The following is a 72089-nucleotide window of genomic DNA, read 5'->3' as shown; positions in this document are numbered from 1 at the left end:
AATATGCCAATTACCGAGAACGTCGATGGTTCACATTTTGCCCAAACCCCCCTACAGTTTTCAATATATCTGATATGTCGGAAATTCAACTCTTGAGGGAGATTTTTGAAACGAATTCTGACTTTCTGCACCTATATTTATTTTCAAATTTCGAATTTTTATACAGAAAATATGACAATTACCGAAAACAGCGATGGGTTATATTTTGCCCATCGCTGCAGTTTTCAAAACATCCCCCTCCTGCAGTTTTCAAAACATCTGAAATATTGGAAATTTGACCCCTGAGCTTGATTTTTGAGCCTAATTCTAACTCTCTGCACCTATTTTCTTTTTCATAATACGACTTTTTATTCCGAAAATATGCCAATTACTGAAAACGGCGAATGGGTCATAATTTGCCCAAACCCCCTTGCAGTTTTCAAAATATCAGAAATATCGGCAATTTGACTCCTGAGGGATACTTTTTAACCGCATTCTGACTCTCTACGCCTATTTTAATTTTCAAATTATGAATTTTTATACCGAAAATATGCCAATTTCTGCAAACGGCGATAGGTCATATTTTGCCCAAACCCCTGCAGTTTTCAAAATATCCCAAATGTCGGAAATTTTACTCCTTAGCGTGTTTTTGAGACGAATTCTGATTCTCTGCACTTATTTGCATTTTTAAATTACGACTTTTTATACAGAAAATATGCCAATTACTGAAAACGACGATGGGTCATATTTTGCCCAAACCATTGTGCAGTTCTCAAAACATTGAAAATGTCTGGAATTTGACTCCTAAGCTTCATTTTTTATCCGAATTCTGACTCTCTGCACCTATTTTCATTTCCAAATTACGACTTTTTATAACGAAAATATGTCAATTACTGATAAATTGACCTTTTTTAATTTAAATGACCTATTTTCATTTTCAAATTACAACTTTTTATACCGAAAATATACCAACTACTGAAACGGCGATGAGTCATATTTTGCCCAAACCCACCTGCAGTTTTCAAAAAATCTGAAATGTCGGAAATTTGACTCTTGTGCTTGATTTTGGAGCCAAATTCTCACTATCTGCATCTGTTTTTAGTTTCAAATTATGAATTTTTATTATAAAAATATGTCAATTACTGAACACGGCGATAGGTTATATTATGTCCAAACCCCATTACAGTTTTCAAAAAATCAGAAATGTTGGAAATTTGACTCTCGAGCTTCATGTTTTTAGCCGAATTCTGACTCTCTGCACTTATTTTCATTTTAAAATTACAAATTTTTTATAACGAAAATATGACAATTACTAAAAACGGCGATGGGTCATGTTTTGCCAACCCCCCCCACCCCCACTGCAGTTTTCAAAATATCTGAAATGCCCGAAATTTATCCCCTGAGCGGGATTTTTTAACCAAATTCGGACTCTCTGCACCTATTTTGATTTTCAAATTAAGAATTTTTTTAACGAAATATGCCAATTACTGAAAACAGCGAAGGGTCATATATTTTGACCAAAACCCCCAGCCATTTTTAAAGTATATGAAATGTCGGAAATTTGACTCCTGATCGTGATATTTGAGTCGAATTCTGTCTCTCTGAACCTATTTTAATTTTCAAATTACGACTTTTTATACCAAAAAAATGCCAATTGCTGAAAACAGCGATGGGTCATATATTTTGACCAAACCCCTGCAATTTTCAAAATATCTGAAACGTCGGAAATTTGACTCCTGAGCGTGATTTATGAGCAGAATTCTGACTCTCTGCACCTATTTTCATTTTCAAATTACGAATTTTTATACCAAAAATATACCAATTACTGAAACGGTGATGGGTCATGTTTTGCCCAAACCGCGTCTGAAGTTTTCAAAATATCTGAAATGTCGGAAATTTGCCTCCTGAGCATGATTTTTGAGCCGAAATCTTACTCTCTGCACCTATTTATATTTTGAAATTACGAGTTTTATACCAAAAAAAGACAGTTACTGATAACACCTATAGGTCATATTTTGCCCCCCCCCCCCCAGGCAGTTTTTAAAATATCTGAAATGTCGGAAATTTGTCACCAGAACCTGATTTTTGAGCCGAAATCTGTCTCTTTGCACCTATTTTCATTTTCAAATTACGAATTTTTATACCGAAAATATGCTAATTACTGCTGAAAACGGCGATGGGTCTTATTTTGCTCAATCCCTTGCAGTTCTCAAAATAGCTGAAATGTCGAAAATTTTACTCCAGAGCGTGATTTTTGAGCCGAATTCTGACTCTTTGCACCTATTTTAATTTTCAAATTACGACTTTTTATACAGAAAATATGCCATTTACTGAAAACGACGATGGGTTATATTTAGCCCAAACCCCCCTGCAGTTTTCGAAATATCTGAAATGTCGAAAATTTTACTCCAGAGCGTGATTTATGAGCCGAATTCTGACTCTCTGCACCCTTTTTCATATTCAAATTACTAATTTCTATAATGAAAATATGCCAATTACTTAAAACGTCGATGGGTCATATTTTGCCTTTACTCCTCCTTCAGTTTTCAAAATATCTGAAATGTTGGAAATTCGATTCCTGAGGGAGATTTTTTAACCGAATTCTGACTCTCTGCACCTATTTCATTTTCAAATTATTACTTTTTGTAACGAAAATATGTCAATTACTGAAAACAGCGATAGGTCATATTTTGCACAAACCCCCATAGCAGTTCTCAAAATATCACAAATGTCGAAAATTTGATTACTGATCGTGATTTTTTATTCGAATTCTGACCCTATGCACCTATTTTCGTTTTCAAATCATGAATTTTTATACCGAAAATATGCCAATTACTGAAAACGACTATGGATCATATTTTTGGCCAAACTCTCCTGCAGTTTTCAAAATATCTGAAATGTCGGAAATTTGACTCCAAATCGTGGTTTTTGAGCCGTGTTCTGACTTTCTGCACCTTTTTTCCTGTTTAAATTACGACATTTTATACCGAAAATATGCCAACTACTGAAAACAGCGATAGGTCATATTTTGCACAAACCCACCTGCACTTTTCAATATAATTGGAATATCGGAAATTTGACTCCAGAGCGTAATTTTGAGCCAAATTCTGCTTCTTTACACCTATTTTCATTTTCATATTACAAATTTTTATACCGAAAATATGCCTATTACTGAAAACGGGCATAGGTCACATCTTGTCCAAACCTCTCTGCAGTTTTCAAAATATCTGAAATGTCGGAAATTTGAATCCTGAACGTGATTTTTCCGCCGAATTCTGACTCTCTGAACCTATTTTCATTTTCATATTACGACTCTTTTTAAAGAAAATAGGCCAATTGCTGAAAACGGTGAATGGTCATATTTTGCCTAACCTCCCAGCAGTTTTCAAAATATCCTAAATGTCGGAAATTTGACTTCTGAGCGTTATTTTTGACTCACTTATTATTCTGACTCTCTTCACCTAATTTCATTTTCAAATTACGACTTTTTATACCGAAAAGATTCCAATTACTGAAAACGCCGATGAGTCATACTTTGGCCAAACGTCTCTGCAGTTTTCAAAATATCTAAAATTTCGGAAATTTGACTTCTGAGCGCTATTTTTGAGCCGAATTCTGACTCTCTGCACTGATTTGCATTTTCAAATTACTCCTTTTTATACCGAAAATATGCCAATTACTGAAAACACCGATGTAATACATTTTGCCCAAACCCCTTTTCATTTTCAAAATATCAGAAATGTCGGAAATTTGATTCCTGGGCATGATTTTTGTGCCGAATTCTGGATGTGCATTTTTTAATTTTCAAATTGCGACTTTTTATACCGAAAAAATGTCAATTACCAAAAACGGTGATGGATCATATTTTGCCTACCCCCAATGCAATTTTTAAAATACCTTAACTATCGGAAATTTGACTCCTAAGCTTTTTTTTTTTTAGCCGAATTCTGACTCTCTGCACCTATTTTCATTTTCAAATTACGAATTTTTATACCGAAAATATGCCAATTACTGAATACAGCGATGGGTCATATTTTCCCGAAACCTCTTTGAAGTTTTCAAAATATGTGATATGTCGGAAATTTTAATCCTGAACGTGATATTTTATCTGAATTCTGACGCTGCTTTTATTTTTATTTTCAAATTACGAATTTTTAAACCGAAAACATGCCAATTACTGAAAACGGCGATGGGTCATATTTTTCCCAAACACCCCTGCACTTTTCGAAATATCTGAAATATTGGAAATTTACCTCCTGACAGTAATTTTTGAGCGAAATCTGACTCTCTGCACCTAATTTTAATTTCCAAAATACGACTTTTTATACCGAAAATATGCCAATTACTGAAAACAGCGATGGGTCATATTTTGCCCAAACCCCACTGCAGTTTTCAAATTATATGAAATCTCGGAAATTTGACTCTTAAGCGTGGATTTTGAGCCGAATTCTGACTCTCGTCACCTATTTTCATTTTCAAATTACGACATTTTATTCCGAAAATATGCCATTTACTAAAAACTGCGATGGGTCATAATTTGCATAAATCCCCCCTGGATTTTTTTAAATATCTGAAATGTCGGAAATTTGACTCCAAAGCGTAATTTATAACGCGAATTGTGGCTCTCTGCACATATTTTAATTTTCAAATTACGAATTTTTATACCGAAAATATGTCAATTACTGAAAACACCGATGTGTTATATTTTGCCCAAACCCCTTTGCATTTTCAAAATATCAGAAATGTCGAAAATTTGACTCCTGGGAATTATTTTTGCGCCGAATTCTGACTCTCTGCATCTATTTTCAATTTCAAATTAGGACTTTTAATACCGAAAATATGCCAATTACTGAAAACGCCTATGGGTCATATTTTGCCCAAAACCCCCTGCAGTTTTCATAATATCTGGAATGTCAGAAATTTGATTCCTGGGAATGATTTTTGAGCCGAAATCTTACCCTATCCACCTATTTTAATTTTCAAATTAGGATTTTTATACCGGAAATATGACAATTACTGTAAACAGCGATGGGTCATATTTTGCCCAAACCCCCCTGCAGTTTTCAAGATATATGAAATGTCGGAAATTTGACTCCTGAGCGTGATTTTTGAGCCGATTTCTGACACTTAGCACTTATTTTCATTTTCAAATTACTTCTTTTTATACTGAAAATGTGTCAATTACTGAAAACAGCGATGGGTCATATTTTGCCCAAATCTCTCTACAGGTTTCTAAATATCTGAAATGTTGTAAATTTGACTCCTGAGCGACATTATTGAGCCGAATTCTGACTCTCTGCTATTATTTTAATTTCCAAATTACGAATTTTATACCAAAAATACGCCAATTACTGAAAACAGCGATTGGTCATTTTTGGCCCAAATTCCATGGTAGTTTTTAAAGTATCTGAAATGTCGGAAATTTGACGCCTGGTCGTTATTTTTGAGCCGAATTCTGACTCTCTGCACCTATATTCATTTGCAAATTTCGAACTTTTATTCCGAAATTATGCCAGTATACAATGTTCTCAAGATGGTGTTTGCAGTGTATATAGGGGGCCTCGTAGCCTGGTGGATAGCGCGAAGGACTCGCAACTCCGTGGTGTGAGTTCGATTCCCGCACGAGGCAGAAGCAAATCTGCAAATTTTCTTTCCCCCTGAATGCCCCTGTTACCTATCAGTAAATAGATACCTGGGAGTTAATCAGATGTCACGGGCTGCTTCCTGGTGTGTGTGTGTGTGTGTGTGTGTGTGTGGTGTGGGGAAAAAAAGTAGTTAGTAAACAGTTGATTGACAGTTGAGAGGCGGGCCAAAAGAGCAAAGTTCAACCCCCCAAACACAACTAGGTGAATACAGTGTTCTCAAGGTGGTGTATTCAATGTTTTCAAGGTGCAGTATGCAATGTTCTCAAGGTTCTGTATACAGTGTTCTTGTCGGAAAATCCGACACCATTTAATAATAATACATGCAATTGCAGATATTGTTGTTGCCATTGCATACACAAGTTAACCCATAGAAAATGTAGCTTGTAGTGGAATTTTTCGTCAATAGAAAACGGGATATCATTACCACGTACTATTATAAAATCACCAGCTATTGTGTTGGAATTATTCTTAAATACATTAGTCTTTGGACTTTTATCATCATAAAACCATCTTATTTTAATTAGCTTAATTATCAGAATTAAAATAAAGTAAATGTGACACTTCTATCAGTTACTGATATCTGGACAAAGTAGGCCAGTAGCGTTAGTGAAGGAGTGTTCAGCCATTGTTGTTAAGACCAGAGGCGCACGGGAGTAAACGGCTCCTATCATTTCTCTTGGACGAAGTGTATTGTAGATCATACTAGTGCTCTACCATCATCAACACGCTGTCAACAATAATGAAGGGAAGTGTTCTGCCGAAACCCATTTATTTAATCATTTTTGGCCATTAATGTTAGGTAGATAAGGGCGAACCGGTTAGAATGCGAACAGCCTCTTAAGCCTTGGTCTTTATTGTATCAATTATACAGTGTTTTCTCTGATATAGCTGTCATATATTAGGATTCTAGCTTTACAGCTAGCGCCCCTTTGACAGGAACAAGAAGAGGAAGCAAGCTTAGTATATCAGTTACTGGGTGATGGAAGCAGCCTCAAATGAGGATAATTTTGGTATCTACATCCTAGTTATACCTGGTGGACTAAGGCCTGCTTTATAATAAGATAAGGAACCTCCTCAATGTATACTAATATATGTAGTTTAATACAGTAGTTTGATTGGCTGCATATATATAAATTCAATATAAACCCCCCCTAATGTGTATGGATCGATTTGTGGGATTATTGCAGAAATACAGTCCACTTAACATCATACAAATTGCTATCGAAATATATAAATTAACGTAAATATAAATTCTATACAAATTCATATAAATAAATATAAATCTCACAGCTCGGTTCCCACATTATTTGGTCCTTCGAAACCGGATTATTTGGTCCTTCGAACCCACATTATTTGGTCGTTCGAACCTAGATTCTATGATCATTCGAACCTAGATGGTCTAGAGAGCTAGATTATCATCATTAAATATACTAGTGCAGTGTGATATATACAAAGCCAGTCAAGGACCGGCAGCGTTGCCTCGAGCGAGCTCAGGAACCCCTCAGCTCAGTCCAGCTTCATCAGCGGTTTCATGGTCACCCACAGATATTTGGTGGAGTGTTATTCCGTGAGATGACAGCGCTTATATTGAAGCCAGCCAAATCATTGGCAGTGTCCTTGGGAGATTGTTCACGGATTTCGTGGTGTTAATTTCGCGAGAGATTATCCACGAATTTTGTGGAGTTAATTTCGGGAGGTCACTAATAATATTTAATACTTCTTGATAATATTAGAAGTTTCATAGAGGCAATTAAGAGGCTATTGTCAATAATTGTGTATATTATTTCTCCAAAATGGAGAATTATTTAATATATATTGCACTAGTGTTCACAATATAATATTTACCAATTGCCAACTCACAACAGGGTAGGATATACATTGACTAGTGTTTATAGATAACCTAGTCCCCTATTACCATTGACTAGTTGAACTATTTATTGTTCATCCTAGTCCCATTATTACCATAGTCTAGTTGTACTATATTGAACAACCTAGCACCATTAATGAATGGTGCAGACCCTATGTCGGAAAATCCGACACCATTTAATATATCATACAGATAATAGCTGCTGTATTACCAACAAGTTACCCATAGAAAACGTAACTTGTAGTGGAATTACCGTCTAAAGAAAACGGGATATCATCACCACACACTATTATAATTCACCACCTATTATGGTGGGAATTATTCTTAAATACATTAGTCTTTGGACTTTACCATCATAAAAACATCTTATATAAATTAACTTAATTATCAATATTAAAGTAGAGTAAATGTGACCCTTCTATCACTTTCTGAAATCTGGACAAAGTAGGCCAGGCGAGAGGGAGGAAAGGGAGAGGCATTGTTGTGTCACCTCCGAGACGTGTGGAGCAAATTTAGCTCCTATCATTCTGGACAATGTCGGCCAGTAACGTCAATAGGATGGAGTGTTAAACAGCCATTGTTTATATTGAGACCAGAGGCTCACACGGGAGCAAATTCGGCTCCTGTTAATTTACTTGGACGTAGTGTTATGGAAACCAAAGGTACCATCTCCAACACGATGTCTACAATCAAGTTAAGTGTCTATCCGAAACCCGTTTATCATTCATTTATGGCCATTAATGTCAGGATATAGGGTGACCCGGTTAGATCACATGGAAGCCTCAAACTAAAGGTAATTAAGCCAGGTCTTCATGTTCCATGTACTGTTTTCTCTGATATACTTGTCATATATAGGATTCTGGCTTCACAGCTAGCGCACTTTTGACAGGTCAAGACGAGGAAGGATTTGTGCACCAGTTACTGGGTGATATGGAAGCTACCTCAAAGAGGATAATTTGGTGTCTACACCCTAGTTATACCTGGTGGACTAACCTGCTGTACTATAAGATAAGGAACCTCTTCAATGTATGTAGTTACTGTAGTTTGATTGGCTGCATATATATAAATATAAAACCCCCCTAATGTGTAGAGGATCGATTTGTGAGATTATGAGATTATTGCAGAAATACAGTCCACTTATCATTATACAAATTGCTATCGAAGTATATAAATTAACGTAAATATAAATTCATATAAATTAAATAAATATAAATCTCACAGGTCGGTTCCCACATTATTTGGTCATCTTCGAACCGGATGACGGATTATTTGATCCTTTGAACCCACATTTGGTCATCTTAGTACCGGATGAACCAGTTAACCAGTGGATTCATTAAATATACTAGTGCAGTGTTATTTAAACAAAGGCCAGCAGTCAAGGCAGCGTAGCCTCGAGGGAGCTCAGGAGCCTCCCTCAGCCCAGTTCAGCTTCGTCAGCGGTTTCATGCACACCCACAGATATTTGGTGGCGTGTTATTTCGTGAAATGACAGCGCTAATATAGAAGCCAGCCTAATTAGTGACTGTGTCTTCGCGAGATTGTTCACGGATTTCGTGGTGTTACATTTCGCGAGAGATTATCTACGAATTTTGTGGACTTTATTTCGCGAGGTCACTAATAATATTTAATACTTCTAGATAATAATAGAAGTTTCATAGAGGCTAATTAAGAGGCTATTATCAATAATTGTGTATATTATTTCTCCAATTAGAGAATTATTTAATATATACTGCACTAGTGTTCTCAATATAATATTTACTAATTGCCAACCCACAACAGGGTAGGATATGACTAGTTGAACTATTATCGTTCATCCTAGTCCCATTATTACCATAGTCAGTTGTACTATATTGATTAACCTAACACCATTAATGAATGGTCCAGACCCTATTTGGGTGTAATTTTTATCAACTCGAATTGAGTTGTATATATAATAATTTACTTATGATCATTACACCTTTGAGTGATTAATTAGTGTCTCTTCCATCCTAGGGTGATATAGAGGAGCTAACCTAAAGGTACTTCCAGTGACACTGGTTTATCACTCAAATCATTAGTGTGTATGATTGTATATATATAATGTGTATTAATTTTAAGTGCTAACCTCTAGTAGAGGTAGGATTATTGCCTAGTGAGTGCGGAATTTACCCTAGGCTACCATCAGTGCTTGTTCAGTATTATGAGCGACCCAAGTACAAGCCCCACAAGGCTTCACCAACTAGCCAGGATGGATAATGCAGGGAGAATGAAAAGAACCCTTGCAGGTCTTAAAGGCCACTTAACAAGACAGATCAAGAAATGTGAAGATTTGTCACAACAATCTCAAGTTGATTATGCTGACCTGGAAAGCTATTATCAAGCAGCTGCAGGTAAATTTGAGCAAATCAAATGCCAAATGGCTGTCCTTGTGGGGACAGACTACTACCATCAATTCATCGGTAGCCCTACTAAATATCAGGGTATAACCATGTTAAACTCTGCAGGAGGTAAATTACTCTCAGGCCCAGTATCAAGCCTGAGGAGACCTATGCCTGCAGATAAACAATACCAATAGAAATCAAAATTTGTCAGCTGATTATATTTCTCCAGTAGCATTATACTAAGGAGATTACAGCTGACTATAGTAACAGAGGTTGATGTTAGTATCATCATTTAAAGCTGAAGATGAGTTCATGAGGCCTCAGTGGCAAATCAGTGAACAGTAGCCTAAAACAGCTACAAGTCACTGCGACCAATGTCACTGAACCCACTGCAGTCTCAGAACCATACTTTACTTTAATGATGAGCTATTCAATCCTCTGAATCAATTAACTAAATTAAACCCTAATAAATCTGATGACTGATTTGATACATTTATTATTTAATCAAGATGTATTCCATGGGCCTCAGTGTTTATATATCAGTGACCAGTTACCTGAACAAACTTCAAGTTATATCTATGTCACTGATCTCACTGCAGTCCCTGAATCATACTTGACTGTAGTACTTGATCACATCCAGTCTTCTGGGTTAAATAATATGTAATAAGGCTTGAATATTAGCCTTTCAAGAGTTGACAGGGAAATGAAATCGCATTAGACTTCTAACCCCTGCAACTCTAGTACGGGACATCCGTCCTGTACGAACAGACACACAAATGTGTGATTATTAACTACTAACATCAAATTAATCTAATAATTCGAAGGAGGAGTATCGGTGTTCGTCTGTTCTAAACAGGACTTCGACCCGTGAGCAGCCCCCTGGGGAATTATGTCGGAAAATCCGACACCATTTAATATATCATACAGATAATAGCTGCTGTATTACCAACAAGTTACCCATAGAAAACGTAACTTGTAGTGGAATTACCGTCTAAAGAAAACGGGATATCATCACCACACACTATTATAATTCACCACCTATTATGGTGGGAATTATTCTTAAATACATTAGTCTTTGGACTTTACCATCATAAAAACATCTTATATAAATTAACTTAATTATCAATATTAAAGTAGAGTAAATGTGACCCTTCTATCACTTTCTGAAATCTGGACAAAGTAGGCCAGGCGAGAGGGAGGAAAGGGAGAGGCATTGTTGTGTCACCTCCGAGACGTGTGGAGCAAATTTAGCTCCTATCATTCTGGACAATGTCGGCCAGTAACGTCAATAGGATGGAGTGTTAAACAGCCATTGTTTATATTGAGACCAGAGGCTCACACGGGAGCAAATTCGGCTCCTGTTAATTTACTTGGACGTAGTGTTATGGAAACCAAAGGTACCATCTCCAACACGATGTCTACAATCAAGTTAAGTGTCTATCCGAAACCCGTTTATCATTCATTTATGGCCATTAATGTCAGGATATAGGGTGACCCGGTTAGATCACATGGAAGCCTCAAACTAAAGGTAATTAAGCCAGGTCTTCATGTTCCATGTACTGTTTTCTCTGATATACTTGTCATATATAGGATTCTGGCTTCACAGCTAGCGCACTTTTGACAGGTCAAGACGAGGAAGGATTTGTGCACCAGTTACTGGGTGATATGGAAGCTACCTCAAAGAGGATAATTTGGTGTCTACACCCTAGTTATACCTGGTGGACTAACCTGCTGTACTATAAGATAAGGAACCTCTTCAATGTATGTAGTTACTGTAGTTTGATTGGCTGCATATATATAAATATAAAACCCCCCTAATGTGTAGAGGATCGATTTGTGAGATTATGAGATTATTGCAGAAATACAGTCCACTTATCATTATACAAATTGCTATCGAAGTATATAAATTAACGTAAATATAAATTCATATAAATTAAATAAATATAAATCTCACAGGTCGGTTCCCACACCCTATTTTGGGTGTAATTTTTATCAACTCGAGTTGAGTTGTGTATATATAATAATTTACTTATGATCATTACACCTTTGAGTGATTAATTAGTGTCTACACCATCCTAGGGTGATATAGAAGAGCTAACCTAAAGGTACTTCCAGTGACACTGGTTTATCACTCAAATCATTAGTGTGTATGATTGTATATATATAATGTGTATTAATTTTAAGTGCTAACCTCTAGTAGAGGTAGGATTATAGCCTAGTGAGTGCAGAATTTAACCCTAGGGTACCATCAGTACTTGTTCAGCATTATGAGCAACACAAGTACAAGCCCCACAAGGCATAACCAACTAGCCAGTATGGATAATGCAGGGAGAATGAAAAGAACCCTTGCAGGTCTTAAAGGCCACTTAACAAGACAGATCAAGAAACGTGAAAATTTGTCATAACAATCTCCAGTTGATTATGCGGACCTGGAAAGCTATTATCAAGCAGCTGCAGGTAAATTTGAGCAAATCAAATGCCAAATAGCTCTTCTTATGGGGACAGACTACTGCCATCGATTCATCGGTAGCCCTACTAAATATTAGGGCATAACCATGTTAAATTCTGCAGGAGGCAAATTACTCTCAGGCCCAGTATCATGCCTGAGGAGACCTATGCCTGCAGATAAACAATACCAGTAGAAATCTAAATTTGTCAGCTGATTATATTTCTCCAGTAGCATTATACTAAGGAGATTACAGCTGACTATAGCAACAGAGGTTGATGTTAATATCATCATTTAAAGCTGAAGATGAGTTCATGAGGCCTCAGTGGCAAATCAGTGAACAGTAGCCTAAACAGCTACAAGTCACTGCGACCAATGTCACTGAACCCACTGCAGTCTCAGAACCATTCTTTACTTTAATGATGGGCTATTCAATCCTCTGAATCAATTAACTAAATTAAACCCCAATAAATCTGACGACTGATTTTGATACATTTATTATTTAATCAAGATGAATTCCATAGGCCTCAGTGTATATATATCAGTGACCAGTTACCCGAACAAGTTTCAAGTTATATCTTATGTCACTGATCTCACTGTAGTCCCTGAATCATACTTCACTGTAGTACATGATCACATCCAGTCTTTTGGGTTGAATAATATGTATTTAGGCTTGAATTTTAGCCTTTCAAGAATTAATAGGGAAATGAAATCGCATTAGACTTTTAACCCCTGTAACTTGAGTACGGGACATCCTTCCTGTACGAACAGACGCACAAATGTGTGATTACTAACTACTAACATCAAGTTAATCTAATAATTCGAAGGAGGAGTATCGGTGTTCGTCTGTTCTAAATAGGACTTCGACCCATGAGCAGCCCCCCGGGGAATTATGCCATAAAATTCGACACCATATAATAATATTACATGCAATTGCAGATATTGTTGCTGCCATTGTATACACAAGTTAACCCATAGAAAATGTAGCTTGTAGTGAAATTTTCGGTCAATAGAAAATTGGATATCATTACCACGTACTATTATAAATTCACCAGCTATTGTGTTGGAATTATTCTTAAATACATTAGTCTTTAGACTTTTACCATCATAAAACCATCCTATTTTAATTAGCTTAATTATCAGAATTAAAATAAAGTAAATGTGACACTTCTATCAGTTACTGATATCTGGAAAAAGTAGGCCAGTAGCGTCAGTGAAGGGGTGGTCAGCCATTGTTGTTAAGACCAGAGGCGCACGGGAGTAAACAGCTCCTATCATTTCTCTTGGACGAAGTGTAATGGAGATCATATTAGTGCTCTACCATCATCAACACGCTGTCAACAATAATCAGAGGGAAGTGTTCTGCAGAAACCCGTTTATCTAATCATTTATGGCCATTAATGTTAGGTAGATAAGAGCGAACCGGTTAGAATGTGAACAGCCTCTTAATAAAAGGTAATTAAGCCTTGGTCTTTATTTTATCAATTATACAGTGTTTTCTCTGATATAGCTGTCATATATTCGGATTCTGGCTTTACAGCTAGCGCCCTTTGACAGGAGCAAGAAGAGGAAGCAAGCTTGGTATATCAGTTACTGGGTGATGGAAGCAGCCTCAAATGAGGATAATTTGGTATCTACATCCTAGTTATACCTGGTGGACTAAGCCTGCTGTATAATAAGATAAGGAACCTCCTCAATGTATACTAATATATGTAGTGTAATACGGTAGTTTGACTAGCTGCATATATAAAATTCAATATAACCCCCCTAATGTGTATGGATCGATTTGTGAGATTATTGCAGAAATACAGTCCACTTAAAATCATACAAATTGCTATCGAAATATATAAGTTAACGTAAATATAAATTCAATATAAATTCACATAAATAAATATAAATCTCACAGGTCGGTTCACACAGTTCTCAAGGTGCTGTATACAATGTTCTCAAGGTAATGTATACAATGTTCTTTCGGTGCTGTATACAGTGTTCTCAAGGTGATGTATACAGTGTTCTCAAGGTGGTGTATACAGTGTGCTATAGATACTATATACAATGTTCTAATTGTGATGTATACAGTGTTCTCATGGTGATGTATTCAGTGTTCTCAATGTGATGTATACAATTTTCTCAAGGTGGTGTATACAATGATATCAAGGTACTGTATACAATGTTCTAAAGGTCGTGTATACAGTGTTCTCAAGGTGCTGTATACAATGTTCTCAAGGTGATGTATACAATGTTCTTAATGTGATGTATACAACATTCTCAAGGTGGTGTATACAGTGTTCTCAAGGTGCTGTAAACAATGTTCTCAAGGTGATGTATACAATGTTCTCAAGGTGCTGTATACAGTGTTCTCAAGGTGCTGCATACAGTGTTCTCAAGGAGGTGTATGCAGTGTTCTCAAGGTGATGTATTCAGTGTTCTCAAGGTGCTGTATACAATGTTCTCAAAGTACTGTATACAATGTTCTCAGGGTGGTGTTTTTAGTGTTCTCAAGGTGCTGTATTCAGTGTTCTCAAGGCAGTGTATACAGTGTTCTCAAGGTGGTATATGCAGTGTTTTCAAGGTGATGTATACAGTGATCTCAATGTGATGTACAGTGTTCTCAAGGTGGTGTATTCATTGTTCTCAAGGTGCTGAATACAGTGTTCTGATGGTGGTGTATACAATGTTCTCAAGGGAGTGTATACAGTGTTCTCAAGGTACTGTATACAATGTTCTCAAGGTGATGTATACAGTGCTCTCAAGATGGTGAATACAGTGTATATAGGGGTCCTCGAAGCCTGGTGGATAGCGCGCAGGACTCCTAATTCTGTGGCGCGGGTTCGATTCCCGCACGAGGCAGAAACAAATGGGCAAAGTTTCTTTCACACTGATTGCCCCTGTTACCTAGCAGTAAATAGGTACCTGGGAGTTAATCAGCTGTCACGGGCTGCTTCCTGAGGTGAGTGTGTGTGTGTGGTGTGGGGAAAAAAAAGTAGTTAGTAAACAGTTGATTGACAGTTGAGAGGCGGATCAAAAGAGCAAAGCTCAACCTACCAAACACAACTAGGTGAATACAGTGTTCTCAATTCGGTGAATTCAGTGTTTTCAAGGTTTTCAGTGTTTTATACAATGTTCTCAAAGGGCCTTATACAGTGTTCTCAAGGTGCTGTAAACAATGTTCTCAAGGTAATGTATACAATGCTCTCAAGATAGTATATACAGTGTTCTCAAGGTGGTGTATACAGTGCTCTCTAGTTACAGAATACAATGTTCTCATGGTGATTTATACAGTGTTATCATGGTGATGTATTCATTGTTCTCAAGGTGCTGTATACAATGTTCTCAAGGTGGTTTATACATGTTCTTATGGTGGTGTACTCAGTGTCCTCAAGGTACTGACTGCAGTGTTCTTAAGGTGCTGTATACAATGTTCTCAAGGTGGTGTATACAGTGTTCTCAAGGTACTATATACAGTGCTCTCAAGGTGCTGTATACAATGTTCTCAAGGTGGTGTATACAGTGTTCTCAAGGTGGTGTATACAGTGTTCTCAACGTGCTGAATACAATGTTCTCAAGGTGATGTATACAATATTCTGAAAGGGGTGTATGCAGTGTTCTCAAGGTGCTGTATACAATGTTCTCAAGGTGCTGTATACAATGTTCTCTAGGTGATGTATTCAGTGTTCTCAAGGTACTGTATACAGTGTTCTCAAGATGCTGTATACAATGTTCTCAAAGTACTGAATACAATGTTCTCAGGGTGGTGTTTTTAGTGTTCTCAAGGTGCTGAATTCAGTGTTCTCAAGGCAGTGTATACAGTGTTCTCAAGGTGGTATATGCAGTGTTCTCAATGTGATGTATACAGTGTTCTCAAGTTGGTGTACGCAATGTTCTCAAGGTGGTGTACTCATTGTTCTCAAGGTACTATATATACAGTGTTCTGAAGGTACTGAATACAATGTTCTCAAGGTGGTGTATAATGTGTTCTCAAGGTGCTGTATACAATGTTCTCAAGGTGATGCATACAATGTTCTCATGATGGTGTATACAGTGTTCTCAAGGTGCTGTATTCAATGTTCTCAAGGTGATGTATACAATGTTCTCATGATGGTGTATACAGTGACCCAAGGTGCTGTGTACAATCCTCTCAAGATGCTGTATAAAGTGTTCTCAAGGTGGTGTATTCAGTGTTCTCAAGGTAATGTATACAGTGTTCTCAAGGTACCGTATACAATGTTCTCAAGGTGATGTATACAGTGCTCTCAAGATGGTGAATACAGTGTATATAGGGGTCCTCGTAGCCTGGTGGATAGCGCGCAGGACTCCTAATTCTGTGGCGCGGGTTCGATTCCCGCACGAGGCAGAAACAAATGGGCAAAGTTTCTTTCACACTGATTGCCCCTGTTACCTAGCAGTAAATAGGAACCTGGGAGTTAATCAGCTGTCACGGGCTGCTTCCTGGTGTGTGTATGTGTGTGTGTATGTTTGTGTGTGCGCGTGTGGTGACGGGAGAAAAAAGTAGTTAGTAACAGTTGATTGACTGTTAAGAGGCGGGCCGAAAGAGCAAAGCTCAACCCCCGCAAACACAGCTAAATGAATACAGTGTTATCAAGGTGGTGTATTCAGTGTTTTCAAGGTGCAGTATACAATGTTCGCAAGGTGCTGTATACAGTGTTCTCAAGGTGCTGTATACAATGTTCTCAAGATGGTGTAATCAGTGTTCTCAAGGTGCTGTATACAATGTTCTCAAGGTGCTGTATACAGTGTTCTCAAGGTGGTGTATACAATGCTCTCAAGGTGCTGTATACAGTGTTCTCAAGGTGCTGTATATAGTGTTCTCAAGGTGCAGTATACAATGTTCTCAAGGTGCTGTATACAGTGTTCTCAAGGTGCTGTATACAATGTTCTCAAGATGGTGTATACAGTGCTCTCAAGGTGCTGTATACAATGCTCTCAAGATGATGTATACAATGTACTCAGGGTGGTGTATATAGTGTTATCAAGGTGGTGTATACAGTGTTCTCAAGGTGATGTATACAGTCTTCTCAAGGTGATGTATATAGTGTTCTCAAGGTGGTGTATTCATTGTTCTCAAGGTGCTGTATACAGTGTTCTCATGGTGGTGTATACAATGTTCTCAAGGTACTGTATACAATGTTCTGAAGGTGATGCATACAATGTTCTATAGGGGGTGTATACACTTTTCTTAAGGTGCTGTATTCAATGTTCTCAAGGTGATGTATACAGTGTTCTCAAGGTGCTGTACACAGTGCTCTCAAGGTGGTGTACACAGTGTTCTCAAGGTGCTGTACACAGTGTTCCCAAGGTGGTGTATCCAGTGTTCTCATAGTGATGTATACAATGTTCTCAGGGTGGTGTATATAGTGTTCTCAAGGTGCTGCATACAGTGTTCTCAAGGTGTTTTATACGGTGTCTCTAGGTGGTGTATACAGTGTTCTCAAAGTGGTGTATTCAGTGTTCTCAAGGTACTGTATACAGTGTTCTCAAGGTGGTGTATACAGTTTTCTCAAGGTGGTGTATACAGTGTTCTCTAGGTTCTGTATACAATGTTCTCAAGGGGCTGTACAGTGTTCTCAAGGTGTTGTATACAGTGTTCTCGAGGTGCTGTATACAGTGTTCTCAAGGTGCTGTATTCAGTGTTCTGAAGGTGGTGTAATCAGTGTTCTAAAGGTTGTATATTCAATGTTCACACGGTGGTGCATTCAGTGTTCTCAAGGTGGAGTATTCAGTGTTCTCAAGGTTGTGTATACAATGTCCTGAAGGTGGTGTATATAGTGTTCTGTAAGTGGTGTATACAATGTTCTGAAGGTGGTGTATATAGTGTTCTGTAAGTGGTGTATACAATGTTCTGAAGGTGGTGTATATAGTGTTCTGTAAGTGGTGTATACAATGTTCTGAAGGTGGTGTATATAGTGTTCTGTAAGTGGTGTATACAATGTTCTGAAGGTGGTGTATATAGTGTTCTGTAAGTGGTGTATACAATGTTCTGAAGGTGGTGTATATAGTGTTCTGTAAGTGGTGTATACAATGTTCTGAAGGTGGTGTATATAGTGTTCTGTAAGTGGTGTATACAATGTTCTCAACGTGGTGTATTCAGTGTTTTGAGCAAGATTCTAGGAGTTTGGGTATATATGTGTGTAGAACACCTGACTTGGCGTCCATCAGTAGACGTTGATGTGATCCAACCTATTGTCCTCCGTCACAGAACGTCGCTGTTCGATCGTTTGGGTTACATAGGGCAAAAAAATGTCTTACTAGAATATTGAAGCGGCTCGCGACAGTGACGTACTCTCCCGTTTTCTGTTTCTTGGGTTCTGGTAGGTTAGGAGACGGTTACTTTACAGTGATCGTTGTCTTGACTTTGGGAAATCGAAGAGAACGGGCTGTGTGATTGTGCTCCCCTGAGACTCGTTAGGGATGTCGAATTTTCAGCAGAATACACAGTGAGTAATCACCCTAACGTGATACATGAATGAGAAAATCTGTAGGAGCCGTGATGAGGATTCGAACCTATGCGCTGGGTGTCACCAGTCACACGCTGCAGACAACTCGGCCACGACATGGTCAAAATGATTGCAACCTGGAGTGCTACTGCACCCACGAGGATTTCTGAGGCTTCCACTGAAGCCGAACCAGAGTTTCACGCAACACCACCCCCTCCCACTTCCCCATGCACTATCCCAACCATTATTTTTTTTTAAGAAACTGTTTAAATTATCGTGAAGTGTGGGAACTGTGGGCAGGTGTGCGTGGACGCATTGTTCCCGCTCTCAACCAACCCGTCCTCGTAATAGAACGTCGCATTTTGACGTATACTTTACCTAAGGCCATGAACGGTCGTACTAGAAAATGCAAACGGCTCGCGAAATTTATATAATGTCCCGGTTTCTGTTCGTGGGATCTCTGGTAGGTTTGGATAGGGCACTATAGTACGACAGTTTCCTGACGTTGGGAACACTTGCAAGAATGGGCTGTCTGAACACCACAAGGTCTGTAGTTATATGAATTAATGAAATTATTCCTTAAGAAGCAAAATAAACTAATAACATTTATTATGTAAATAGTTTATTTTGGACAATTAGTACCTTATGTATTTTATTTATTTATTTATTTATACAAGAGTTCTTACATTCTCGTACAGTCACTAGTACGCGTAGCGCTTCGGGCAAGTTCTTAATCCTGTTTCCTGGAATACTACCCTGCGAAAACTTGTTTAACAACAAGGTACACATTTTACTGTTGAGTTAAACAGAGGCTACGGTTAAGGAGTTGTGCACAGTCAATCCTCGCCGGCCAGGATACGAACCCAGGACAAAGTGCTCGTGAAACGCCAGGCGAGCGACTTAACCACTATACCACTGATTTACATATCAGTGTATCTATTTCGACTGGTCGTCAGCAAAATATAAAATTTAAAGTTAATGTTTACATCTGTTTAGTTTATATCACATAAATCTAAAAATAAAACTTAATAAACTTAATTTATTGCACTAGAAAAGCGTGAGATACCGCCGCATAATCCATGTCTCTGATTAGGTCTGTGATAATACATACAGGTCTCTCAACTGGTCTTTGAGTGGGACTCAAGGTAACTCATCGGGTCTGTGAGTGGGACTCCGTGTGTCACTTTGTCCGTAAGTGTGACTTCATGCCCCGGACCTGGTCTATGAGTGTGACCCCAGGTCCTGCACCTAGTTTGCGAGTGTGGCTCAATGTAATTCGTTAGGTCCGTAAGTGTGACTTCAGGTCCCTCATTTAGTCTTTAAGGGTGACTCCAGGCCAAAGAATGCGCTTTCCTGTAAACATAACGCACGCATCCTCATGCCCTCAGATCCTCTAATGATATTAAAAAATCAATTTAAGACACAAAAGTTATGTTTTGAGACACAAAACTCTTGTTGCTGCTGTGTGTTAAGTCTGTGAAGCCGGGCCAAAGACAGTAAGAAAACGCCGCCCTCGCTCGTTTCTCGGCAAGCAATATACCGTCTATCCTTCAGTCTTCTTAATTAATTTTTCTCCCTTAGCTGGCGAAGGAGCTCCTTGCCTGGCCTTTGTTGTGTGTGTGGTGCATGAAGACGACACCACAGTCCCGCCGGAGCTCCGCTGCTGCCACTTTAATCAAGATCAGCTTTGATGGTCCCCGCGGGCACCTCTTCCAGTGACACCCACAGGCAGGAGTCGATCCTCTGTTCGATGCGACAGTCAATATCTGGGTCGACGCGTGTTAGGTGTGGACCCGTGGCCAGGTGTGGCCTCAGAGGCGGCTCAAGGGCTGCCTGCCAAGGCAGTTTTTGTTTGCGTCGTGGCTTTGGCTCTGCTCAATCAGGGAAAAATATTTAATGATGTAACTAAAAACACACATTAATTTATATTCACAGTATTTATTATAATATGTTGTTTGATAGCATTATCATATTATAAAGGTAAATAAGAGTAGGATTAATTGTGAAATTTACCTTCGCTGTATTACCTAACCTGCTACATAATGTAGATACAGTAAATATATTCATAAATGTAAAAATTTTCCCATTTACAACTATGTTGATGTTACTGATTGAGTTGGAGGGACCAATGATAAGCGAATGCCTGCATGAAAGCGCTCACAATGGTGGCTAGATGGCAGGGTCCCTTCAGACAAAATGCTCAGGTACAGGTGTGTTGATGTGTCCGGACACCAGAGTACTGGTGTGTCCCCCGTCCCTTCGTCCTCCCCACCATTCCTTAATCCTCTTTCCCCTTGTCCTCCCCGTCATTCTCCACTCCCCTGTCTCCACGTCCTATCCCCCATCCCCTACTCCCTTGTCCCCTCGTCCTCCTCCCCCCACTCCCGTCCTCTCGTCCTCTTCACCATTCCCCACTCCCTCGTCCAATGCGTTTCAAAATGATCTGATGTTCCCATCATTGAAAAATAAGAAGACCAGTTAAAAAAAAACAAATGAAAAACAATGAAAATAAAAAAATAAACTTTACTCACGAAATGAACAGTATGGTAAACGACACAGCTCAATTCCAACGCAATGTCACACCAAATAGTTAAATCAAAATGAAAATAAATCGAAATTTATGAAAATTCAATTTAACAACGCAATTAGAAACATAGAAATGGATTCGTAACATATTTAGTGTAGTGTGCGCTGTTTTTACGTGTAACAGATGGCACTGTTTTCCAAAAAAGAATGTTTTTACCTGTCACAGGTGAGGCATCTATGTAGTAGGTATATAAAAACCTGCGCGTATTCGAATGGAACGTTGTGTCAAAGTTTCAAACCAATCAGTGAAGAACTTTTGTTGATTACAACGTGTGTTGCTTTTAAGTGCTATAGATGGCGGATTGTTTCCAAAAATGCATGTTTTTTTACCGGTCACAGGTGTGGCATGTATATAGAAGAAATATAAACACGGGCGTATTTAAATGCAACGTTGTGTCAAAATTTCAAAGTAATCGATGACGAACTATCGGAGCTTTGCGATTTTTAACAAGCAAACAATTACATTTTAATTTATACAGATATATTTTTTCATCATTTCCATAGCACTACTGGAGAGTGCTAATGTAACTAGACCAAAGCCAAGAATTTGCCTTAGTTCTTCTAATGTGACAAAAATAATTAATGACTAAACACTAATTTAGTTTAACATATTTTTTTTGTTAGAAAATTTCATAGTGCATTATAATTCACTTTAGAACAACTTTGCGTTATTGAAAATAAATATCGGGGATCGAACACTGTTCCTGCAAGAAGCGAAGCCGTTGATCATTTAAAATTTTAACGCTAACTGCATCAACTGAAACGTCGATGAGTGTAAGTCAAATATTAGGTTTAGAGCAATAGCTATATAATTAGATTTTAAGGAGTTATTTGTAACGAGAATAAGTGAAGAGGCTTTTATAACAGACTTGGTTGGATACCCGGTGATGCCCAGGTCGACCCGGGGTACCCTGTCCCCCCTTCTCTCTCTCTCTCTCTCTCTCTCTCTCTCTCTCTCTCTCTCACACACACACATTCTCTGCCTATTATGAGTCTGAAGGCTACACGGGATGCAAACCAATTATCTGTTCGAATCCCTTCGAGTCATTAATTGTAGCAGTTCAACCCGACCTCGTCAACAAAGGTCAATGTTCAGTCAAAGTAGCAGCCAAACGCTCTGTTTTATGAATGAGAAGCACTTTACACACAACTTACAACTGATGAGATTCGAACATTTCTCGAACAGTGCTTCATTGATTACCTGTGTCCGACCCGCAACTCTGAAGGGGCAGCCCGTCCTCCAAACAAAGGTCCAAAAGCGATTCCATGCACCCGCCAAACCCGCTGTTTATGAATGAAAAGCGGTTTACACACGACTCACAACTGCTGACGTTCGAACATATCCGGAACAAGTGCTTCACTGACGAATTTTGTTCGAACCACAACGCTGTAAATGCTTCACCCACGTACTACAAATACAAATAATCACCAACAGAACCTAAATACCTGACCTAACCTAACCTATGCCTACTTATACACAATATGCTAATATATTATAATATTAATTTATACTTGAGAATATTCCCGTTTTGAATGAACAGCATGTTAAAATTTATGAATGCGTCTGTGGGATTGACCGCTGAATGTAATGGACTTGAGTCGAGGATGGGTTGGTAGGGGATTCACCTACGTACTTCAAATACAAATAATTGCCAGCAGAACCTAAACAACCTAATCTAACCTCCATCTAAATAGGCACAATATGATAATATATAATAATTTATATCCGAGATAATCCCATTGGTGAATGAACTGCGTGTTAACATTGATGAATGAACTGTATGTTAACATTGGTGAAGGAACTGCGTGTTAACATTGGTGAATGAACCGCGTGTTAACATTGGTGAAGGAACTGCGTGTTAACATTGGTGAATGAACTGCGTGTTAACATTGGTGAATGAACTGCGTGTTACATTGGTGAATGAACTGCGTGTTAATATTGGGGAATGAACTGCGTGTTACATTGGTGAATGAACTGCGAGATAATATTGGTGAATGTGTCATTGAGGTCGGCCACTGGATGACATAAACACAGCCTAAGGATTGGATGGGCAGTGAAAGACCATTTGATATTATCATTAATCTCAAAATGAATCATCCACCAGATTGTTATAAGGAGCACGGTGCACTAAACTCATACTCAAAAACATGAACAATATGGCCAAATTTATATCATTAAATAACTTTTATTTCCATCACATCACAAACAAAACTGTGTTGGATAACATAAAGTGTGCACATCATTACACCAGTTTACTGGACCTGTGTATGACAGTGGCTCGTAAACACATTTTATGCCCATCCAACCAGAGAGTAACATATATATTATTAACACGGTCATTTTCGAGGGCCTAATGCATATTATAATTTTATATTATATTATATTATATTATATTATATTATATATATATTATATATTATATATTATATATATAATATTATATTATATTATATATATATATATATATATATATATATATATATATATATATATATTGTGACGGTAAAGTGTTGGAGTGCTGATGTTCGGCTGTTTCAATAGCTAGGGGCAAGGCCTCGTCACATTACAGAAAAAAAAGAAGATCGTTTGCCCGTGGTAAGGTAATGGGAAGACACACAAAGCACAAAGTATAAACAATTAAATTTTAATTACTCTAGAAAACAAGATATGAATAAAGACAACCTCTTGGCTTACGTAAAATTCAAAACAAGTCAACAAACAAAACAACATGTATAATTAAAGGCTGTAAAAATTTACTCTAAGACAATACAGTGCAAGTAATAGTAATATACATCAGGTGCAGAGAATACTGGTTTCAAGCTGCCACCTCCCTTAGTACACGACAGCCAGAGCTTTGTCTACTAGAGAGAGATGTCAACTCCAAACAGCACAGAGATATTCTGAGGAGTACGGCGTGTGCTGGCCCAGACGTCGACTCAGGTAGTGGCGTGAGTGCAGGTGCGGCGACACACCAGCCAATCAGGAACAGGCAGGCGAAGAATGAGTAGTTTGCTGGTTTGACGACGGGCGGGAGCCGGTGTGTCTGGTGGTGCAAGGTACGCTTTGCTTCCTGGCCAAAACGTTTGGCGATACTGGTGGACGTATCTTCAATATAGTATCTTGTACTTGAATGACGTAAATGTTGTAGGGAAGAGCAGGCTCAATCTCTCTTGAAAAAGATTATCGTCACAATATATATATATATATATATATATATATATAAATATATATATATATAAATATATATATATATATATATATATATATATATATATATATATATATATATATATATATATATATATATATATATATATTGTGACGGTAAGGCGTTGGTGTTCGGCTGTTTCAAAAGCTGGGGGCAGGGCCTCGTCACATCACAAAAAAAAAGAGAAAAGTTTGTCCTTTCGTCTGTGGTAAGGTAATGGGAAGACACACAAAACACAAGTATATAAACAATGAAATTTTAATTACTCTAGAAAACAAGACATGAATACAGGTAATCTCATAAAAATGCAGGACAAGTCAACAAACAAAATAACATGAATAATCACTGGCAAATGAAAAGTTACGGTAAGACAAGTAAGTTACAGTGATAGCAAAATATAATATGTAATGGGTGCTGGAATACTGGCTTCAAGCTGCCACCTCCCTTAGTACACGAAAGCCAAGGCTTAGTCTACCAGCGAGAGATGTCATCTTCATGGAGCACAAAGATATTCTGACGAGACTGGCGCGCTGCAGCCCAGACGTCGACTTGTGGTGGTGGCGGAGGGCAGGTGCGACGAGACACCAGCCAATCAGCAACAGGCAGGCAGATAATGAGTAGTTTGCCGGTTACGGGCTGTGGCCAGGTGTTGGGGTGTGCAGGGTACGATTTGCTCTCTGGGCAAAACGTTTGGCGATACTGGTGAACGTATCTTCTATATAGTATCTTGAATTTTGACGTAATGATGTAGGGAAGAGCAGGCTCAATCTCTCTTGAAAGAGATTATCGTCACAATATATATTGTCTCATTGAATATGACCGCATATTCTGTATTTACTATCTTCTGATTTAGGGCTTCTATCCCTCTAACTATTTTCCTAGCATCAGGGCTTAGCTGAAAGAGGAGTTCTCCAAAACTCATTTACGTTATTTCAAGGTGAAGAAAAAAGTGAATAACTATAGAATATATTACACTTATTTATACAATTTGCAGAACATTTCGAACCTCCATGGTTCATTCTCAAGTGAAAAGAAATTACAGAAATCGTCGATTTATACCCGTACTGGGTCAGGTGATAAGACAATAAAGGTAAAAACAAGGGGGATACATAGGGGATAAATGGGGGTGAAGCACATAAGAACATAAAAACATACGAATAAAGGTAACTGCGGAAGGCCTATTGGTCCATACGAGGCAGCTGCTATCTACATACAAAGATAAATCAGGTGTATTTGGCCTGTTATGTTGAACAGTGTCTTCTGTGTTGGCATCGTTATGTTCTGGTCTTGTCCTTACTCTCATGGTGGGTAGAGTAAATAGTTCAGTGATTTGGGTGTTCATGGTAGGTTGTTCTATTCTTATGTGAAATGCTTCAAGTATTTGTAATCTTCTTACATCTTGGGTTTTGTCTATTATACAGGTATTTTTGTTCAACATTTCTCTTGTTAGGGTGATGTCATGGGCTTGTCTCATGTGATTCCTGGGGGCACCGGATTGAAGATGACATGTCAAACGCCTCGTCAGCTTGGTCGACGTCATACCTATGTACGTAGATTGAAGCTTACATCCTTCGTGGGGGCAAGTGTACATGTATACAACGCTTGACTGCTGTAGAGGGTTCTCCGTCGACTTCGGGCTGTTTTTAATAAGGAGGTCGGTAGTCTTCTTTGTTTTATAAAATATGATCAGGTTTATGTTTTGGCCAGGAATAGTGCTTTTTACTCCTTACGAATTATTTCCTTCATTATTCTTTCTTCTTTTTTATGTTCACTATGCAAAGTTGATTTGTAATAAAATTTTATTGGAGGTGTTGTGGTTTCTGTACTAGGTTCAGGCTTGCACCATCGGTCCAGGTGTCTTCTTATAGCGGTGTTTATTTCCGTGTTGCTATATCTGTTGTTCACCAGTACCTGAGTTATCCTTTCAAACTCTCTACTTACATTGCTCCATTCGGAGCAGTGTGTAAGCTCTCGACGAATATAAGCATTGAGAACAATGGCTTTGTATCTTTGGGGTCACTCACTCTTACCGTTCAGGCATAATCCTATGTTGGAAGGTTTTGTATATATGCTGGTGTTTACAGAGGTTCCTGTTTTTGTTATTAGTACATCTAAGAAAGGCAGACTGTTATTTTCATTATTTTCATGTGCAAATCGGAGTACTGACTCTCTCTCTAGATGGCTTTTCATTTCAATTAGTTCATCTGAGTCTTTTACTATGACGAATTTGTCGTCTACATAACGGCAGTATACAGTTGGTTTTTGTCTACTGCTGAAGACTCTATCTTCGAAGGTTCCCATGTAAAAATTAGCGAATAACACTCCTAAGGTGGAGTGACAATTAAAAAAGCAATATTACGCCTTCACATGGCCGCTTGGGGAGTGCAAGCCCCAAAGAACTCAGTATATATGCAAGACAACAACGTCTCTTTCTAGGCGATTAGCTATGCACAAACAACAAGGCTTCATCAAGGAACATAATCTTCTCTCACAACCAAACCATCACCGGAGAAATCTTAACAAGCAACACAGAAATCATCGATAAATACAGCGATAACAGGAGATTCGACATCAGCAAGGCACTACACATCAAAAAGTCAATACCAGCAATTAACAGCCAATTAATGCACAACTATATTTTACCCACTTCAAAACCCCGAACCAACATGGAAGCAGGAGGAGGAAGTATGTGCCAGTAGGTCTTCTGCAGTTACTTCCATTCTTATGTTCCCATACCCAATTTATACCCATTGATTCGTGTTCTGTCATAGTTTTATTACCTCACCCAAAACTTTTGTGTAATATTACCTCACCCAAAACGAGTATATGTATGAATGTGTTTTGTGTAAACAAGGAGCCGCACCTCTCCTGTGCCAGGTAAGTCAACTACGGGCGTTGAGACGTTGAAAGAGACGTTTTTGTCTTGCATATATACTGAGTTCCGTGGGGCTTACAGTCCCCAAGCGTCATGTGATGGCGTAGATAACGTGGGTGTCTCTCAGGGCGTTCTATTTGGTGTCTGGGGAGTTTTTCATGAATACGTTGGCCGGTTTTTTTGTTTTTTTAGTAAATTGTCAATTGCATTTTCAGATTTTTGTCTGTAGAGATAACATTCCTATCAATAATGTCTTTCAGGACACTTTCCTCCGTGTTATGAGCCGTCGAAACGAAGTTCCTGTAAAACTGTCTAACAGTGGGTACAAGTGTTGTGTTAGTTGACTCTTCAGAGGTTGCATGACGTTTCACATTTCTTTTTATGACGTCTTCGACAAAACAGTTAGAGAAGCAATTGTTGACTAGGACTTACCCTACAGAGTTCTTCACCGACTTGCTTCCATTCGGAGCTGTGGCTGAGAGACCGGTCGACGTAAGGGTTGAGAACACTCCTCTTGTACCTGTCTGGGCAGTCACTATTGGCAGTGAGGCACATTCCTATGTTTGTTTCCTTAGTGTAGACTGCAGTGTGGAAGCCTCCGTTCCTTTCCATGACTTTTGCATCTAGAAAAGGCAGCTTCTCATCATTCTCCATCTCATACGTGAAACTCAAAAAAAAATTCTGCTCGAATGCCTCCTTCAGCTGCTGCAGACGTCTGACATCAGGTACCTGCATAAAAATGTCGTCAACATACCTGCTGTATGGCGTGTTTCAAGTCCATGTCAACTAAGACCAAAGTTGAAACGCAAGTGTAGTCCCATACCAACTGTCTACCATTCTTCCAGGGGTTCACCGTGATCCCGTCTGGGTGACCGACAGGCTCATCAGAGTTGCGGGACATTAGGTAACGGGGCTCTCTCTCTGCTGGACAACCGGCTGTGGTAAGGCTTCTCTTAATAATGTCATTAACCTCGCCGTGTCTTGCATGCCATCCTCCCGTCCTTTGGCAAAGAAGCCCATGCCGTCCATATCTGTCGGCCTCTGCCTCGCCGCAAATACACCTGTATTCGGTGTGGATTGGGGCAGCGAGGCGGAGAGCCACGGCAATTCGGAGGGCCTGCGGTGTGAGACGGGTGCCGGTTGCTGACATTGGGGTTGCTAATAGGAAATCACCTGCATGGGGAGCTGCTACAGCTCTAAGTCGGGCAGTGTCATGTGATGTTGTCGCAGCTCCTAGCAAAGTTGCAGGTTCTTGGTCGGCAATGGGGCGATCCCAGCTGGATTGCTTATGGGCTTCAGAAGGCGGTGGTTGGGGTGCTGGTCCTGCGAGAGAGACCCATTTGGTTGTGCAGTCTGTGAAGCTGGGATCATGCACCCCTGCCTGTTGAACTAGGTGCTCAGGTAGGATTGCCTTCACCAAGTTGTCAGACCCCACTGAAGAGGACAGGAACGCTGGTACAGCAATTTGTGTTGCTGTGCGCACGCCAAGGCCCCCGAGTCTGACAGGAAGGGAGGCCTGTTTCCACTGTGAGTCGCTGAGGGAAAGATTGAGGGCTTTTTCTAGCGTTGATTTCAGCAAGCTGTCATACTCTTCTAATTTAATATTGCTGAAAGATGGCGAACATCTTAGAAAGTAGGTCAGCCTGGGGAGGGACAAGCATCTGGTGATGAGGTAAAGTGCATCATGAGCATCGATGTCTTCAATCCTCTCGTTCATCCTATTCAGGTCAGTGATCTTCTTACCAAGGACCCCGTCGATGGCATTCCTTCCAAGAGGAGCACCTAGGAGTGTGCTGTCCTCAGGGTTGGTTGTATGAATGTCAGGCAAAACAACCTTTATTTGCTCTATTATGTGCTGGTTGGTGGAGGTTATTTCGCACTTGGAAGGGTTCAGGGTGAGGCCTAGGCTTGCTCCTTGCTCCTGAATTATTCTTATGTCGTCCAAGAGTGAGACTGGGGAGCCGGCTGGAGTACCATCATCCAAAAACCAAATGTTGAGCTCACTGGACAGGTTATCGGTGACTTCCTTGATAACTAGGCAGAAAAGAAAAGGAGCAAGGGGGTCACCTTGTTGGACACCTTCTTGTGATTCAATTTCATGTTCCCCAAAAAGCAGAGTTAGATTCTTGCTGTAGCATGAGTTTACAAACGGGTAGAGGGAAGGAAAAAGGCGATGAACTGCACTGAGTACTGCATCCCTTCTAACCAGATTGAAAGCATTTTTGAAGTCCAGCTTTATCAGGGCTTTTTCATCCGTAATGTTGTCAATGTAGGCTCTAGCTGCATGTGCCGCTGCCTCACACCCTTGGGGAATGCCAAACCCAAGCTGTTTTGGCTTCAGTACGTCGGCTGCTGCCTGACTAACTGCTCTAGCAGCAGCCATAGCGACGAGACGCCGGAGTGAATTGCCCACAGCTATCGGTCTGATTCCTCCATCTTTTTTCCTCAGGGCACAGAGGGTAGCGCCAAAAAAGAGGGACCGTATGGTCTCTGGTATGTTGCCAGCTAGACATGTGTTGGCGAATCTAGTTAGTTCCACCAGGAGGCCCTGTGCAATGTCTCCCAGTGCAGGGTTGAGCATTTGTTTGATGTGGTTGGGTCGTAGTCCTGTGAACCCACCTGCTGATCCTGGTGTGAAGGATAAAGCTGCTTTATGCACCATGGATTCGAGCACACACAGGGGTTCTGCTCTGGTGACACCGACTAGGGGAACACTGTCATCACGAGGAGCTCTGGGTGGGTGTTTTTCCCTCAGGGCTTGTGCTGTATCGGCATCCCTGGTGGCAACTGTGTCTTCACTGGTGCTGACTCTGATCGCCCCTATTGTGTTGCCTTCTATTTTCTTGCTGACTGTTGCTCTGATTTTGGATGCCTCGGTTCTGCTGTTGACACCTTTCCTGCCGTGGGTGTTTTTGGCACGGGTGGGGAGGGGTGCCTGTTTGTCCTCTCTAGGAAAACTGTTTATAGCCATAATGACTGAGGAAGCTAGTGATATGTCTCTCCTTGCAGGGACAGCTAGGCATATGTTTCCAAACAGGAGAAGGTTGCGCCATGCTTGGATGGTTCCGGAGGAGTCATTGACCTTTTTCAAGAGGCTGGATAGTTTGGCTGCTGCCTGGGGCCGGGCAGCTTTGGGGATGTGCTGCAAGGTTCCAACAGATGTTGCTTTGATGGCTTCTAGTAGATTCTCAGTCGAAATGAAGCTGTTGGAGGTGTTTTCCATGACTGCTGGAGTGGGGCCTTGATTGATACCCTCTTTGGGAGGGCGCCACATACCCGGACAATCGGTTCCGTTGTGAGCATGCTTGCGCACATCTCCGTTACGCTTGAGTCTCCACACCTTGTCACACACTTGGCATGTGCCGTACCTGTCGTCGATTGATGGCTCCTCTTGGCTGAGAGAAGCCTGGCTGTCAGTCGTGACCTGCGACATCGCCGGGCGCTAGGCGGGCGCTGGGCGGGCCCTGGGCGGACCCTGGGCGGGCGCTGGGCGGGCGCTGGGCAGGCGCTGGGCGGGCGATGGGCGGGCGCTGGGCGGGCCCTGGGCAGGCGCTGGGCGGGCGCTGGACGGGCGCTGGGTGGGCGCTAGGCGGGCGCTGGGCGGGCTCTGGGTGGGCGCTGGGCGGAAGTAGCTTGAGGGGGTGGACACAGGGAGGTAGCGGTCGCGGTTGGGGGTGGGGCATGGGGAAGAGGGTGACTCTTGGGTTGGGTGACGGTACACACTAGCGGGTATGGGGAGGGGGGGGGGGCAGAGGGGTGACACTAACACGTTTGTATAATCTCGTGATATATCACTGCACAATATAAACTGGTTCACTGTGGACTCGATGCACTTAAAACACGATACCAGTTTCCCGAGAGCCGAGGTATCTATTTTTCAGGGATATTTTCATAAACACTTACACACGGGTCACCCCCCTCGACTGACAGCACAACAACACCCCATCCCCCCACCCCCACCACCATAACCGAGGGAGCCCCTTAGGGCGCCCTTGTTGGCCCTCACAGCAGTTCAAACGATTCCACACTGCCAATCCACTTGTTTGATTGTTTTTGGTTGCGATAGTTCACCCTGGACACTTCCCGCCACTCTCACACCTTCCCAGGATGTTCACACTGCACACTGTTGAGTCTGGGTCCGGTGGGGTCAGGATGTCACAAGATAATGGCACATGGCCGGCAGAGCCTCCTCCCAGCGTCCGTTCCCTGTGGCGCCACAGGGGATATGGGGATTTCGGATTTCGGAGACCTAACCTAACTTATTACATTTTCAAAGACTTTTAGTTTACACACACACACAACTATAACCTGCAAACATATATATATATATATATATATATATATATATATATATATATATATATACATATATATATATATATATATATATATATATATATATATGTATATATATATATATATATATATATATATATATATATATATATATATATATATATATATATATATATACATATTAGTATATTTTGGTAGCAGTCTTTCCTGTAGACATATATTATTAAATATGACCGAAAAAGTAAGATTAATAATTCTAACACGAATTTTCTCAATCTTTCGTACATTACGCTTCACTGTTGGAGGTAAATCAAAAATCACTTCTCCAAAATTCATTTTTATTTCTAGTCTGACGCGACACGGGCGCGTTTCGTAAAACTTATTACATTTTCAAAGACTTCACAAATACACAACTGATTAGAACTTACGTATCTCTGATTTTATATCTACATTTGAGTGAGGTGGGAGGGGTGATGTGGCATTAACACAAGACAGAACAAGAGGGGATATTAATAGGGTATTAAAAGTATCAACACAAGACAGAACAGAAACAATGGGTATTGAATAGAAGTGTTTGTAGAAAGCCTATTGGTCCATATTTCTTGATGCTTCTATATTGAAGCGGAGTCTTGAGGTGGGTAGAATATACTTGTGACTATATTCAACCCACCTCAACTATATTTTACCCACCTCAAGACTCCGCTCCAATATAGAAGCATCAAGAAATATGGACCAATAGGCTTTCTACAAACACTTCTATTCAATACCCATTGTTTCTGTTCTGTCTTGTGTTGATACTTTTAATACCCTATTAATATCCCCTCTTGTTCTGTCTTGTGTTAATGCCACATCACCCCTCCCACCTCACTCAAATGTAGATATAAAATCAGAGATACGTAAGTTCTAATCAGTTGTGTATTTGTGAAGTCTTTGAAAATGTAATAAGTTTTACGAAACGCGCCCGTGTTGCATCAGACTAGAAATAAAAATGAATTTTGGAGAAGTGATTTTTGATTTACCTCCAACAGTGAAGCGTAATGTACGAAAGATTGAGAAAATTCGTGTTAGAATTATTAATCTTACTTTTTCGGTCATATTTAATAATATATATATATATATATATATATATATATATATATATATATATATATATATATATATATATATATATATATATATATATATATATATATATACATATATATATATATATATATATATATGGATATATATATACACTTATATATATACGACATGTATATATGTATACGTATTATATGTATATATGTATTATGTATATATATACGACATATATATATACATTTATATATATATATATATATATATATATATATATATATATATGTCGTACCTAGTAGCCAGAACTCACTTCTCAGCCTACTATTCAAGGCCCGATTTGCCTAATAAGCCAAGTTTTCCTGAATTAATATATTTACTATAATTTTTTTCTTATGAAATGATAAAGCAACCCTTTTCTCTATGTATGAGGTCAATTTTTTTTTATTGGAGTTAAAATTAACGTAGATATATGACCGAACCTAACCAACCCTACCTAACCTAACCTAACCTATATTTATAGGTAAGGTTAGGTTAGGTAGCCAAAAAAAGCTAGGTTAGGTTAGGTTAGGTAGGTTAGGTAGACGAAAAAACATTAATTCATGAAAACTTGGCTTATTAGGCAAATCGGGCCTTGAATAGTAGGCTGAGAAGTGCGTTCTGGCTATTAGGTACGACATATATATATATATATATATATATATATATATATATATATATATGTCGTACCTAGTAGCCAGAACGCACTTCTCAGCCTACTATGCAAGGCCCGATTTGCCTAATAAGCCAAGTTTTCATGAATTAATTGTTTTTCGACTACATAACCTACCTAACCTAGCCTAACCTAACTTTTTCTGCCACCTAACCTAACCTAACCTATAAAGATAGGTTAGGTTAGGTTAGGTAGGGTTGGTTAGGTTCGGTCATATATCTACGTTAATTTTAACTCTAATAAAAAAAATTGACCTCATACATAATGAAATTAGTAGCTTTATCATTTCATAAGAAAAAAAATAGAGAAAATATATTAATTCAGGAAAACTTGGCTTATTAGGCAAATCGGGCCTTGCATAGTAGGCTGAGAAGTGCATTCTGGCTACTAGGTACGACATATATATATATATATATATATATATATATATATATATATATATATATATATATATATATATATATATATATATTGTGACGATAATCTCCTTCAAGAGATTGAGCCTGCTCTTCCCTCCATAATTACGTCGTTGAAATTATATAATACTACTATGGAAGAAATGTCCAACAACGACAACAACACCAGCAAGGTTTGCCAGAGCGCAAAACGTTGCAGCCAGAGACACCTGTTCAAACTCAAACCGCCAAACTACCTGTTGATCGCTACCGGCTCCGCTGATTGGTCGCCGGCCGGGCTGCAACTGCACTCCACCCCCCCATACTACTTGATGTCTGGGGTCGCCACGACCGCAGACCTCAGAATATTTAGTGCTTTCGCAGTTATCACTCCTCCCGGCTAGACGTTAGCATGTACTGAGAGAGGTGGTAGCTTAAAGCCAATATTCCAGCACCTCCCTTTAATTTTGTGTTGCACTTCTTGTTATTTTATCTTAACGTAACTTTTCATTGTGTCATTTAATTATTCTTATTATTTTGATTGATTGATTTTATTATAAGAATTTGTTTGTCCATTTTTTCATGTTTTGATTTATTTAACGTAATTAAAATTTCATTGTTAAAATTTACTTGTGTTTTGTGTGTCTTCTCCTTACCTTACCACAGACGAAGTTCCAGTTTTCTATTTTTTTTTATAACTATGTGACGAGGCCATACCCCTAGCCTTAAACAGCCGAACACCAACGCGTTACCGTCACAAGTTATATGGGGGCCGGTCCTAGGAGCTTCACTCAGGTACTGGTGCCAAGTGGTAATTTATGGTAAGCGTATTTAACTTTGTTAACGTAGCTTTTACTATTTTTCATATTCAATTTCATTTTTTATAAGGTGCGGTGTATTGTGCATTACGAGAGTAACATATAGTGAAGGTGAGACAACTTTGGATTACGTGGTGACTGTAGGCCGCAGTCATACTCTTAATTGGTCATCTCTCCCTCCTTGTTATTACTCGTGTTTACCATCTATGTCCCTTGAATATTTCTCATTTTGACAGATCATCATATTGGTACCCTGGTACTGTGGTCTGCCCCGGGTCAAGAGTACCCAATCTTCTGCAATCTGACTGTAGGAGGACAAAGAGGGCCATAGTTCCTCTAGCTCGAACTTTAGTTGCTGAATTGGGACCTCAGCAGCAGTTCTCGTCACCAGTTGACACCTCGCACCCCTACACGTCAGTCAGAGATGATGATACATACAACGGTAGGGAATTAGCTTACTTTTCAGAGCACAAAAGTTCGCTAATTCTGTAAGTATCATATTAAATTCAGTAGGAAAAACTTGCTTTATGTCCTATAGAGACTTGGCAAGGTATGCCTACATCCTTGGACTACCAATTTTACTTTTGAGACAATTTACTGTTTCATTTGTTTTCGAAACTCTGTTTCATTTGTTAGTAGGATTTTCTTGCCCTTATCCTCTTACATGAGTACCGGGTACAAGATTTCCTGCGCCCTTGATTTAATTTAATCATTTAACATCTTTTACTTAACTTTAATTGTTAAAGATCTCACAGGATAGGTACCAGTTGCCACGTTGTCCTGTTTCTGACATTCACTATTGAATATTCGTGTACCTTTATTTGCTAATTTCACCATGTTTCGTCTCCAAGCTTTCCGTACAAATCCAGCAGGTGAAATAGGGACTTTAAGTCGTGCCAAGAAGACTGAATTACAAACTCTTGCACATGAGTATCAACTAGAAGTTCCCTACCAAGCCAACAAAAATGACCTACACAACCTGTTGCTGGATTACTATTTAGAGCAAGGTAAGATAGACTCTGAAACTCATGAAACTTACTATATTGCAGGAAAAACTGATTTGGCAACGATGAAACTCCAATTGGAACTGGCCAAGATTGAACGTGAGCAGCAAAGGGAAGCCCTCGAACAACAAGAACGAGCAGCTGCCATACGGAGGGAAGAACAAGAACGAGAAATCACCCTCAGAGAACGCGAGGCTGCTTTGAGGAGAGAAGAACACGAACGTGGACTCGCCCTCCAGGAACGTGAGGTTGCACTACTCCAGGAGCGGGAACGAGTACAGCTTGAAACCAAACGACGCGAGTTGGAGATGCAACGCGAACATGACAAGCAACAAGCGACTCTGGCTCTAGAGTGTCGTCAACGCGAAATCGCCTTGGAAACTTCACACTTCGCTCAACGCCAGCAAGCTACTGCCAATCTTCCCGTCAGTTTTAATATATCACATGCAAGTAAGTTAATGCCATCCTTTGTAGAAGCAGAAGTTGATGTGTTCTTTACCACCTTTGAAACCCTTGCTAATCAACTCAGTTGGCCTGTCGACCAATGGGCCACACTTCTCAGAGTCCATCTTACAGGTAGAGCTGCAGTCACACTCAGTACTTTGGCGTCTGAGAATGACTACTACACTCTAAAACAAGCAGTGTTGGACGCCTACCTCCTCTCTACTGAAAGTTATAGAAGGAAATTCCGTGACCACCTGAAGGCAAGTACCACTACCTTCCTCGAGTTTGCTAACACGAAACGGAGGTATTTCATGAAATGGCTGGAAGCAGCACATGTCTCTACTTTCACAGAACTCGTCAACCTGATGCTTGTTGAAGAATTCTTGAGACGTGTGCCGCCTCCTGTCCGCCTCTACTTAGCAGATAAAGAAGAAACCGACTACCTGAAGTGTGCTAAGTCGGCTGACACTTACAGCCTCATCCACCGGCTGACACCCGAACCATCCTCCAGTAAGAAGTCGTGGTACAGTTACGAGAAGGTGAGCCCCGATCAAGCTGGTTCACAACTGTACTGCAAGTATTGTAGACTCTATGGACATACCATAGACAAGTGTGGTAAGTCTCAATACAAGGGAACCACTGACCAACAAAGACCCAAACCAACTCCTCCTAAGTCCGGTAAGCCTGTGATGAATGTTGGTGTTGATGTTAATGATCTTTCTCTTTTCAGTAACCACCTGTATACTGGAACTGTCTCTGCCAACGGTTCAAATCCGGAGGGACGTTTCAAATTGAAGATCTTGAGGGACACAGCGGCTCTACAATCGATCATCTTGAAGCCGGCTGTGCCCAACATCGTCTACACCGGAGAAACTGTCTTCATCACTGACCTCACTGCTACCACTCCATACCCTCTCGCCAGAGTCCACCTGGATTGTCCCTATGTGAACGGGGAAGTCCAAGTCGCCGTCAGGGAAAAGCCTTTTCCCATGCCTGGAGTGCAACTTCTCCTAGGCAACGACTTGGCAGAAGACCTGCAACCGACCAACCTGATCGTCATGGACAAACCCCAGGTGTGTAACTCTGTGCCAATAAACCCTATTCTTGAGTATGTTCCAGCAGAGGTTCAAGAGAGTGATGAAGTTTCTCCTCCGGTTCTCGTGACCACCCGTGCACAAGCCGCACGTCCACAGCCAGCTGACTCTTCTGCTACCGCTGTCCCTCAAGACCCTCAGAAACTCCCCCCGCATCTGACCAAGTTGGAGTTCCGTAAGTTGCAGAGGGAAGATCTTACTTTAACACCATTGTTTTTCCAGGCCGAGACTCAACCCGACAGTATTCCTGGGTTCTTCCTAGAGAACGACTTGCTCTACCGCAGATATAGACCCAGTAAACTGAAGGAGGAGGACGATTGGGCCAACATCGAACAACTTGTGATTCCCACCAGCCTGCGGCCCACTATTCTACACCTGGCCCACGGAGCATTCTCCCACTACGGCTTCAACAAGACTTACCATGGGATTCGTCAAGACTACTACTGGCCAGGTATGGTAAATAACGTCAAACAGTACGTAAAACAGTGTCATACATGTCAGATGGCAGGCAAACCGAACGTCTCCATTCCCAGAGCACCACTGATTCCCATACAGGTGCCTGCGGAACCTTTCCACAGACTCATAGTAGACTGTGTTGGTCCTTTACCTCGGACCAGTTCAGGTAACGCCTACATCCTAACCATCCTGTGTCCTACCACCAGATTTCCCATAGCAGTTCCAGTGAAGAACATCACGGCTGCTACGGTTATAAAACATCTATTGAAGATCTTCACTCAATACGGATTTCCCAGGGAGATTCAAAGTGACTGTGGTACCAACTTCACCAGTGATCTCTTCAAAAGGACACTGGAGGAGTTCAACATCAAACAGGTATTGTCCAGCCCCTATCATCCTGCTTCACAGGGTTCTCTTGAACGTAGTCATCAGACCATCAAAGCACTCTTGAAAAAGTTTTGTAGTGAAACCTCGAAGGATTGGGATAAGCAGATTGACCTTATAATGTGTATTTTCAGAAGTCTTCCCAATGAGTCCCTAGGAGTATCTCCTTATGAGATGCTCTACGGCCGTAAGTGCCGTACTCCCCTAAAGGCTTTCAAAGACTCTCTCAGAGATGCCACCTTCAGTGAGCATCAGAATGTGCCCCAGTTTCTTCAAAACCTTCAACACATTCTAGAGAGAGTCCACCGTTTTGCCCATGATAATCTATTGAAAGCCCAGGTGAGAATGAAGACTCATTACGACCAGACCAGCAAAGTAAGAAAATTCAAGCCGGGAGACTTCGTCCTTGCCTATTTCCCTATCCCAGGTTCACCTTTACTAAACAGGTTTTCAGGACCCTACTGCGTCAAAGAGTGCAGGAATAATAACAACTACGTGATAGAGACTCCAGATAGGCGGCGGAAGACCCAGCTGTGCCACGTCAACCTCCTGAAGCAATATAATGGTACTCCTCCCACTGTCTTGACTAATTGTTCTACCTTCACAGAACCCTACATCCACAGTGAGACCTTCCCAGCTTCTCCTCCCGAAAGCACTGACAAGGAGTCAGCGCTTTCTAATTCCGAAATCCTTAATGATCTTCCCAAATGCTTTCAGGATAATAATCGTGCTCCTTTGCCCTCTTCTAATTCCACTCTCACCTCGTCAGATAAGCCCTTCATCCTCCATGTCGACGCCAATGGTAACGACGTTGGTGGTGTCGTGATGCAGCAACGAGGCGAGAAGAATACACCTGTCAGCGACTACTGCTACAAGGATCTACGGAACAATTGGCAAGGAGCTACTCTTCCTCATCCTGAAGCTTCAGCACTTCACTCCACACCTGAAAAGTGCTCGGTCCACCATCAACACGGACCACACCACCCTACACCTCCTGCAGCACGCCCACTTCTCATCTCAACGTCTTCTACTATGGGCTTGCTAACTGCAGAAATTCAACCTGGAGACACGCTATACCAAGAGTCTGACAACATCTTAGCCCATGATCTCTCCAGAGTTTATGAAGTAGAAGCAACTTCATCTAATACTCCACCACATAACGACGTACTTCTTCCAGAACCGCAGGCTTCGGGGGAGAGTTGTGACGATAATCTCCTTCAAGAGATTGAGCCTGCTCTTCCCTCCATAATTACGTCGTTGAAATTATATAATACTACTATGGAAGAAATGTCCAACAACGACAACAACACCAGCAAGGTTTGCCAGAGCGCAAAACGTTGCAGCCAGAGACACCTGTTCAAACTCAAACCGCCAAACTACCTGTTGATCGCTACCGGCTCCGCTGATTGGTCGCCGGCCGGGCTGCAACTGCACTCCACCCCCCCATACTACTTGATGTCTGGGGTCGCCACGACCTCAGACCTCAGAATATTTAGTGCTTTCGCAGTTATCACTCCTCCCGGCTAGACGTTAGCGTGTACTGAGAGAGGTGGTAGCTTAAAGCCAATATTCCAGCACCTCCCTTTAATTTTGTGTTGCACTTCTTGTTATTTTATCTTAACGTAACTTTTCATTGTGTCATTTAATTATTCTTATTATTTTGATTGATTGATTTTATTATAAGAATTTGTTTGTCCATTTTTTCATGTTTTGATTTATTTAACGTAATTAAAATTTCATTGTTAAAATTTACTTGTGTTTTGTGTGTCTTCTCCTTACCTTACCACAGACGAAGTTCCAGTTTTCTATTTTTTTTTATAACTATGTGACGAGGCCATACCCCTAGCCTTAAACAGCCGAACACCAACGCGTTACCGTCACAATATATATATATATATATATATATATATATATATATATATATATATATATATATATATATATATATATATATATATATATATATATATATATATATATATATATATATATATATATATATATATATATATATATATATATATATATATATATATATATATATATATATATATATACTTGTCAGGTCACTTGTGGGGTGTGAGTTTTTAGTCGCATATAGTCCTGGGGACCATTCAGGCTTGTTCGCATTTGTGTTACTCACGTGTGCCCCAAAGAATGAGGTGATTTTGTGAAATGCTATGCCCAAGATTACCATCCGAGTTACCGGCGGGGAAGTGGTTCAAATAGCTTCGGCTTCCACTTCCTTTTGTCCGGCCGTGATGGTCAAGCGGATTAAGGCGCCCTATAGTTACCAGTTGTGTTGCTCCTGGGAGTATGGGTTCGAGTCACTTTTGGGGTGTGAGTTTTCAATCGCATATAGTCCTGGGGACCATTCAGGCTTGTTCGCATTTGTGTTCCTCACATGTGCCCCAAAGAATGAGGTGATTTGGTGAAATGCTATGCCCAAGATTACCATCCGAGTTGCTGGCGGGGAAGTGGTTCAAATAGCTTCGGCTACCACTTCCTTTTGTCTGGCCGTGATGGTCAAGCGGATTAAGGTGCCCTGTAGTTACCAGTTGCGTTGCTCCTGGGAGTTTCGGTTCGAGTCACTTGTGGGGTGTGAGTTTTCAGTCGCATATAGTCCTGGGGACCATTCAGGCTTGTTCGCATTTGTGTTCCTCACGTGTGCCTCAAAGAATGAGGTGATTTGGTGAAAAGCTATGCCCAAGATTACCATCCGAGTTGCCGGAGGGGAAGTGGTTCAAATACCCTTGGCTACCACTTCCTTTTGTTCGGCCGTGATGGTCAAGCGGATTAAGGCGCCCTGTAGTTACCAGTTGCTTTGCTCCTGGGAGTATGGGTTCGAGTCACTTGTGGGGTGTGAGTTTTCAGTCGCATATAGTCCTGGGGACCATTCAGGCTTGTTCGCATTTGTGTTCCTCACGTGTGCCCCAAAGAATGAGGTGATTTGGTGAAATGCTATGCCCAAGATTACCATCCGAGTTGCCGGCGGAGAAGTGGTTCAAATAGCTTCGGCTACCACTTCCTTTTGTCCGTCCGTGATGGTCAAGCGGATTAAGGCGCCCTGTAGTTACCAGTTGCGTTGCTCCTGGCAGTATGGTTCGAGTCACATGTGGGGTGCGAGTTTTCAATCGCATATTGTCCTGGGGACCATTCAGGCTTGTTCGCATTTGTGTTCCTCACGTGTGCCCCAAAGAATGAGGTGATTTGGTGAAATGCTATGCTCAAGATTACCATCTGAGTTGCCGGTGGGGAATTGGTTCAAATAGCTTCGGCTACCACTTCCTTTTGTCAGGCCGTGATGGTCAAGCAGATTAAGGCGCCCTATAGTTACCAGTTGTGTTGCTCCTGGGAGTATGGGTTCGAGTCACTTTTGGGGTGTGTGTTTTCAGTCGCATATAGTCCTGGGGATCATTCAGGCTTGTTCGCATTTGTGTTCCTCACGTGTGCCCCAAAGAATGAGGTGATTTGGTGAAATGCTATGCCCAAGATTACCATCCGAGTTGCCGGCGGGGAAGTGGTTCAAATAGCTTCAGCTACCACTTCCTTTTGTCTGGACGTGATGGTCAAGCGGATTAAGGTGCCCTGTATTTACCAGTTGCGTTGCTCCTGGGAGTATGGGTTCGAGTCACTTGTGGGGTGTGAGTTTTCAGTCGCATATAGTCCTGGGGACCATTCAGGCTTGTTCGCATTTGTGTTCCTCACGTGTGCCCCAAAGAAAGAGGTGATTTGGTGAAATGCTATGCCCAAGATTACCATCCGAGTTGCCGGAGGGGAAGTGGTTTAAATAGCTTCGGCTACCACTTCCTTTTGTCCGGCCGTGATGGTCAAGCGGATTAAGGCGCCCTGTAGTTACCAGTTGCGTTGCTCCTGGGAGTATGGGTTCGAGTCACTTGTGGGGTGTGAGTTTTCAGTCGCATATAGTCCTGGGGACCATTCAGGCTTGTTCGCATTTGTGTTCCTCACGTGTGCCCCAAAGAATGAGGTGATTTGGTGAAGTGCCGTGATGGTCAAGCGATTAAGCCCAAGATTACCATCTGAGTTGCCGGTGGGGAAGTAGTTCAAATAGCTTCGGCTACCACTCCGGCCGTGATGGTCAAGCGGATTAAGGCGCCCTATAGTTACCAGTTGTGTTGCTCCTGGGAGTATGGGTTCGAGTCACTTGTGGGGTGTGAGTTTTCAGTCGCATATAGTCCTGGGGACCATTCATGCTTGTTCACATTAGTGTTCCTCACGTGTGCCCCAAAGAATGAGGTGATTTGGTGAAATGCTTTGCCCAAGATATCCATCCGAGTTGCCGGCGAGGAAGTGGTTCAAATAGCTTCGGCTACCACTTCCTTTTGTCCGGCCGTGATGGTCAAGCGGATTAAGGCGCCCTGTAGTTAGCAGTTGCGTTGCTCCTGGGAGTATGGGTTCGAGTCACATGTGGGAGCGAGTTTTCAATCGCATATTGTCCTGGGGACCATTCAGGCTTGTTCACATTTGTGTTCCACACGTGTGCCTCAAAGAATGAGGTGATTTGGTGAAATGCTATGCCCAAGATTACCATCCGAGTTGCCGGCGGGGAAGTGATTTAAATAGCTTCGGCTACCACTTCCTTTTGTACGGCCGTGATTGTCAAGCGGATTAAGGCGCCCTGTAATTACCAGTTGCGTTGCTCCTGGGAGTATGGTTTCGAGTCACTTGTGGGGTGTGAGTTTTCAGTCGCATATAGTCCTGGGGACCATTCAGGCTTGTTCGCATTTGTGTTCCTCACGTGTGCCCCAAAGAATGAGGTGATTTGGTGAAATGCTATGCCCAAGATTACCATCCGAGTTGCCGGCGGGGAAGTGGTTCAAATAGCTTCGGCTACCACTTCCTTTTGTCCGGCTGTGATGGTCAAGTAGATTAAGGCGCCCTGTAGTTACCAGTTGCATTGCTCCTGGGAGTATGGGTTCGAGTCACATGTGGGGTGCGAGTTTTCAATTGCATATTGTCCTGGGGACCATTCAGGCTTGTTCGCATTTGTGTTCCTCACGTGTGCCTCAAAGAATGAGGTGATTTGTTGAAATGCTATGCCCAAGATTACCATCCGAGTTGCCGGCGGGGAAGTGGTTTAAATAGCTTCGGCTACCACTTCCTTTTGTCCGGCCGTGATGGTCAAGCGGATTAAGGCGCCCTGTAGTTACCAGTTGCGTTGCTCCTGGGATTATGGGTTCGAGTCACTTGTGGGGTTTGAGTTTTCAGTCGCATATTGTCCTGGGGACCATTCAGGCTTGTTCGCATTTGTGTTCCTCACGTGTGCCCCAAAGAATGAGGTGATTTGGTGAATGCTATGCCCAAGATTACCATCCGAGTTGCCGGTGGGGAAGTGGTTCAAATAGCTTCGGCTACCACTTCCTTTTGTCCGGCCGTGATGGTCATGCGGATTAAGGCGCCCAATAGTTACCAGTTGTGTTGCTCCTGGGACTATGGGTTCGAGTCACTTGTGGGGTGTGAGTTTTCAGTCGCATATAGTCCTGGGGACCATTCAGGCTTGTTCGCATTTGTGTTCCTCACGTGTGCCCCAAAGAAAGAGGTGATTTGGTGAAATGCTATGCCCAAGATTACCATCCGAGTTGCCGGCGGGGAAGTGGTTTAAATAGCTTCGGCTACCACTTCCTTTTGTCCGGCCGTGATGGTCAAGCGGATTAAGGCGTCCTGTAGTTACCAGTTGCGTTGCTCCTGGGAGTATGGGTTCGAGTCACTTGTGGGGTGTGAGTTTTCAGTCGCATATAGTCCTGGGGACCATTCAGGCTTGTTCGCATTTGTGTTCCTCACGTGTGCCCCAAAGAATGAGGTGATTTGGTGAAGTGCCGTGATGGTCAAGCGATTAAGCCCAAGATTACCATCCGAGTTGCCGGTGGGGAAGTGGTTCAAATAGCTTCGGCTACCACTCTGGCCGAGATGGTCAAGCGGATTAAGGCGCCCTATAGTTACCAGTCGTGTTGCTCCTGGGAGTATGGGTTCGAGTCACTTGTGGGGTGTGAGTTTTCAGTCGCATATAGTCCTGGGGACCATTCATGCTTGTTCACATTTGTGTTCCTCACGTGTGCCCCAAAGAATGAGGTGATTTGGTGAAATGCTATGCCCAAGATTATCATCCGAGTTGCCGGTGGGGAGGTGGTTCAAATAGCTTCGGCTACCACTTCCTTTTGTCTGGCCGTGATGGTCAAGTGGATTAAGGCGCCCTGTAGTTACCAGTTGCGTTGCTCCTGGGATTATGGGTTCGAGTCACTTGTGGGGTTTGAGTTTTCAGTCGCATATTGTCCTGGGGACCATTCAGGCTTGTTCGCATTTGTGTTCCTCACGTGTGCCCCAAAGAATGAGGTGATTTGGTGAAATGCTATGCCCAAGATTACCATCCGAGTTGCCGGTGGGGAAGTGGTTCAAATAGCTTCGGCTACCACTTCCTTTTGTCCGGCCGTGATGGTCATGCGGATTAAGGCGCCCTATAGTTACCTGTTGTGTTGCTCCTGGGAGTATGGGTTCGAGTCACTTGTGGGGTGTGAGTTTTCAGTCGCATATAGTCCTGGGGACCATTCAGGCTTGTTCGCATTTGTGTTCCTCACGTGTGCCCCAAAGAAAGAGGTGATTTGGTGAAATGCTATGCCCAAGATTACCATCCGAGTTGCTGGCGGGGAAGTGGTTTAAATAGCTTCGGCTACCACTTCCTTTTGTCCGGCCGTGATGGTCAAGCGGATTAAGGCGCCCTGTTGTTACCAGTTGCGTTGCTCCTGGGAGTATGGGTTCGAGTCACTTGTGGGGTGTGAGTTTTCAGTCGCATATAGTCCTGGGGACCATTCAGGCTTGTTCGCATTTGTGTTCCTCACGTGTGCCCCAAAGAATGAGGTGATTTGGTGAAGTGCCGTGATGGTCAAGCGATTAAGCCCAAGATTACCATCCGAGTTGCCGGTGGGGAAGTGGTTCAAATAGCTTCGGCTACCACTCCGGCCGTGATGGTCAAGCGGATTAAGGCGCCCTATAGTTACCAGTTGTGTTGATCCTGGGAGTATGGGTTCGAGTCACTTGTGGGGTGTGAGTTTTCAGTCGCATATAGTCCTGGGGACCATTCATGCTTGTTCACATTTGTGTTCCTCACGTGTTCCCCAAAGAATGAGGTGATTTGGTGAAATGCTATGCCCAAGATTACCATCCGAGTTGCCGGTGGGGAAGTGGTTCAAATAGCTTCGGCTACCACTTCCTTTTGTCTGGCCGTGATGGTCAAGTGGATTAAGGCGCCCTGTAGTTACCAGTTGCATTGCTCCTGGGAGTATGGGTTCGAGTCACTTGTGGGGTGTGTGTTTTCAGTCGCATATAGTCCTGGGGACCATTCAGGCTTGTTCGCATTTGTGTTCCTCACGTGTGCCCCAAAGAATGAGGTGATTTGGTGAAATGCTATGCCCAAGATTACCATCCGAGTTGCCGGTGGGGAAGTGGTTCAAATAGCTTCGGCTACACTTCCTTTTGTCCGGCCGTGATGGTCAAGCGGATTAAGGCTCCCTGTAGTTACCAGTTGCGTTGCTCCTGGGAGTATGGGTTCGAGTCACTTGTGGGATGTAAGTTTTCAGTCATATATATATATATATATATATATATATATATATATATATATATATATATATATATATATATATATATATATATATATATATATGTCGTACCTAGTAGCCAGAATGCACTTCTCAGCCTACTATGCAAGGCCCGATTTGCCTAATAAGCCAAGTTTTCCTGAATTAATATTTTTTCTCAAATTTTTTTCTTATGAAATTATAAAGCTGCCCATTTCATTAGGTATGAGGACAATTTTTTTTTATTTGAGTTAAAATTAACGTAGATATATGACCGAACCTAACCAACCCTACCTAACCTAACCTAACCTATCTTTATAGGTTAGGTTAGTTTAGGTAGCCGAAAAAGTTAGGTTAGGTTAGGTTAGGTAGGTTAGGTAGTCGAAAAACAATTAATTCATGAAAACTTGGCTTATTAGGCAAATCGGGCCTTGCATAGTAGGCTGACAAGTGCGTTCTGGCTATTAGGTACGACATATATATATATATATATATATGTATATATATATATATATATATATATATATATATATATATATATATATATATATATATATATATATATATATATATATATATATATATATTGTCGGGGTTCACCGTAAGAGGTGCGAGTAACAGTATACTCAAGGTCACTCACCGTAGCCCTGCGGGTCTTGACTCTTTCCTCGCGGCGCCACTGTACGCCAAGAGAATATCCCAGTCAATCCCAACCGGCCTCTGATCGAGAATGAGTGAGAACACAGCTTGTTCTCTTAACTACTGTGGGCCCACCCCGACACAGGGCTCTACTACTAACCACAAGGTCGCCAACTGGCGTTTCCCGTGTCCAGTAACACGTCAGTGGTTTTGTTGAATTGTGGTAACAGTGGCAAGAACACACTCAATAGGTCTGATATCAGGCAGGTATTTATATCTATCACTCTATTTCCTTTCATGTATTATATAGCCACAAGAAATATGGAGGGGATGATACAAATGCGAAGGTATTTTGTGTTTTACTTAAAACTCAAGACATCACATAATTATATCAATAAGCAAACAGCTATTTCATGCGAAAGTTGCTCGTTCTCACAAATAATCATGAACTCGCCAAGCTGGCAATGCTCCCTCTCATGTCAATGTCAAAATCAGCTGGGCGACTCCCCCCTCACTGCGTGATCTCTCACTGCACTTGTTTGTTGGCGAAATATGCCCGTTTTTTTAATTCTCAAGGATCACTAAATGTTCAAACACACAATATCTGTGACAATAGCAATGGAACGTAATAACTTCACTGCACTGATCTTGAGCTCAATCAAACATTTCTATATTTATGAACACAATAATTGACTATCATGGTATAACACACTGCCCTTCATTTAATGATAATGTATGCAAGTATATATTACTGGAGTTCTCAGTAATTCCTTTCGTGGGCGAATATTCAATTGATCACTGCACACATGAATGATTTTTCAATACACAACCATAGACATATATATACATATAGATAAATCATAGACGTCAATAATAGTAATAATATAGTTACTGGGCACATAGCCTAACACCAAATACTGGCACATTTATATATATATATATATTCTCTCACTAAATGATCATATTAAAGTCTCATGAAAGACATTATCAACACAGTAAATTCATCAATTACTCCGGGTGCCTGCACACACCAATAATAATAATAAATACCGTGAGTGCTCTATGTAGCCCCACTCTGCACCTTGTGCCTTACTGTGACATAGGTGAGCCTTGTTCACGACATACAAAATACTCTGGCTAAATAATATAGCTGACTAAAGGGGAATTGGGAGGGAAACTAGAATCACCTACTTCCACCTATCCTCCGGTGAGAGTTGAGTTGTAGCTCCTGGTCCAGGCTCCTGCCTCGTGTAGGGAACGCCCCCACACACACCCTGTCGTGTCCTCCAGGAACTCAATCAACGTCCCAAAATAAACGCGTCGTCTCCGTGTTCTGTCCTCCATGGGTCCCTGCTCCTCCTCCAAGTCTTGTAAGGTTGGAGTCGGTCTCCCGGCCGTCAACGTCTCCCAACTATGGCTGCCAACCTACGTCGTATGGATTCCAACTATGGCTGCAGTCGTATGGATTCCCAATTAGTGTCTTCTTTCACTGCTTCCCAGTGGATTGGCCCAGCCGCTACGTCGTCACTGTGAAGCTATCAGACGTCCCAGACGATACTGCCTAGACTTCACCCGCACAGCACCCGATCCTGGAGCACTTGATGCTCAATATTCCGTCAATTCCCTCTTCGGTCCACACATGGAATGAAGGAAGACCTCCCGGCGTACTGGCAGACTACGGGTGACGCATAAGATCCACGGGAGTGGCGTATTACTGTTGGATTGACAGGATCAACCTTCACACATCCGTTCACCTTGACGTGTCGTGTCAGACTGATTCCCTCACAGAGGGTTGACCCAGCCACTACGTCATCACTGTGAAGCTATCAGCCGTCGCATACGTCGCTGCCTAGACTCCACTCTTGCACAACACCTGTCCCTGGAGCACTTGTTGCTCAATATTCTGTCAATTCCTTCTCTGGTCCACCACATCAACGAAGGAAGACCCCACAGGTGCTGGCAGACCACGGGAGATGCGTAAATCCTCCGGAGACGGGGTAAACTGTCCAACTGACAGGACCCCCCAGCGCACGTCCGACTTCCTTGACGTGCTGTCTTAGACTGATGGCGCCAGAGTCGTGCACTGACCGTACCCCCTGCCTTCAAGACGTCATACTTCCCAAGGGAGGTTTTCATTGGTTCTCTGTGCCACATCGCTGTCGGAGACCAATCTAGTGCCACTGACGTCACATAGTTTTGGCGGCAAAACGGAGGAGCCCGCGCCATATTGGCTTCCTAAAGGGCCTATACCACAGGCCAAAATACTTTTCTTTCACGAATTTCTCGCCACCTCGAGAACACTACACTCTCCCACATATATCAAACTGATGCCCGCGACGTAGAGAACGCTCGGGTAAAGTGGCCATGACTCTTACAGCAGGCGTGGGAGAAATATAAGGAGGGGGGGGGGACACCGTCACAATATATATATATATATATATATATATATATATATATATATATATATATATATAAATATATATATATATATATATATATATATATATATATATATATATATATATAATATATAATATTATAATAATTTAAATAAACTATTTGGAAAAATAATATTGAAAATAAAGAAAATCACTCAGCATATTAGGCAAATTGTGCCTTGCATAGTAGGACGAAAAGTGCATTCTGGCTACTAGGTACGACATATGTATATATATTATATATATATATATTTGCCTCCATCTATTTATATCTCTATCCATCAATCCATTCATCTTTCTCTCAATCTATATAGCCATCTATCTATTTTGTCCCCTCAATTCACCCCCCCCCCTCCTCTCTTGCCCTCCTGTCCCGTCAACTTCCACTTGTCATCACTTTTCCAGCATCTGTCCTTGAACCTCTGACATACAAATTTAAAAAACGACATGCTTTAGCAGCTGACCCAAGATACAACCGGTGTTTCTCCTCTGGACAGCGACACTGAAGCGATGGAGCAGGAAACCGGTTGCTCTTGGGTCCCTGCTTTGCTTAATGCATAAAACCACAGTAACACGTTTTTAAAACGTTAAGGGAATTTTAGTCATAATAATATGGAAAACAAATATTTTAATTCACATAGTTAAAACATGTAGAAGCAATATCGTCTTTTGCTTCCTTTAACAAAATCATTCACCAAAATTCATCGGCACAACAATTAAATGAATCACCAACCAATTATTCCTGACATTATTAGTCCCAGGAATGCTATATTACCTATTAAGGTCAATATAAGGCAATAATACCGGTAATAAAAACGTCATTAATGGCAAATAAAGTGACTGGCGCGGGCACACGGTCAGTACATGTGGATATACGCGTATTGATCCCCCCAACAACAACTACAACAACAACAGCTACAACTACAATTACAATACGTATTCAAATATTTCGGTTTTGTAATCTTTTCTTGTTATATAAAATCTTTAACTGAGTTGAGGAAGAGGTTATATGTAAGTTTGGTAGAGTGATGCTGCCATCATCTCCCTTCATGCCCACACGCTTCTCATGCTTCTCAAGCTTATTCATACCAACACCCCTCTTTATAGTTGACCAGACCACATACTAGAAGGTGAAGGGACGACGACGTTTCGGTCCGTTCTGGTCCATTCTCAAATCCATTGTGATGAGGAAGTAGATGCAGGCAATAAATAGGCTAGAGAGAGGTAAGGAGCAAAGTGTAGTAGAGGAGATAGTAGGAATAAGAACGGCAGAGGGCCTATTTGCCCATACGAGGCAGCTTCTATTATAACCACCGAATGAGAAGGAGATAGTAATAGGAATAAGAAGAGGATAGTAAGGGAACGTAAAGAAAACAAAGAACAGAAAAGAGAGAAGAGAGCAAGAAAAGGAAAGAGAAAGAAAGGTAAATGGAAAGGTAAGATATGTTAGGTCACGTTTATTAGAAATATTAGAGCTTTTAAGTATATTCTGTGAAAGGGAAGAGTCCACAGCAACAAAGCCAGGACTCAAGTCCAGGACCCCTTTTTATACTCACACATGTTCACACTCATTCGTACCCATATACTCCACACACAGACAGGCATACGCTCTCACACTTATGGGTGTCAATATGCTCCACATACGCATACGCATCCACAAATTATTAGAGGTCATTGACAATCAAACGATAGAGTTTTACAAACTGTATTTTCCGGGAGTGCCAGAGAACTTGTGGCACAGATCCTTCCATGTGACGTATGCTCTTCTAGTTAAGCTGGCTAGTGTACTAGGATTTTCTAGTTAGGCTGGCTAGTTTATCAGGCTTTTCTAATTAAGCTGGCTAGTGTATCAAGCTTTTCTAGTTAAGCTGGCTAGTATATCAGGCTTTTCTAGTTAAGCTGGCTAGTGTATCAGGCTTTTCTAGTTAAGCTGGATAGTATATCAGGCTTTTCCAGTTAAGCTGGCTAGTGTATCAGGCTTTTCTAGTTAAGCTGGCTAATGTATCAGGCTCTCCTAGTTAAGCTGCCTAGTGTATCAGGCTTTTCTAGTTAAGCTGGCTAGTAAATCTGGCTCTTCTAGTTAAGCAGGCTAGTGTATCAGGCATATTTTAATGTTGAGAGAAGGAGTACCTTCCAGAAATAAGCAGTAAGTAAGTAAGAAAATATATATGGAAATGGAGGGCGGGGTAAAGAGAGCAGTAGCTCGCTACTAGGCCCCATCCGGTAACTAATACGTAAACATCTAACCCCATTACGTAAGGTCATGTCAATCACTGTTTTGCTGGCGATACTAATTTATTGGAAAGAATCAGAGCTGAAGAAGACAATACGCTGCAAGATGAACTAGACAGTCTCCAGAGACTACCTGAGAACTGGCTACTGGAATTCATCCCAGACCAATGCAAGGTTATATAGATAGGATTAGCAGTGAGACCTCACATACTGATCAACAAGAAGGAAAGGCAACTTTCGATTTCAAAACACCTGAAAGTCTTTGAAGTAGACATAACTCCAGAGGAACTGTATAATAACATCTATAGAATATGCGAGAGTCAAGCGTGAGTAAGCTGTCCCGGCCGGTCTGAAACTTCGATCAAACGAAACACAAGCAACTTGCAAGGATACATAGAGTTCCAAAAATGCCTCTTCTCAGAACAGAGGGGACTGAGCAGTGAAGAAAGACTGAATAATGAAGAAAGACTGAGCAGTGAAGAGAGACCGAGCGACCACTTCACTGAATGAAAGAAGAAAAATACTAGATAGGAAAACGTCGTTCAGGAATCTAAAACAAATTGACACCGTGAATAGTAGAGCAATGTTAACAACAGAGGAGTAATGCTAACAATAGAAGAACAATGTTCACAATAGAAGAACAATGTTCACAATGTAAGAACAATGTTCACAATAGAAGAGCAATGTTCACAATAGAAGAAGAATGTTCACATTAGAAGAACAATGTTCACAATAGAAGAACAATGTTCACAATAGAAGAACAATGTTCACAATAGAAGAGCAATGTTCACAATAGAAGAACAATGTTCACAATAAAATAACAATGTTCACAATAGAAGAACAATGTTCACAATAGAAAAACAATGTTCACAATTGAAGAACAATGTTCACAATAGAAGAACAATGTTCACAAAAGAAGAACAATGATCACAATAGAAGAGCAATGTTCAAAATAGAAGAACAATGTTCACAATAGAAGAACAATGTTCACAATAGAAGAACAATGTTCACAATAGAAGAACAATGTTCACAATAGAAGAACAATGTTCACAATAGAAGAACAATGTTCACAATAAAACAACAATGTTCACAATAGAAGAGCAATGTTCACAATAGAAGAACAATGTTCACAATAGAAGAGCAATGTTCACAATAACATAAAGACGTAAGAATTTAGGAAACAGCAGAACGCCTATTTGGTCTGGCAGTGACAGCACTACCACACACTGACGACCAGTGTTGGGTGTGACAGTGACAGCACTACCTCACACTGACGACCAGTGTTGGGTGTGACAGTGACAGCACTACCTCACACTGACGACCAGTGTTGGGTGTGACTGAGACAGCAGTACCACACACTGACGACCAGTGTTGGGTGTGACAGTGACAGCACTACCTCACACTGACGACCAGTGTTGGGTGTGACAGTGACAGCACTACCTCACACTGACGACCAGTGTTGGGTGTGACAGTGACAGCAGTACCACACACTGACGACCAGTGTTGGGTGTGACAGTGACAGCACTACCACACACTGACGACCAGTGTTGGGTGTGACAGTGACAGCACTACCACACACTGACGACCAGTGTTGGGTGTGACAGCACTACCACACACTGACGACCAGTGTTGGGTGTGACAGTGACAGCACTACCTCACACTGACGACCAGTGTTGGGTGTGACAGTGACAGCAGTACCACACACTGACGACCAGTGTTGGGTGTGACAGTGACAGCACTACCACACACTAACGACCAGTGTTGGGTGTGACAGTGACAGCACTACCTCACACTGACGACCAGTGTTGGGTGTGACAGTGACAGCACTACCACACACTGACGACCAGTGTTGGGTGTGACAGTGACAGCACTACCACACACTGACGACCAGTGTTGGGTGTGACAGCACTACCACACACTGACGACCAGTGTTGGGTGTGACAGTGACAGCACTACCACACACTGACGACCAGTGTTGGGTGTGACAGTGACAGCACTACCACACACTGACGACCAGTGTTGGGTGTGACAGCACTACCACACACTGACGACAGTGTTGAGTGTGACAGTGACAGCACTACCTCACACTGACGACCAGTGTTGGGTGTGACAGTGACAGCAGTACCACACACTGACGACCAGTGTTGGGTGTGACAGTGACAGCACTACCACACACTAACGACCAGTGTTGGGTGTGACAGTGACAGCACTACCACACACTGACGACCAGTGTTGGGTGTGACAGTGACAGCACTACCACACACTGACGACCAGTGTTGGGTATGACAGCACTACCACACACTGACGACCAGTGTTGGGTGTGACAGTGACAGCACTACCACACACTGACGGCCAGTGTTGGGTGTGACAGTGACAGCACTACCACACACTGACGACCAGTGTTGGGTGTGACAGTGACAGCACTACCACACACTGACGACCAGTGTTGGGTGTGACAGCACTACCACACACTGACGACCAGTGTTGGGTGTGACAGTGACAGCACTACCTCACACTGACGACCAGTGTTGGGTGTGACAGTGACAGCAGTACCACACACTGACGACCAGTGTTGGGTGTGACAGTGACAGCACTACCACACACTAACGACCAGTGTTGGGTGTGACAGTGACAGCACTACCTCACACTGACGACCAGTGTTGGGTGTGACAGTGACAGTACTACCACACACTGACGACCAGTGTTGTGTGTGACAGTGACAGCACTACCACACACTGACGACCAGTGTTGGGTGTGACAGTGACAGCACTACCACACACTGACGACCAGTGTTGGGTGTGACAGTGACAGCACTACCACACACTGACGACCAGTGTTGGGTGTGACAGTGACAGCACTACCACACACTGACAACCAGTGTTGGGTGTGACAGCACTACCACACACTGACGACCAGTGTTGGGTGTGACAGTGACAGCACTACCACACACTGACGACCAGTGTTGGGTGTGACAGTGACAGCACTACCTCACACTGACGACCAGTGTTGGGTGTGACAGTGACAGCAGTACCACACACTAACGACCAGTGTTGGGTGTGACAGTGACAGCACTACCACACACTGACGACCAGTGTTGGGTGTGACAGCACTACCACACACTGACGACCAGTGTTGGGTGTGACAGTGACAGCACTACCACACACTGACGACCAGTGTTGGGTGTGACAGTGACAGCACTACCACACACTGACGACCAGTGTTGGGTGTGACAGCACAACCACACACTGACGACCAGTGTTGGGTGTGACAGTGACAGCACTACCTCACACTGACGACCAGTGTTGGGTGTGACAGTGACAGCAGTACCACACGCTGACGACCAGTGTTGGGTGTGACAGTGACAGCACTACCACACACTAACGACCAGGTTGGGTGTGGCAGTGACAGCACTACCTCACACTGACGACCAGTGTTGGGTGTGACAGTGACAGTACTACCACACACTGACGACCAGTGTTGTGTGTGACAGTGACAGCACTACCACACATTGACGACCAGTGTTGGGTGTGACAGTGACAGCACTACCACACACTGACGACCAGTGTTGGGTGTGACAGTGACAGCACTACCACACACTGACGACCAGTGTTGGGTATGACAGCACTACCACACACTGACGACCAGTGTTGGGTGTGACAGTGACAGCACTACCACACACTGACGGCCAGTGTTGGGTGTGACAGTGACAGCACTACCACACACTGACGACCAGTGTTGGGTGTGACAGTGACAGCACTACCACACACTGACGACCAGTGTTGGGTGTGACAGCACTACCACACACTGACGACCAGTGTTGGGTGTGACAATGACAGCACTACCTCACACTGACGACCAGTGTTGGGTGTGACAGTGACAGCAGTACCACACACTGACGACCAGTGTTGGGTGTGATAGTGACAGCACTACCACACACTAACGACCAGTGTTGGGTGTGACAGTGACAGTACTACCACACACTGACGACCAGTGTTGGGTATGACAGCACTACCACACACTGACGACCAGTGTTGGGTGTGACAGTGACAGCACTACCACACACTGACGGCCAGTGTTGGGTGTGACAGTGACAGCACTACCACACACTGACGACCAGTGTTAGGTGTGACAGCACTACCACACACTGACGACCAGTGTTGGGTATGACAGCACTACCACAAACTGACGACCAGTGTTGGGTGTGACAGTGACAGCACTACCACACACTGACGGCCAGTGTTGGGTGTGACAGTGACAGCACTACCACACACTGACGACCAGTGTTGGGTGTGACAGAACCACCACACACTGACGACCAGTGTTGGGTGTGACAGTGACAGCAGTGCCTTACACTGACGACCAGTGTTGGGTGTGACAGCACTACCACACACTGACGACCAGTATTGGGTGTGGCAGTGACAACACTACCACACACTGACGACCAGTGTTGGGTGTGACAGCACTACCTCACACTGACGACCAGTGTTGGGAGTGACAGTGACAGCACTACCACAAACTGACGACCAGTGTTGGGTGCGACAGCACTACCACACACTGACGACCAGTGTTGGGTGTGACAGTGACAACACTACCAAACACTGACGACCAGTGTTGGGTGTGACAGTGACAGCACTACCACACACTGACGACCAGTGTTGGAAGTGACAGCACTACCACACACTGACAACCAGTGTTGGGTGTGACAGTGACAGCACTACCACACACTGACGACCAGTGTTGGGTGTGACAGTGACAGCACTACCATACACTGACGACCAGTGTTGGGTGTGACAGCACTACCACACACTGACGACCAGTGCTGGGTGTGACAGTGACAGCACTACCACACACTGACGACCAGTGTTGGGTGTGACAGTGACAGCACTACCACACACTGACGACCAGTGTTGGGTGTGACAGTGACAACACTACCACACAATGACGGCCAGTGTTGGGTGTGACAGTGACAGCACTACCACACACTGACGACCAGTGTTGGGTGTGACAGTGACAGCACTACCTCACACTGATAGCCAGTGTTGGGTGTGACAGTGACAGCACTACCACACACTGACGACCAGTGTTGGGCGTGACAGCACTACCACACACTGACGACCAGTGTTGGGTGTGACAGTGACAGCACTACCACACACTGACGACCAGTGTTGGGTGTGACAGTGACAGCACTACCACACACTGACGGCCAGTGTTGGGTGTGACAGTGACAGCACTACCACACACTGACGACCAGTGTTGGGTGTGACAGCACTACCACACACTGACGACCAGTGTTGGATGTGACAGTGACAACACTACCAAACACTGACGACCAGTGTTGGGTGTGACAGCACTACCACACACTGACGACCAGTGTTGGGAGGGACAGCACTACCACACACTGACGACCAGTGTTGGGTGTGACAGTGACAACACTACCAAACACTGACGACCAGTGTTGGGTGTGACAGCACTACCACACACTGACGACCAGTGTTGGGTGTGACAGTGACAACACTACCAAACACTGACGACCAGTGTTGGGTGTGACATCACTACCACAAACTGACAACCAGTGTTGGGTGTGACAGCACTACCACACACTGACGACCAGTGTTGGGTGTGACAGTGACAACACTACCACACACTGACGACCAGTGTTGGGTGTGACAGTGACAGCACTACCACACACTGACGACCAGTGTTGGGTGTGACAGTAACAACACTACCCAAAACTGACGACCAGTGTTGAGTGTGACAGCACTACCACACACTGACAACCAGTGTTGGGTGTGACAGTGACAGCACTACCACACACTGACGACCAGTGTTGGGTGTGACAGTGACAGCACTACCACACACTGACGGCCAGTGTTGGGTGTGACAGTGACAGCACTACCACACACTGACGGCCAGTGTTGGGTGTGACAGTGACAGCACTACCACACACTGACGACCAGTGTTGGGTGTGACAGCACTACCACACACTGACGACCAGTGTTGGGTGTGACAGCACTACCACACACTGACGACCAGTGTTGGGTGTGACAGTGACAACACTACCACACACTGACGACGAGTGTTGGGTGTGACAGCACTACCACACACTGACGACCAGTGTTGGGTGTGACAGTGACAACACTACCAAACACTGACGACCAGTGTTGGGTGTGACAGCACTACCACAAACTGACGATCAGTGTTGGGTGTGACAGCACTACCACACACTGACGACCAGTGTTGGGTGTGACAGTGACAACACTACCAAACACTGACGACCAGTGTTGGGTGTGACAGCACTACCACACACTGACGACCAGTGTTGGGAGTGACAGTGACAGCAGTACCTTACACTGACGACCAGTGTTGGGTGTGACAGCACTACCACACACTGACGACCAGTATTGGGTGTGGCAGTGACAACAATACCACACACTGACGACCAGTGTTGGGTGTGACAGCACTACCTCACACTGACGACCAGTGTTGGGAGTGATAGTGACAGAACTACCACAAACTGACGACCAGTGTTGCGTGCGACAGCACTACCACACACTGACGACCAGTGTTGGGTGTGACAGTGACAACACTACCAAACACTGACGACCAGTGTTGGGTGTGACAGTGACACCACTACCACACACTGACGACCAGTGTTGGGAGTGACAGCACTACCACACACTGACAACCAGTGTTGGGTGTGACAGTGACAGCACTACCACACACTGACGACCAGTGTTGGGTGTGACAGTGACAGCACTACCATACACTGACGACCAGTGTTGGGTGTGACAGCACTACCACACACTGACGACCAGTGTTGGGTGTGACAGTGACAGCACTACCTCACACTGACGACCAGTGTTGTGTGTGACAGTGACAGCACTACCACACACTGACGACCAGTGTTGGGTGTGACAGTGACAGCACTACCACACACTGACGACCAGTGTTGGGTGTGACAGTGACAGCACTACCACACACTGACGACCAGTGTTGGGTATGACAGCACTACCACACACTGACGACCAGTGTTGGGTGTGACAGTGACAGCACTACCACACACTGACGGCCAGTGTTGGGTGTGACAGTGACAGCACTACCACACACTGACGACCAGTGTTGGGTGTGACAGTGACAGCACTACCACACACTGACGACCAGTGTTGGGTGTGACAGCACTACCACACACTGACGACCAGTGTTGGGTGTGACAGTGACAGCACTACCTCACACTGACGACCAGTGTTGGGTGTGACAGTGACAGCAGTACCACACACTGACGACCAGTGTTGGGTGTGATAGTAACAGCACTACCACATACTAACGACCAGTGTTGGGTGTGACAGTGACAGTACTACGACACACTGACGACCAGTGTTGGGTATGACAGCACTACCACACACTGACGACCAGTGTTGGGTGTGACAGTGACAGCACTACCACACACTGACGGCCAGTGTTGGGTGTGACAGTGACAGCACTACCACACACTGACGACCAGTGTTGGGTGTGACAGCACTACCACACACTGACGACCAGTGTTGGGTATGACAGCACTACCACACACTGACGACCAGTGTTGGGTGTGACAGTGACAGCACTACCACACACTGACGGCCAGTGTTGGGTGTGACAGTGACAGCACTACCACACACTGACGACCAGTGTTGGGTGTGACAGAACTACCACACACTGACGACCAGTGTTGGGTGTGACAGTGACAGCAGTACCTTACACTGACGACCAGTGTTGGGTGTAACAGCACTACCACACACTGACGACCAGTATTGGGTGTGGCAGTGACAACACTACCACACACTGACGACCAGTGTTGGGTGTGACAGCACTACCTCACACTGACGACCAGTGTTGGGAGTGACAGTGACAGCACTACCACAAACTGACGACCAGTGTTGGGTGCGACAGCACTACCACACACTGACGACCAGTGTTGGGTGTGACAGTGACAACACTACCAAACACTGACGACCAGTGTTGGGTGTGACAGTGACAGCACTACCACACACTGACAACCAGTGTTGGGAGTGACAGGACTACCACACACTGACAACCAGTGTTGGGTGTGACAGTGACAGCACTACCACACACTGACGACCAGTGTTGGGTGTGACAGTGACAGCACTACCATACACTGACGACCAGTGTTGGGTGTGACAGCACTACCACACACTGACGACCAGTGTTGGGTGTGACAGTGACAGCACTACCACACACTGACGACCAGTGTTGGGTGTGACAGTGACAGCACTACCACACACTGACGACCAGTGTTGGGTGTGACAGTGACACACTACCACACACTGACGACCAGTGTTGGGTGTGACAGTGACAGCACTACCACACACTGACGACCAGTGTTGGGTGTGACAGTGACAGCACTACCCACACTGACGACCAGTGTTGGGTGTACAGTGACAGCACTACCACACACTGACGACCAGTGTTGGGTGTGACAGCACTACCACACACTGACGACCAGTGTTGGGTGTGACAGTGACAGCACTACCACACACTGACGACCAGTGTTGGGTGTGACAGTGACAGCACTACCACACACTGACGACCAGTGTTGGGTGTGACAGTGACAGCACTACCACACACTGACGACCAGTGTTGGGTGTGACAGCACTACCACACACTGACGACCAGTGTTGGGTGTGACAGTGACACTACCAACACTGACGACCAGTGTTGGGTGTGACAGCACTACCACACACTGACGACCAGTGTTGGGTGTGACAGCACTACCACACACTGACGACCAGTGTTGGGTGTGACAGTGACACACTACCACAACTGACGACCAGTGTTGGGTGTGACAGCACTACCACACACTGACGACCAGTGTTGGGTGTGACAGTGACACACTACCAACACTGACGACCAGTGTTGGGTGTGACAGCACTACCACACACTGACGACCAGTGTTGGGTGTGACAGCACTACCACACACTGACGACCAGTGTTGGGTGTGACAGTGACACACTACCACACACTGACGACCAGTGTTGGGTGTGACAGTGACAGCACTACCACACACTGACGACCAGTGTTGGGTGTGACAGTGACACACTACCCACACTGACGACCAGTGTTGGGTGTGACAGCACTACCACACACTGACGACCAGTGTTGGGTGTGACAGTGACACACTACCACACACTGACGACCAGTGTTGGGTGTGACAGTGACAGCACTACCACACACTGACGACCAGTGTTGGGTGTGACAGTGACAGCACTACCACACACTGACGACCAGTGTTGGGTGTGACAGTGACAGCACTACCACACACTGACGACCAGTGTTGGGTGTGACAGCACTACCACACACTGACGACCAGTGTTGGGTGTGACAGCACTACCACACACTGACGACCAGTGTTGGGTGTGACAGTGACAGCACTACCACACACTGACGACCAGTGTTGGGTGTGACAGCACTACCACACACTGACGACCAGTGTTGGGTGTGACAGCACTACCACACACTGACGACCAGTGTTGGGTGTGACAGTGACAGCACTACCTTACACTGACGACCAGTGTTGGGTGTGACAGCACTACCACACACTGACGACCAGTGTTGGGTGTGACAGTGACACACTACCACACACTGACGACCAGTGTTGGGTGTGACAGCACTACCACACACTGACGACCAGTGTTGGGGTGATGACAGCACTACCACAACTGACGACCAGTGTTGGGTGTGACAGCACTACCACACACTGACGACCAGTGTTGGGTGTGACAGTGACAACTACCAACACTGACGACCAGTGTTGGGTGTGACAGTGACAGCACTACCACACACTGACGACCAGTGTTGGGTGTGACAGCACTACCACACACTGACGACCAGTGTTGGGTGTGACAGTGACAGCACTACCACACACTGACGACCAGTGTTGGGTGTGACAGTGACAGCACTACCACACACTGACGACCAGTGTTGGGTGTGACAGCACTACCACACACTGACGACCAGTGTTGGGTGTGACAGTGACAGCACTACCACACACTGACGACCAGTGTTGGGTGTGACAGTGACAGCACTACCACACACTGACGACCAGTGTTGGGTGTGACAGTGACAACACTACCACACTGACGACCAGTGTTGGGTGTGACAGTGACAGCACTACCACACACTGACGACCAGTGTTGGGTGTGACAGTGACACTACCACACTGATAGCCAGTGTTGGGTGTGACAGTGACAGCACTACCACACACTGACGACCAGTGTTGGGTGTGACAGCACTACCACACACTGACGACCAGTGTTGGGTGTGACAGTGACAGCACTACCACACCCTGACGACCAGTGTTGGGTGTGACAGTGACAGCACTACCACACACTGACGGCCAGTGTTGGGTGTGACAGTGACAGCACTACCACACACTGACGACCAGTGTTGGGTGTGACAGCACTACCACACACTGACGACCAGTGTTGGGTGTGACAGTGACAACACTACCAAACAATGACGACCAGTGTTGGGTGTGACAGCACTACCACACACTGACGACCAGTGTTGGGAGGGACAGCACTACCACACACTGACGACCAGTGTTTGGTGTGACAGTGACAACACTACCAAACACTGACGACCAGTGTTGGGTGTGACAGCACTACCACACACTGACGACCAGTGTTGGGTGTGACAGTGACAACACTACCAAACACTGACGACCAGTGTTGGGTGTGACAGCACTACCACAACTGACAACCAGTGTTGGGTGTGACAGCACTACCACACACTGACGACCAGTGTTGGGTGTGACAGTGACAACACTACCACACACTGACGACCAGTGTTGGGTGTGACAGTGACAGCACTACCACACACTGACGACCAGTGTTGGGTGCGACAGTGACAACACTACCCAAAACTGACGACCAGTGTTGAGTGTGACAGCACTACCACACACTGACAACCAGTGTTGGGTGTGACAGTGACAGCACTACCACACACTGACGACCAGTGTTGGGTGTGACAGTGACAGCACTACCACACACTGACGGCCAGTGTTGGGTGTGACAGTGACAGCACTACCACACACTGACGGCCAGTGTTGGGTGTGACAGTGACAGCACTACCACACACTGACGACCAGTGTTGGGTGTGAAAGCACCACCACACACTGACGACCAGTGTTGGGTGTGACAGCACTACCACACACTGACAACCAGTGTTGGGTGTGACAGTGACAACACTACCACACACTGACGACGAGTGTTGGGTGTGACAGCACTACCACACACTGACGACCAGTGTTGGTGTGACAGTGACAACACTACCAAACACTGACGACCAGTGTTGGGTGTGACAGCACTACCACAACTGACGATCAGTGTTGGGATGTGACAGCACTACCACACACTGACGACCAGTGTGGGTGTGACGTGACAAACACTACCAAACACTGACGACCAGTGTTGGGTGTGACAGCACTACCCACAACTGACGACCAGTGTTGGATGTGACAGTGACAGCAGTAACCTTACACTGACGAATCAGTGTTGGGTGTGACAGCACTACCACACCCACTGACGACCAGTATTGGGTGTGGCAGTGACAACACTACCACACACTGACGACACAGTGTTTGGGGGTGACAGCACTACCTCACACTGACGACCAGTGTTGGGAGTGATAGTGACTGCACTACCACAAACTGACGACCAGTGTTGGGTGCGACAGCACTAACCACACACTGCCGACCAGTGTTTGGGTGTGGACAGTGACAACACTACCAAACACTGACGACCAGTGTTTGGGTGTGACAGTACACAGCACTACCACCACTGACGACAGTGTTGGGACGTGACAGCACTACCACACACTGACAACAGTGTTGGGTGTGACAGTGACAGCACTACCACACACTGACGACCAGTGGTTGGGTGTGACAGTGACAGCACTACCATACACTGACGACAGTGTTGGGTGTGACAGCACTACCACACAATGGACGACCAGTGCTGGGTGTGACAGTGACAGCACTACCACAACACTGACGACCAGTGTTGGGTGTGACAGTGACAACACTAACCACACATGCAGGGATGACAACGGTCAGTGTTGGGTGATGTTTGACAGTAGTGACAGCACTACCACACACTGACGACCAGTGTTGGGTGTGACAGTGACAGCACTACCTCACACTGATAGCCAGTGTTGGGTGTGACAGTGACAGCACTACCACACACTGACGACCAGTGTTGGGTGTGACAGCACTACCACACACTGACGACCAGTGTTGGGTGTGACAGTGACAGCACTACCACACACTGACGACCAGTGTTGGGTGTGACAGTGACAGCACTACCACACACTGACGGCCAGTGTTGGGTGTGACAGTGACAGCACTACCACACACTGACGACCAGTGTTGGGTGTGACAGCACTACCACACACTGACGACCAGTGTTGGGTGTGACAGTGACAACACTACCCAAACACTGACGACCAGTGTTGGGGTGTGACAGCACTACCACACACTGACGACCAGTGTTTGGGAGGGGACAGCACTACCACACACTGACGACCAGTGGTTTGGTGTGTGACAGTGACAACACTACAAACACTGACGACCAGTGTTGGGGTGTGACAGCACTACCACACACTGACGACCAGTGTTGGGTGTGACAGTGGACAACACTACCAAACACTGACGACCAGTGTTGGGTGTGGACAGCACTACCACAAACTGACAACCAGTGTTGGTGTGTGACAGCACTACCACACACTGACGACCAGTGTTGGGTGTGACAGTGACAACACTACCACACACTGACGACCAGTGTTGGGTGTGACAGTGACAGCACTACCCACACACTGACGACCAGTGGTTGGGTGCTGACAGTGACAACACTACCAAAACTGACGACCAGTGTTGAGTGTGACAGCACTACCACACACTGACAACCAGTGTTGGGTGTGACAGTGACAGCACTACCACACACTGACGACCAGTGTTGGGTGTGACAGTGACAGCACTACCACACACTGACGGCCAGTGTTGGGTGTGACAGTGACAGCACTACCACACACTGACGGCCAGTTTGGGTGTGACAGTGACAGCACTACCACACACTGACGACCAGTGTTGGGTGTGAAGCACCACCACACTGACGACCAGTGTTGGGTGTGACAGCACTACCACACACTGACACCAGTGTTGGGTGTGACAGCACTACCACACACTGACGACGAGTGTTGGGTGTGACAGCACTACCACACACTGACGACCAGTGTTGGGTGTGACAGTGACAACACTACCAAACACTGACGACCAGTGTTGGGTGTGACAGCACTACCACAACTGACGATCAGTGTTGGGTGTGACGCACTACCACACACTGACGACCAGTGTTGGGTGTGACAGTGACAACACTACCAAACACTGACCGACCAGTGGTGGGTGTGACAGCACTACCACACACTGACGACCAGTGTTGGGATGTGACAGTGACAGCAGTACCTTACACTGACGATCCAGTGTTGGGTGTGGACAGCACTACCACACACTGACGACCAGTATTGGGTGTGGCAGTGACAACACTACCACACACTGACGACCAGTGTTTGGGTGTGGACAGCACTACCTCACACTGACGACCAGTGTTGGGAGTGAGTAGTGACAGCACTACCACAAACTGACGACCAGTGTTGGGTGCGACAGCACTACCAACACCTGACGACCAGTGTTGGGGTGTGACAGTGACAACACTACCAAACACTGACGACCAGTGTTGGGTGTGACAGTGACAGCACTACCACACACTGACGACCAGTGTTGGGAGTGACAGCACTACCACACACTGACAACCAGTGTTGGGTGTGACAGTGACAGCACTACCACACACTGACGACCAGTGTTGGGTGTGACAGTGACAGCACTACCATACACTGACGACCAGTGTTGGGTGTGACAGCACTACCACACACTGACGACCAGTGCTGGGTGTGACAGTGACAGCACTACCACACACTGACGACCAGTGTTGGGTGTGACAGTGACAGCACTTACCACACACTGACGACCAGTGTTGGGTGTGACAGTGACAACACTACCACACAATGGACGGCCAGTGTTGGGTGTGACAGTGACAGCACTACCACACACTGACGACCAGTGTTGGGTGTGACAGTGACAGCACTACTCACACTGATAGCCAGTGTTGGGTGTGACAGTGACAGCACTACCACACACTGACGACCAGTGTTGGGTGTGACAGCACTACCACACACTGACGACCATTGTTGGGTGGTGACAGTGACAGCACTACCACACACTGACGACCAGTGTTGGGTTGTGACAGTGACAAGCACTACCACACACTGACGGCCAGTGTTGGGTGTGGACAGTGACAGCACTACCACACACTGACGACCAGTGTTGGGTGTGACAGCACTACCACACACTGACGACCAGTGTTGGGTGTGACAGTGACAACACTACCAAACACTGACGACCAGTGTTGGGTGTGACAGCACTACCACACACTGACGACCAGTGTTGGGAGGGACAGCACTACCACACACTGACGACCAGTGTTGGGTGTGACAGTGACAACACTACCAAACACTGACGACCAGTGTTGGGTGTGACAGCACTACCACACACTGACGACCAGTGTTGGGAGTGACAGGACTACCACACACTGACAACCAGTGTTGGGTGTGACAGTGACAGCACTACCACACACTGACGACCAGTGTTGGGTGTGACAGTGACAGCACTACCACACACTGACGACCAGTGTTGGGTGTGACAGTGACAGCACTACCACACACTGACAACCAGTGTTGGGAGTGACAGGACTACCACACACTGACAACCAGTGTTGGGTGTGACAGTGACAGCACTACCACACACTGACGACCAGTGTTGGGTGTGACAGTGACAGCACTACCAACACTGACGACCAGTGTGGGTGTGACAGACACTACCACACACTGACGACCAGTGTTGGGAGTGGACAGCAACTACCACACACTGACGACCAGTGTTGGGTGTGACAGTGGACAGCACTACCCACACTGACGACCAGTGTTGGGTGTGACAGTGACAGCACTACCACACACTGACGGACCAGTGTTGGGTGTGACAGTGACAGCACTACCAACACACTGGACGACCAGTGGTTGGGTGTGACAGTGACAGCACTACCACACACTGACGACCAGTGTTGGGTGTGACAGCACACTACCACACACTGACGACCAGTGTTGGGTGTGAAGGACAGCACTACCACACACTGACGACCAGTGGTTGGGTGTGACAGTGACAAGCACTACCACCACTGACGACCAGTGTTGGGTGTGACAGTGCACTACCACACACTGGACGACCAGTGTTGGGTGTGACAGTGACAACACTACCACACACTGACGACCAGTGTTGGGTGTGACAGCACTACCACACACTGACGACCAGTGTTGGGTGTGACAGTGACAACACTACCAAACACTGACGACCAGTGTTGGGTGTGGTGACAGCACTACCACACACTGACGACCAGTGTTGGGTGTAGGGACAGCACTACCACACACTGACGACCAGTGTTGGGTGTGACAGTGACAAGCACTACCAACACTGACGACCAGTGTTGGGTGTGACAGCACTACCACACACTGACGACAGTGTTGGGTGTGACAGTGACAACACTACCAACACACTGACGACCAGTGTTGGGTGGACAGCACTACCACAACTGACGACCAGTGTTGGGTGTGACAGCACTACCACACACTGACGACCAGTGTTTGGGTGTGACAGTGACAACACTACCACACACTGACGACCAGTGTTGGGTGTGACAGTGACAGCACTACCACACACTGACGACCAGTGTTGGGTGTGACAGTGACAACACTACCAAACACTGACGACCAGTGTTGAGTGTGACAGCACTTACCACACCACTGACAACCCAGATCGTTGGGTGTGATCAGTGACAACACTACACAAGACACTGACGACCCAGGGTTGGAGCTCTGTTGACATCGACAGCATCTCACCCACACACGGACGGCCAGTGTTTGGGTGTGATCCAGTGACAGCACTACCACACACTGACGTCGCCAGTGTTGGGTGTGACAGTGACAGCACTACCACACACTGACGACCAGTGTTGGGTGTGACAGCACTACCACACACTGACGACCAGTGTTGGGTGTGACAGCACTACCACACACTGACGACTAGTGTTGGGTGTGACAGTGACAACACTACCACACACTGACGACGAGTGTTGGGTGTGACAGCACTACCACACACTGACGACCAGTGTTGGGTGTGACAGCACTACCACACACTGACGACCAGTGTTGGGTGTGACAGTGACAGCAGTACCTTACACTGACGACCAGTGTTGGGTGTGACAGCACTACCACACACTGACGACCAGTATTGGGTGTGGCAGTGACAACACTACCACACACTGACGACCAGTGTTGGGTGTGACAGCACTACCACACACTGACGACCAGTGTTGGGTGTGACAGTGACAACACTACCAAACACTGACGACCAGTGTTGGGTGTGACAGCACTACCACAAACTGACGATCAGTGTTGGGTGTGACAGCACTACCACACACTGACGACCAGTGTTGGGTGTGACAGTGACAACACTACCAAACACTGACGACCAGTGTTGGGTGTGACAGCACTACCACACACTGACGACCAGTGTTGGATGTGACAGTGACAGCAGTACCTTACACTGACGATCAGTGTTGGGTGTGACAGCACTACCACACACTGACGACCAGTATTGGGTGTGGCAGTGACAACACTACCACACACTGACGACCAGTGTTGGGTGTGACAGCACTACCTCACACTGACGACCAGTGTTGGGAGTGATAGTGACAGCACTACCACAAACTGACGACCAGTGTTGGGTGCGACAGCACTACCACACACTGACGACCAGTGTTGGGTGTGACAGTGACAACACTACCAAACACTGACGACCAGTGTTGGGTGTGACAGTGACAGCACTACCACACACTGACGACCAGTGTTGGGAGTGACAGCACTACCACACACTGACAACCAGTGTTGGGTGTGACAGTGACAGCACTACCACACACTGACGACCAGTGTTGGGTGTGACAGTGACAGCACTACCATACACTGACGACCAGTGTTGGGTGTGACAGCACTACCACAACACTGACGACCAGTGCTGGGTGTGACAGTGACAGCACTACACCACACTGACGACCAGTGTTGGGTGTGACAGTGACAGCACTACCACACACTGACGACCAGTGTTGGGTGTGACAGTGACAACACTACCACACAATGACGGCCAGTGTTGGGTGTGACAGTGACAGCACTACCCACACACTGACGACCAGTGTTGGGTGTGACAGTGACAGCACTACCTCACACTGATAGCCAGTGTTGGGTGTGACAGTGACAGCACTACCACACACTGACGACCAGTGTTGGGTGTGACAGCACTACCACACACTGACGACCAGTGTTGGGTGTGACAGTGACAGCACTACCACACACTGACGACCAGTGTTGGGTGTGACAGTGACAGCACTACCACACACTGACGGCCAGTGTTGGGTGTGACAGTGACAGCACTACCACACACTGACGACCAGTGTTGGGTGTGACAGCACTACGACACACTGACGACCAGTGTTGGGTGTGACCGTGACAACACTACCAAACACTGACGACCAGTGTTGGGTGTGACAGCACTACCACACACTGACGACCAGTGTTGGGAGGGACAGCACTACCACACACTGACGACCAGTGTTGGGTGTGACAGTGACAACACTACCAAACACTGACGACCAGTGTTGGGTGTGACAGCACTACCACACACTGACGACCAGTGTTGGGTGAGACAGTGACAACACTACCAAACACTGACGACCAGTGTTGAGTGTGACAGCACTACCACACACTGACAACCAGTGTTGGGTGTGACAGTGACAGCACTACCACACACTGACGACCAGTGTTGGGTGTGACAGTGACAGCACTACCACACACTGACGGCCAGTGTTGGGTGTGACAGTGACAGCACTACCACACACTGACGGCCAGTGTTGGGTGTGACAGTGACAGCACTACCACACACTGACAGCCAGTGTTGGGTGTGACAGTGACAGCACTACCACACACTGACGACCAGTGTTGGGTGTGACAGCACTACCACACACTGACGACCAGTGTTGGGTGTGACAGTGACAACACTACTAAACACTGACGACCAGTGTTGGGTGTGACAGCACTACCACAAACTGACGATCAGTGTTGGGTGTGACAGCACTACCACACACTGACGACCAGTGTTGGGTGTGACAGTGACAACACTACCAAACACTGACGACCAGTGTTGGGTGTGACAGCACTACCACACACTGACGACCAGTGTTGGGAGTGACATTGACATCACTATCACACACTGACGACCAGTGTTGGGTGTGACAGTGACAGCACTACCTCACACTGACGACCAGTGTTGTGTGTGACAGTGACAGCACTACCACACACTGACGGCCAGTGTTGGGTGTGACAGTGACTGCACTACCACACACTGACGGCCAGTGTTGGGTGTGACAGTGACAGCACTACCACACACTGACGACCAGTGTTGGGTGTGACAGCACTACCACACACTGACGACCAGTGTTGGGTGTGACAGTGACAACACTACCAAACACTGACGACCAGTGTTGGGTGTGACAGCACTACCACACACTGACGACCAGTGTTGGGTGGGACAGCACTACCACACACTGACGACCAGTGTTGGGTGTGACAGTGACAACACTACCAAACACTGACGACCAGTGTTGGGTGTGACAGCACTACCACACACTGACGACCAGTGTTGGGTGTGACAGTGACAACACTACCAAACACTGACGACCAGTGTTGGGTGTGACAGCACTACCACAAACTGACAACCAGTGTTGGGTGTGACAGCACTACCACACACTGACGACCAGTGTTGGGTGTGACAGTGACAACACTACCACACACTGACGACCAGTGTTGGGTGTGAAAGTGACAGCACTACCACACACTGACAGCCAGTGTTGGGTGTGACAGTGACAGCACTACCACACACTGACGACCAGTGTTGGGTGTGACAGCACTACCACACACTGACGACCAGTGTTGGGTGTGACAGTGACAACACTACCACACACTGACGACGAGTGTTGGGTGTGACAGCACTACCACACACTGACGACCAGTGTTGGGTGTGACAGTGACAACACTACCAAACACTGACGACCAGTGTTGGGTGTGACAGCACTACCACACACTGACGACCAGTGTTGGGTGAGACAGTGACAACACTACCAAACACTGACGACCAGTGTTGAGTGTGACAGCACTACCACACACTGACAACCAGTGTTGGGTGTGGACAGTGACAGCACTACCACACACTGACGACCAGTGTTGGGTGTGACAGTGACAGCACTACCACACACTGACGGCCAGTGTTGGGTGTGACAGTGACAGCACTACCACACACTGACAGCCAGTGTTGGGTGTGACAGTGACAGCACTACCACACACTGACGACCAGTGTTGGGTGTGACAGCACTACCACACACTGACGACCAGTGTTGGGTGTGACAGTGACACACTACCACACACTGACGACGAGTGTTGGGTGTGACAGCACTACCACACCACTGACGACCAGTGTTGGGTGTGACAGTGACAACACTACCAAACACTGACGACCAGTGTTGGGTGTGACAGCACTACCACAAACTGACGATCAGTGTTGGGTGTGACAGCACTACCACACACTGACGACCAGTGTTGGGTGTGACAGTGACAACACTACCAAACACTGACGACCAGTGTTGGGTGTGACAGCACTACCACACACTGACGACCAGTGTTGGGAGTGACATTGACATCACTATCACACACTGACGACCAGTGTTGGGTGTGACAGTGACAGCACTACCTCACACTGACGACCAGTGTTGTGTGTGACAGTGACAGCACTACCACACACTGACGACCAGTGTTGTGTGTGACAGTGACAGCACTACCACACACTGACGACCAGTGTTGGGTGTGACATTGACAGCACTACCACACACTGACGACCAGTGTTGTGTGTGACAGTGACAGCACTACCACACACTGACGGCCAGTGTTGGGTGTGACAGTGACTGCACTACCACACACTGACGGCCAGTGTTGGGTGTGACAGTGACAGCACTACCACACACTGACGACCAGTGTTGGGTGTGACAGCACTACCACACACTGACGACCAGTGTTGGGTGTGACAGTGACAACACTACCAAACACTGACGACCAGTGTTGGGTGTGACAGCACTACCACACACTGACGACCAGTGTTGGGTGGGACAGCACTACCACACACTGACGACCAGTGTTGGGTGTGACAGTGACAACACTACCAAACACTGACGACCAGTGTTGGGTGTGACAGCACTACCACACACTGACGACCAGTGTTGGGTTTGACAGTGACAACACTACCAAACACTGACGACCAGTGTTGGGTGTGACAGCACTACCACAAACTGACAACCAGTGTTGGGTGTGACAGCACTACCACACACTGACGACCAGTGTTGGGTGTGACAGTGACAACACTACCACACACTGACGACCAGTGTTGGGTGTGACAGTGACAGCACTACCACACACTGACGACCAGTGTTGGGTGTGACAGTGACAACACTACCCAAAACTGACGACCAGTGTTGAGTGTGACAGCACTACCACACACTGACAACCAGTGTTGGGTGTGACAGTGACAGCACTACCACACACTGACGATCAGTGTTGGGTGTGACAGTGACAGCACTACCACACACTGACGGCCAGTGTTGGGTGTGACAGTGACAACACTACCAAACACTGACGACCAGTTTTGGGTGTGACAGCACTACCACACACTGACGACCAGTGTTGGGTGTGACAGTGACAGCAGTACCTTACACTGACGACCAGTGTTGGGTGTGACAGCACTACCACACACTGACGACCAGTATTGGGTGTGG

The sequence above is a fragment of the Procambarus clarkii genome, chromosome 36 (genome assembly GCF_040958095.1).
Source record: "Procambarus clarkii isolate CNS0578487 chromosome 36, FALCON_Pclarkii_2.0, whole genome shotgun sequence".
NCBI lineage: Eukaryota > Metazoa > Arthropoda > Malacostraca > Decapoda > Cambaridae > Procambarus > Procambarus clarkii.
The sequence above is the reverse complement of the archived record's forward strand: the minus strand, read 5'-3'. Positions refer to the sequence as shown.